This window comes from Antechinus flavipes, chromosome 2 (assembly GCF_016432865.1).
Source record: "Antechinus flavipes isolate AdamAnt ecotype Samford, QLD, Australia chromosome 2, AdamAnt_v2, whole genome shotgun sequence".
Lineage (NCBI taxonomy): Eukaryota > Metazoa > Chordata > Mammalia > Dasyuromorphia > Dasyuridae > Antechinus > Antechinus flavipes.
The window spans coordinates 56,146,451-56,218,539 of record NC_067399.1 but is presented as its reverse complement, the minus strand read 5'-3'; the positions used below and the strand labels follow the sequence as shown (position 1 = coordinate 56,218,539).

General features: G+C 37.0%; 2 protein-coding genes across 3 annotated transcripts; one reads left to right on the top strand and one right to left on the bottom strand.

The window, feature by feature from the left end:
- Positions 1-30,981: 30,981 nt before the first annotated feature.
- On the bottom strand, positions 30,982-49,379 carry EMC8 (ER membrane protein complex subunit 8). Its single transcript, XM_051974840.1, has 5 exons — positions 48,907-49,379; positions 38,894-38,970; positions 36,728-36,797; positions 36,025-36,119; positions 30,982-34,959 (listed from the first exon to the last, which is right to left on the bottom strand). Exons 1-5 carry the CDS (start codon positions 49,135-49,137, stop codon positions 34,800-34,802), a joined length of 633 nt encoding a protein of 210 aa, XP_051830800.1. The 5' UTR covers positions 49,138-49,379; the 3' UTR covers positions 30,982-34,799.
- Positions 49,380-49,531: 152 nt separating this feature from the next.
- On the top strand, positions 49,532-55,642 carry LOC127547827 (cytochrome c oxidase subunit 4 isoform 1, mitochondrial). Of its 2 annotated transcripts, none has more exons than XM_051974842.1 (5): positions 49,532-49,620; positions 51,052-51,125; positions 52,197-52,361; positions 54,254-54,385; positions 55,373-55,642. In XM_051974842.1, exons 2-5 carry the CDS (start codon positions 51,053-51,055, stop codon positions 55,507-55,509), a joined length of 507 nt encoding a protein of 168 aa, XP_051830802.1. In that variant the 5' UTR covers positions 49,532-49,620; position 51,052; the 3' UTR covers positions 55,510-55,642. The 2 variants fall into 2 exon arrangements, with proteins under 2 accessions (XP_051830802.1, XP_051830801.1); XM_051974841.1 differs by having other exon boundaries at positions 52,194-52,361.
- The last annotated feature ends 16,447 nt before the right edge of the window (positions 55,643-72,089 follow it).

The window sequence follows — 72,089 nt, the reverse complement described above, 5'->3', positions numbered from 1 at the left end:
ATAAATCTTTACTAACAACAGTACTTATGAATTTTAATGATAAGCTTATTGGCTAAATGTAAAAATGTGTGTGAAATATTTATATTTGATACATATAACATTTTCTGTATTAAGGTTAAATTTTTGTGTTTAGATTTTTGTTACATAAATTGTCACTATTATCTTTACACCAGTTTCAGCTGTCCCAGTGTATTTTCTCTTCAAGTCAGTCATATATTCATTCTTCATGAAGAGATAAAATTTCACTTTTTTCTTAAAGTTTTTTATTTTTAAAATATATGCATGGATGATTTTCAACATTCATCCTTGAGAAACCTTGGTTCCAAATTCTTCTATACATATTTCCACAAATATCATGCTGCACAAGAAAAATCAGATCCAAAAAGGAAAAAAAGGAGAAAGAAAACAAAATTCAAGAAAACAATAAAATGAGTGAAAACATTTTGTTGTGATCCACACTCAGTTCCCATAGTCCTCTCTCTGAGTGCAGATGGCTCTCTTCATTGTAAGACTATTGGACCTGACCTGAACCATCTTGTTATTGATAAGAGCCATGCCCATAGATTTGATCATCATATAATCTTGCTGTTGCTTTGTATAATAATTTTCTGTTTCTGCTCGTTTCACTTAGGTTCAGTTCATGTAAATCTCTGAGGCCTTTTACAAATCATTTTGCTGATTTTTTTTTCAGGTTTTATATAACTTTAAAATATTTTATATTATTATTATTATTTATTAAAGCTTTTTATTTTCAAAACATTCATGGATAATTTTTCAATGTTAACCCTTGCAAAATCTTGTGTTCCAATTCTCCCCTTTCCCTCTATTCCCTCCCATAGATGGCAAGTAATCCAATATATGTTAAACATGGTGAAAACATAGGGTAAATCCAATATATGCATACATATTTATACAATTATCTCGCTGCACAAGAAAAAACCAAATCAAAGGTAAAGAATGGGAAAGAAAATAAAATGCAAGCAAACAACAAAAAGTGAAAATGCTATATTGTGAACCACACTCCTCTCTCTGGGTGCAGATGACTCTCTTCATCACAGGATCATTGGAACTGGCTTCAGTCATCTCATTGTTGAAAAGAGCCACACCCATCAGAATTGATCATCCTATAATCTTGCTGTGTACAATGATCTCCTCAGATCAGTTCATGTAAGTCTCTCTAAACCTTTCTGAAATCATCCTGCTGATCACTTCTTACAGAACAATAATCTTCCATGGCATTCATATACCAGAACTTATTCAGCCATTCGCCAACTGAGAGGCATCCACTCAGGTTTCAGTTTCTAGTCATTACAAAAAGGACTGCCACAAACATTTTTGTACATATGGGTCCCTTTCCCTCTTTTATGATCTCTTTGAGTTATAAGCCTGGTAGAAACACTGCTGGATCAAAGGATATGCAGTTTCATAATTTTTTTGAACATAGTTCAAAGTATGCTATAGTTTTTGAACATCCAGAATGGTTGGATCCATTCACAACTCCACCAACAAAGTATTAGAGTCCCAGTTTTCCCACAACCCCTCCAATATTCATCATTATAAGATTTCACTTTTTAAAAATTTAGAAACAAAAAATTTAGACACAAACTTTATTTTTCTTTGGGAAAGTGTCTATGTAAGAGTTGTCTTACAAGATTCTCCATAATTGTGTTTGTTGCGTTGCTTGCTCTATGGAGAGGTAAAGGAATTGGGGGAGAAGGGATGAGGACCTGGTTTTACAGGTTGGAAAATTTCTACTGATGCATTTGATGTTCAGCATCAAATTATGAGGTTGAGGAGAATAACTGGCACCCAAAGTTGGGGTTAGCACCAAATGTTGGGGTTCAAACATGTGAAAAAATCACAATGGCCTTTGTCTTTAGCAAAACGTAGGTTTATTTAGCAGAGGAGATTATAGACAAAATCAAGAGGTAAAATAGACACCAGGAGTGGCAAAAATGATATAGAATTGAAAAAGAGTATATACTTACCAGGAAAGTGGTTTTAACCATTAACAATGGAAAAGACAAAATCTCCAAGTGGAACTCACAATTAATCAGGAAAACCCCATGAGTATACCATTAACTGGCAGGTTAAATCCATAGAAGAGTTAGCTTCTAAAACAGTTAGCTACAGAAAGGAGAAAGACGGGGGAGAGGGTTAGAGAGGATACCACAAAGCAGAACCCTGTGGTGGGCTAATCTAAAAGGGATTCAGTAAAGATGGCATGGGCCATGGAAAGATTTATAGGGAAAATTTAACCTCTGAAATCTGACATAAAGCTTTCTGATTGGATACAGTAAGGTGGGATTACTCAAGGCCTCCACAGGGGATGGGACTCTAAGGTTGAGCTGACCTCCATCCAAATCATTCCATTCTTATTTTAGGGAGTAATCTTATCAGTACTTCAGACTTTCTCAGCCAACCCTACTCAGTGATCCAAGACCTCATCCTGTATTGTTCCTCCTAATTCTAATCCTCAGTACTCAACAGATAGTAAGTAGCTTGGTACAATGAACAGGCTATTATAAACTTGGGATCAAGAAGGGCTAGATTCAAATTCTTCTTTTGCCTCCATTTACTCTTCTCTAAAAATGGGAGGGTTGAACTCAGAGATGTCCAAGGATCTTCTAGCTCTAAAACTGTGATCTTAAGCATTTAATAAAAACTTTTACACTTATTCAGAAAGTCTAGATCTTTCCCCAAAGCATGGCTATAAAAGCAATAGTCTTACCCTCCCCTTCCCTGGGTAATCCAACCTTCTTGTTTTATAGAAGAGGAAACTGAGGACTAGAAAATGATTAGGATTTTGTAACTAGTGACAGGATTGAGGTTCATAGATTTAATTCTGGAAGGGACCTTAGTTGATCATTTTGTTAAATGTCTTTATTTGCAGGTCAGGAAATTGAGGTATAGGGAGAGGAGGTCATTGATGGGCAGGCTGAGAACTAGAGGATCCTGACTTCTAGCCCAGGCACAATACCACTCAGAGAGCTGCTCTACATTGGAACTCTAGGAGTTATTACAGCTTTTTCTTTTTCACTCCTGTCTGCCTTGGTCTGCTGGAGCCCCAAGCTTCAAAGAGAGCCTTTCATGAGGAGTCAAAGCAGAGTTTCAATTGTCCTCCTGGGCTCTCTGCCAGTGCAATGGATCTGGACTATGCCAAATCTACAATAAGACCCTTTCTGTTCTCCTTCTATGAGGGAGGTGGGCACAGTTGGCTCATAGGCAGCACACTCCTAAACTGTCAGCACTGGCCTGGACTCCTTTGATTTTTGGTGAACTACTAGGGTTTTCTCATGAATCCATAATAACAACCCAATGTATTTGTTTTGAGAACATTAGCAATTATGGATGCCTGGTTATGAGGCTTGGACAAATTCTATTGGTTAAACCAACAAATGGCAGAAAATACATGGACCTAGAGCCTGAGAACCTGGGTTTGAATCTCAGGAAGTCCCTAAATAGCTATTATCTGGAAAAAATTAATTTATTTAGCTTGTCAAAGTTTCAGTTTGCCTATCTCTAAAATGAAAAAAAAAATGGAACTAGATACTCTCAAAGCTCCTTTTCACATCTAAACCCCCTGAGCCAATGGAATACTGGCTTTGCTATTTATGAGCTATGAAATGGCGAACAAAGCATCTCTCCCCTCTCTCAATTCTGGTTTCCTCTGATTTGTAGGATAAGGGTGAGGAATGATGGGAAGACTCAGTCAGTAGTTTCCAAATTCTTGATTGCTTTTTAATATTATACAATTTTAGCTGCTGTCTCATCCCAATAATCCTAGAACTTTCTCTCTCATGAAGTTCATTAGAACAAAAGGACCTTTCCCTCTGAGATCATCCAAATTTCCTGCTCTTCCCAATTCTCCTTTTTCCCCCCTTTTTACTTTTCTTTCTCTATATAATCCCTCACCTCTGCTCCATTGTTCCTCTCCCTTAAAAGGCAGGCCCATAAAGTGTCACCCTTTATCCCAAATTAAATGTCCAAATAAATGCCTTTGCTTGATTTGGAGACTGTTTGAGCCTAAATTCTTAGAGACAATACCATAACCTGTACCTTGGTACCTGAAAATCTTTGGTGTATCCTAACATCTCCATGATACCAGTTATCCTATTAGTATTTGTTGATTGAAAAAAAGAAGTGATACCAAAAAGCTACTTTGAATTTGAATGATTTTGTTTTTTATGGACCATATGAGGACATAGCAAGGATCTATTATTTTGTTTGGTGAAGTGATGGGGTGGTTTGAGTTGGGGTTGGGGAACCATAATCCATGAACAACTTAGTAGCTAAGCTCATGGTCACAAGGGCTAGTAAGAGTGAAGTATGAAATTTGAACTCAGGTCTTCCTGAATCCAATTCCAGAATTCTCTCTATTGTGCCATGATATTGCTTTGTAAATCGCAATATCACCCAGACATATTTGGAAGATACCAGAATGTTTATTTTGGAAATGTAATCTTTACTCATTAGAAAGAAAACAAGCTAAATAAGGATAAAACCATAATACTTGGTATGTATATGATTTCAGAAATCCCCTGCAATAAGTCTCAGCCCTCTGTAATCCCTTGGCCCTTGGCTCCAAGCTTGGAGACAATTGGAATAGATTATCTCTAAAGTTCCTTTCCCTTTTAAAAAATAGCTATGGCTAATGCAGCCTTTGATCCCTTAGCTGGAAACTTTTTCTTCTTGGGGCTCACATAGCACTCTGCACTTCTCTAATACACCTATTAGCCAGTTTTCTGTATCATAGTTATCTTTGTGTCTTCCCTGTTGAGGACTAGATTGTGAGTTACCATATGGTAGAGATCCTATCATATAAATTTTGTAGCTCTCCTAGCACATTGTCTAGAAGTCTATGTACATGGATGCTCAACAAATATTTGCTGAATGAATCTTGTGATTTCTTGGCAAACCACTTTTTTCTGGGCCTCAGTTTCCCCATCTCTAAAATGAGAGACTTGCTCTAAGTAATCCCTGAAGTTCTTTAGGGTCTTAATCCTGTGAATTCATAATTTGGGAAGACTCACATGTGGGTAGGCCATTCTCCTTCCCATTTACTATTTTATCACAGGAGAACTGAGCTTTTCTTGAACTTTTGGGCACCTCTGTAGGTATAGGTAAGCAATGGCAAATGAACAAAGAGTCAACAAAGATTTAATAAAGGAAAAAGAATTGGGAAGGGACACCTTTTCCCTCTTCTTTTCTCCTCCAATCTCTCCAATCATCCTGAGCAACCTGGGTAACCATCCTTGGGCTGTATCATAGAGGTCACTTGTCCCTTCAATGATTTAGGAAAAGGAAAAGATTCTGAAATCCACAGAAAAGGGATCACTTTCTCATTTACGCAGTCATCCAAGCCTCATACCCAGTACTTAATGAGGTCTGCAGAAGGAGTTGTGGTCTGCCCTAAAGGAGAGAGCATCCACACTGTGAAATCTTGGATATCTTGAAGTAATGAAGTATGACTACATGCTAGATTGCTCATGTATATGCACACACATACATAGAAAATAGACTGAATGCCCTACATTGCAATGATTCTATGTCCCCTATTATTTTACAGAAACGAAAATCAAAGTGGAAGAAGTTGAAGTAATATGCCCACTGTCTAATGGCTAATCAGTATTAGAGGCAGACTGGACCCAGAGGTCCTGATTTTCACTCATTTTTCTTTGCACATAACTCTTATCTATCTCACAGATGGACTGCTTCAAGGATCGCATGAGATGTTTTTATGCAAAGGGCTTTGTAATACTAAGGCCCAGAAACTCTGGGTGTGTTGAGCACTCCTCCCAGTACAGAAAGCCAGATCAGAAGGATCTGTAATAGCATCTGATCCATGATCCAGTTTTGAGGATCGCCAGTCACTGGAAGTTATTAAATGAACCAATGGGCAGCCAAGTATCCCATTGTTCTCAGTGCCCATGCTAAACCCTTTAGAGGAATGTACCAGCTAGCTTTCATTATTATTGTTATTGTTATTGTCTGTATTCACTCCCATGGTTCTCAGATATCTTAGTAAATGTTTACTGGATTGAATTATCATCTGTCAAAGTATTTTTTATTTTGCCAGCTAGGCACAGCACTAAAACCAGAGATTTGTAGAAAAATAGAGCTAAAAGGATTATAGGATTTAGAGAGTATATATGCTTGTGTGCGTGTGTTGGGGTAGGGGAGGTTGTGTATGGGGAGGAGGGAGAAAGAAATAGAGGGAAAGGAAAAGCTAGTGATATCCTAATTTAATGTCTTTATTTTTACAATTGAGGATATCAGAAAAGGGAAATGTGCAATGCTGAATTAGGAATTGTGATGCCCTAAGTCACATAACTCCTAGTGGAGTTAGGATTCAAACCTCTCTTTTGTTGAAAATCCATGTTCTTTCCAAACTCTATTGCCATCACCACTGTCTTCAATCCAATCCAATTCAATTCCATGAACCTTTATCAAGTTATGGGTAAGTTATTATGGTGGGCAGATTCTAAGGACACAGGTCCTTGCTTTCTATCTAAGGATATAACATGTCAGACAGATAAGTATAAATGTGATAAATTGAGGTGGAAGAGAGTAATGAAAACTAAGAATCTAAAGATACTTCCTGTAGGAGGTGGCCCCCAAATAACCTTGAATGAAGCAAAGGTTTCCCCTCAAAACATCAGCTTGAGCTTATGTAACATTCGCAGGTCATTATTTTGCTGGATTCTCACAACAACCCTGTGACGTAGGGAGCACAGATACTTTTGGCCCCATTTTGCAGTTGAGGAATCTAAAGTTCAGAGAGGACAAGTAGCTTGGCATGGTGACAATGCTGGGAGTTCCAAAGACAATGCCAAACTTGAACAACAAGTAACGGCAGATTTTATGATGGGCCATGTCCTTGGGCTGGTCTTCAAGACCGGCCTAACTGAATGTGCAGAGCATGGGCTCTACTCTGGGTTGGCTCCTGAATGAAGAGTTCTGTTGGTTGACCTCATTAAGAACCTAATGATGTCTGCAAGAGGAGTTGTGAACTCTCCAGTGTTTCTCTTGAAGCAGCAAAGTATGATGACTACCTGCTAGATTGCACATGTATGTGCACATACACACACAGAAAAGAGATTGAATGTCCTCTAGTTCAATAATCCTATGTCCTCCAGAACACTGTGATGTTAAGTCCATGTCTCATGAGGATGAGAAAGAAGCTGGAAATGCAGTAGAGTGTTCCCCTTTAACAGATGGCAGAGCTTTATTAGCTAACTAGGGTAAAATGGCAATAAAGTGGAAAGAGTGGACTGAGGGGCAAGGTGCCATGGCTGCCACCCCCAACTCTACTAATAACTAGCATTGTGACTCTGGGCCATTGCCTCATCTCTAAAATGGGAGGATAACACATGCCCAGAATGGGCAAAGGGCTAGAGTGAGTGAACTGTTGCAGTCCCTGACGTCTCTGAGATAAATGGGATTTAAAATTTAATTAACTCTTAGGATATCTATAAATAAAGGCTAAACCATCACCAGAGAGTATGAAGTGGGGCTTTGACCCAGGGTTCTTAGAATCTAATGGCACGTCAAAGAGATGGATAGCTTCAAATCTGTGTCCAGGAACATGATATCTTTCAACTATATTGCCACATTACAAACCACCAGCCTTCCCTGCAGCAGACCAACATTGCTTTTTTCATGTGGTTTTGGGGGGAGTCAAAGATGACATCAGATCTTCTTATGAATCTCAGGGCTCAGGCAGGCACCTCCAGGGGAAGCTGAAGCTAAGAGAAGGGTGCAGGAATTAGAATAGGAAGTAATCTCTCATCTACCTCTGTGGAGGGGCTGGGCTGGGCACAGGATTAGGGGTTAGGGAACAGGTAAAATGGATCTGTCCTATCTCTAAGCAATAGATTCCACTGGGGCATTGGCTGTTCATTATTGTCTGGCCCTGGCTTTTGTGGGACCTCCCTTGGGATAGAAAGCTATTCTGAATGAAGTGGCAGCCAGGACTGGAGAACCCTAGAAGATGTGGCACCTCTGTTGTGTCCCCAGGCTAGGGTCAGATGAGCATCCCATTGGCGTTGGGAGCAGCATCTCCCACCTGCTCTCACTTTGATGGTATGTTGGCCCATTCCCACTGTGCCTGACAGAGGCCTCTGGAGCATACCTGCTGATACTGAACACTGTAGAATATAAGGGCATTTCTTTTGTCCATTCACTCCTTTTGACTCTTATTGTTGTCCTTCATTTTAAAAGAAGACCATGATATCAGAGAGGTAATGTCATCATGACTCTCAAGTGTATTGCATTTGAGTGATGGAGGGCTGTGTAAGGTCACCCGCCTCATTTTCTCTCGGAACCATTTGGGTCCAGTGGCCAGTGGTCAGGATGACTGGAGATGGCTCCTGGATGCAGTGGGAGGCGTTGGCCTTTTTCATTTTAAGACCTAGAACCTGAATCTACTTTGCCTAGATTGGGTCGGGGAAAAAACTCTTGCTCCCATTTCCTCACTCTCTTGTTGGAAATTTCTAGCCCAGTGCTGCACTAATGAACCTAAAACTGAAACTATCTCAATGCCCAAGTTAGTGCCTAAATGTAAACAAGAAGGCATCTGGTCATGAGATACTGCTTGAATAGGAGGCAAATGCTACACTCCCATATACCTATGCCTATAAAATTCTGAGGTTCCCACCAGACTGAATAATGCTCAAGAAATAGAATAAGAAACAATAGGAAGTTACTCCTACTTCAGAAACCCCAAAGCAGCCAGCCAGAAGTCTGAAGGCAATAGGAAAAAGCCCAGTTGCTAACAAAGGTGACAACACAGGGGAGACTCCTGATGCTTCCAGAGATGATCAGTGACCCATGTAGCTTGGAAGCCTGTATCTGGAGGCATTGCGAATAGAATACTCTACTACAAAAGCCGTAGGATGGTCAGGCTACTTACTGATCTTGGAAGTGCAGTATGACATCTCACTACGGGAGACTCCAGGCCCAGAAAGAGTTCTAAACATACAAAACTCAACCTTCAAGATCAGGGAGGTGAGGGGAGCTATAGAACTAATTCTGGAGATGGATGTTGGCACTTGCCACTTGATATTCCATCCCAGGAGACTGAGGAATGGTTCGATAATTGGAAGAAACAGGATAGATGGAGGAGGGAATATTCAGAGGATGAGTGGTCAGCAGTGCATGGGAAAATGGAAAGAAGCCTTGCTGTGAACCTGGGTTCAAGTCTCACTTCTAAGGTCTAGTACTTGTATGATTTTGGGAAAGTTACCTAACCAGTTTATCAAGGAATATTTGCTAATTGCACATGACAGAGGTGAAATAGTCCCTTCCCTCAAGGAACTTATTTCCATAGTGGGCAGACAACACATACAGAGAAGTACAGCACATCCAAAATCCATGCAATGCAGGCCCAAGATATCCTTTGAAGGGTAGGCACTAGAAGCTGAAGGAGAAGGAAAAGACTTGTAAATTATGGCACTTGAGCTGAGTTTGGAGAAAACAAGGTGGTTTAAGAGGAGGACTGAGATATCCAGAGACAAGTGCAAAGGGGCAGAGACAACATCATCCACTGCTTGCTGGACATTTTTAGGTGGCTGTCCGTGAGCATCTCAAACTCCGCATGTCTAATGTGAAACTTATTACCTTCTCCCCTGAACTCTACTTCCCTCCAAACTTCTCTACTTTTTTTGAAGCTATGGACAATTGCTTGTCATAGGTTCACAATTTCAGCATTATCATCCTTTCCTCTTCCCTCTTCCTCATCACCCTTATGTAACCTCTTGACAAATGCAATTAGTTCTACTACCTTGACTTGTCTTTCATTGCTCGCATTGTCTTCACTCCCAGACTACAGCTCTCATTCAGACCCTTATCAGCCTGGAGTCTTGGTCTCCCATCTTCTCCTTTCCAGAGCAAACTTTCCAGCTGCAAAGAAAATATTCTGTAAGCATATTTCAGATCATGTAACATCTTTTCCAAGACCTTCCCTGGCTTGCTATTGTCCATAGACTAAAATACCAAACTCCACCCATCCTTACGAAATTCCTTATGAAATGGTACCAGTATAACTTATGTCCTTTCACACACTTTATGTTCTGGCCAAATTCAGCATTTTGCCTTCAGTTTCTGTTCCTCTGAATAAATTGTTCCCAAGTCTGGAATGCATTCTCCCCTCATCATCACTTTTCAAGGTCCTCAAATGCCTTCAAGGCTCAGTTCATGTGCCAGTACCCATGGGAAGAAGCCTTTTCCAATCTTTGTCTTCATTATTACTTGGTCCCTCTTCAAATTATTTTAGAAATGCTTATTTCTTTATCTTTTTGTACCTTCTTCATAAAGAATGAGTTCTTATATGGCTCTTTCCAACAGCAAGATGATTCAGGCCAGTTCCAATAATTTTGTGGTGGAGAGAGCCATCCATATCAGAGTAAATTGTGGATCAAATTAATCTTGGATTCCATACTAAACTGAATCAAATTATTAACCATCTTTCAGATTTCAGATTGATAGCACAGTCAGACTGATAACACAGTAAGTCAGTCAACTTGCATTTATTAACTGTTTACTACATGTCTAGCACTATGCAAAGCATTGGAACTACAAATACTAGGAAAAAGAAAGACTGTTTCTGTCCCTAAAAAGCTTATGTTTTAGTGGGGGAGGATAGCACACAAAAGGAAGATGAAAAGAAGGGGAAGAAAGAGACAGGGATACCTTGCAAAGAGGAAACATGATAGAAAAGGTCTTGAGGATAATAACCTGGAGAGTCTTTGAACAACAAAATTAGAAAAAAAAATATAACACTTACAGAAAGTAATTGTTTCTGTATTACTGTGCAAGAGTGAGAATTAGAAAAACCTGAGCTTTTCCATCAATCTTCCACTAACTTAATGTATAGTCCTAAGCACATTTCTTCAAGTTTCTATAAAACAAGAGGGTTGTAGGCAATAATCTCTCAAATTCCCTTCCAATTCTTAAAAAGGATGTGATTTTATGGAATTCTCCCCTTTGCATTGAGTTATATACTCTCAGAGCAAACCCAGTGCCAAAGTCATGAATGTTACCTCTGATTCTGGGGACAGTCAGTTCATAGTGAGGTGAATGACAAGTGAAGAGGAAAAATCATTCTGTTGAGTTGCTATAAATGTAGTACAAAGAACAATAGAACCCATGTTCTCTTCTCAAGAAGTTTTATTAATCAAGCTGTATGGTATAAACATAATGTGAGGATATAATAAGAAAGTTATATTATGTCCCAAGGGCTAGAAAACTGTGCATTCCCTTTGACCCAGAAATACATTTACTCTGTATCCCAAAGAGATCATAAAAAATGGAAAAAGGACTCCCATGTATGAACATGTATATAGCAATTCTCTATTGCTATATTCCAGCAAAGAACTGGAAATCAAGGGGATGACCATCAATTAAGGAATTTCTTGTCTTTCCTTGGACTTTCTTATTTTGGGGACTTTTTTTATTCTCTTCAAAGTCCTTTTTTGGCCTTTGGGGATTTCTCAATGTGATCTTTCTTATATCTTTTCTCTTGAATTTTATTGTAGTTCTTTCTTTTAAGTGTTTCTTATTTCCATTTTTGCCAGTAAAAACATCTTTGAGATAGTTGCCTACTCTTTGGTGATTCTTTGCTTTTCTTTGGGGCCTCCAATGTGGATTACTCACTTCCTCTTTTCCTATTCTTCTTCAGCAAGGTCTGATGTAACTATCCTCTACTTTTTTGAGTATTTCCTTTCTTCATTACCCATGTGATTCTCCAGACCGACTCCATCCTGGTCTCATGATTTCTAATGCTTTTATAAGTTTGTTGTCTTTTATTTTTGATAAAAGCTTCTCCTAATTTTCAGTTTTCCTTATTTTATGGACTTTCCTCTGGCAATGGTATTTGCCATTTGCTTACATTTGCCTCTCTGTGGATGCTAATAGCTTTCTATAAGCATCGATTCCCAGATCATTTCTTCTACTAAAGTGTTTCTCCAATATCTTATTAAATCGTGGAGGTGACCTTAAGTTGCTAGTAGAAGGCTCTACTAGCAGAGGACAAGCCTGGGAGATCCTAGCAAGTTGGGAAAAGCTTTAGTGATAGGATCAATGATGGAGTACATGTCTCTAGCCTAAGGACCATACTGCCTAAGTTTGGAGATGCTTATCATCAGGTTGGCTATAGAATGATTAAAATTTTGGATACAGCTTTTTTTCAAAGACCATCAACTAAGTGAAGGGAATATAATCATTGACTGCGGAAGAGTAATGGGACATAAAGCTTTATCAGCTTCATCCAGTCCAACTCAGTCTTAGTTCCAAGGTGATTTACCAGATCATAGAGACTGGAGTGAGTTAGTGGTGGTAAACATTTAACATTTGGCTTCCTGGGGAAAATATGAATTCATAACACGCTTCAAAGTTTAATCTTCATTATTTTTTTTATCAGTTTCTTAAATCTAGAAGTCATTCAAACAAATCAACCTCTGATCATACCTTTTGTCAATTTCTGAGGTATAAATGCTCTTGTGAGTTAGTACAAGATGATTCCAGGGCTGGAAGACATTACACACCCATGCTTGTGTCCAGCCCCTTTGCAATTTGCACAATATTCCAGGTCCAGGACTTATTTGTATTACCAGCTCCCTATTACTTCCAGGATGAAATATAAAATCTGATTTAACTGTTAAAACTCTACAGCTTAGACTTTCTTACCCTTCTCTAAGTTTTCTCACATCTTACTCCTCTTGGTAGACTCTTTGATCTGGTGACTGATCTCCTTGCTGTTCCTTCAAAAAAAACCTCCATTTCTTAACTTTGGACATTTTCACAGACTTGTTTAATACTTTCTCTCCATTTTTTGCTTCCCAGAAGACTTTCCTGATCCTTCTTAATGCTAGTGCATCCCCTCTGAGATTACTCTCAATTTATTTTGTATATATTGTTTGTACAAAGTTGTTTGCATGCATTAGACAGTGAGCTTCTTGAGAATAGAGACTTTTAAAATAATATATATATTTTATCAATTACATATAAAAAAAATTAAAATTTTTTTTCTGAGTTCCAAATTCTATCCTTCCTGACCTCCTTACCTCCCTTTGTTGTCTTTCTCTGAATCCCAGAAGCTTGGCACAGTGCCTACTTGATAATATCTGCTGAATAAATGCTTGTTGATTTGACTTGACTAGATCACAGTATGGTTCTTTAGCATACTGGACCAATCTTTAGGAATGACTGGAAAAGGGTGATCATAAATATGAGCCAAGCCAAATTTCTTGCCTTCATTGATTTGAGCAAAGTTCTCAGTCTGCAATTTAACTTTGTGGCCCATTGCAATTAAAATGAAAACAAAACCTCAGCTTCCCTTGGGAACTTGTAGTATTCCTATTAGTAAAATGAGCAAGGGTACATTTTACAACTTGAATCTGTCATTTGAAGCAGACAACATGGAAGGCCTAAAGGGGCTGGTTGCCAATTTCCCCACTCTGCTTCCTGCCAGATTGACCTCAGGGAACCCATTTCTTCTTGGAACTCAGTTTCCTCCTTTGTAAAATGAGAGGGTTGACTTAGATAATCCCCAGGATTCTGGATCTAGCTATCACCTTAGGGTCAAGATGTATGAATTTGCTTGTATATGGCCCAGATATTATTTTACTCCCAAGAAACATCATTCATGACTTTAGCTAGAAAGAAAGGAACTTTCAACTTTATTAATACAGCAAAGGAATTTAGGTAATTCAGCCTCCTTATCCTCACTTTTATTTTCTTTTACCTAACTTGGTGTTTCCCATAGCCAGAGAGATTTCAGGTCAAATAATGATGAAAGAGTTAACAGAGTAAATACTACCTCTTGCATAAAGCACTCTCTGATGTCTGCTCTCCATGTCACAAATAATCTTCTTCTGATGTCTTACTTTTCACTTTTCCAATGTACTTATGTAACACTGTATTAAAGTTGACCGTGTTAGTGTTTTATTGTCCAATTTAACTGGAAATTCCCTGAAGGCAGAACCTATATCATATTTATCCTCTATATCTTTTGGGTTGCCTCCCTTACTGAATAAGAACCTAATAGATGTTTAGCTCAGTAGGACAAACAAAACAAAACATCTGTTACAATAGTATATAGTTTGTGATAAATGTATTAGGATGATGCACACATACATAGCACAAAGTGCTAATTGTGAGCTTGGAGAATGGGACATTGTTACTAACATGGGAAATTGGGAAAGGGCTTCATGGGTTTTGAAGAACATGTAATTAGGCCTTTCTTACCAAAAAAAAATACAAATACAGACATTTTTACCATAAAGAATGATTGTTATCAGTAGAAGGCCCAGAGAAAACTTGTGGATCTCATTATTTTCTTGCTTATTTTTTTCCCTCAGATTCATTCCTGATGTAGTGATCTAGGTGAAAAAACAAACAAACAAATTATAGGATTGCTCTCTGTGTGTGGGTATTTTTAAAAGTTAAGTACAGAAAAATGCAAACAATCACAATCAAGTAAGGGAAAAGTACCATAGAGTGTCATGGTCTTGTAAGAATAGTGTGGGCATTGCTAAATCTCAGAACAAGATGAGGCTGGGGAAAAACGTGAAGGACCAAGTCACTTAATCCCAATTGCTTCAGCAAAAAAAAAAAAAAAAAAATTAAATGTGAAGGACAAAAAAACAAACCCAAAGTTTGGGGGAGGGAAATTCCCAAGGACACTGCTGTTCCCAGTAGAGGAGGGAGAAACTTTTTAAAGCTATTTTGGGGACCAATGGAAGATCAAAGAAAGACTAGGACATTCAGGATGAGTGAGATGATGATAAAGGACCAGAGAGAGAAAGAACATACAAAGGAAAAACAATCATCAGATTGGAAAATATAGAACAAAAATGAATGACTATTAAAAGAAAAGTTGTGAACAATTAGAAAGACAATTGTTATTCATTCTTCATTCTCAAAGAGGACCAATGATATCAGGAGAGTGATTTTTTTTGACTTGTAACAAATTGGTTTTAAGTGAAGCAGAGCTGGGTAAAGTCATCAACCTCATTCTCTCACTTCAGAAGCCAGTGATAAAACATGGGTGAGGACCATAGCCCAGGATGCAGTGGAAGACTTAAAAAAGCTAACCTCTTTCCCAGGTCTCAGTTTGTCTGAGGCAACACCCATTCGATGATTTAAGGTTAGGTAAGAAATGACACAAAAGATAGCTTAGTTTTCCTACTCAGAAAAAAAAAATCTGGGAGGGGAAGACCATCAGACTTTCTGGCCAGAACAGAAACAATTCCTATTTACACTCACTCTGTACCAGCAAAAACCAAACAATGACCAAATGCTGCTTGGGCTGGAACCTATTATTGGCCAATCAATGAGGGTGATTTGGATTTTAAGGCATAATCTAGTAGTTCCATATGAATCCCAATGAGCTTTATCAAAATCTGGTTTTTCAGAGCTCTATTTCAAGAAATCACAAATAAAACTACATGAGACAGAAGAATTAATTGTCCCAGGTTTTGAAAAATGAAAGAATAATTAAAAATAGGACTGAGTGATCAATCATGTTCCCCAATCACTTATTAGAATAAGCCCACCTCTCATTATAATATTCATTCTTCTCATTAATTAGTAGCCAATCAGCATTAATTGCCACTCTAGAATATCCACTATTCTGAGGACACATAAGTATCAAGTGGGTTCCATGATGGATCTTTAGCATTTAAACATGCCTCTGATCAGAAAGGAAAGCAAAGATCACTAAGAATCAGTTTTGGTTTAACCCTGCTTTAATTAATTTCCCTTTTCAATAGTTAATACATCCTGGTAGATCAGGAGAATGGTATAGAAAGTATTCTTGTATAACAACAAGAGATTTGATAAGGTCTTTCACAATAGGAAGGATAGAAAAATTGTAGAAGGTGTGAGGATGAGTTAGCACCCTGGATACCTTAGAATCAGCTGAAGTCAGGATAAGCAAAAGTCCTTGGTCTTTATTCTTGGTCTTTAGGGGCAGAAGTGAAAAGAATGGACACAGGATCTCCACAATCTTCCTTCTCCTCCTCCACTGCCAAAGTGACCCTCTCTTGTTTTACTCCACCCCCTAATTCCTCCCACAATTCTCTGTATACACCAAAAGATCAAACCAGCACAGAATAATGAAAAGGACCATTTTCCAAGCATATGCTAATAGAGTATTGTTCAATTGGTAATTAGCCTTAAATGCTCAATTATCAGACCCCAGTGCATTAACTCAGAGTTTCAGCCCTTTACATCTCTTGCTTTCTTTTGTTTTAGAACACAGATGGTCACACCATCCCTGACTTCTCAGGAAAAGAAGTGAAAACACTGAAAAGGAGGTGATCACACCCTCCCTGACTTTTCAGGAAGAGAGATGAAAAACACCAAAGGGAAGTGGGGAGTCAAGCCAGATATTGTAAGTGGGTTTCTGGGCTGAAGGATCTTATTAGAAACAGGTATGCACAAACCCATAAGCATGGGAGGTAGTACACAAGCACATAGCAATAAAGCACAGGCTATTAGTTGATGACTCTCCCCACAGCCAGTGCAGACTCAATGTGGTGTAACAAACATGAATTGTACATGCAAGTAGTGGTATAACAAACAATATAAATCAACATGGTGTTGTAAAAGATTTCCAGAAGTCCTAGAAGGAGGGTATGTAAATAACAGCCACACATTTGCCTTCTTCAGCAGCCAAGAGATAATCCAAAACCAATCTATTGTCCATTGCGTCATGTGTCAGGGAATCCAATGATCCTAGCAAGTTTTTGAAGTCCTGCAACAGTCTTTTTATGTGTTAGGGAATCCGATGATTCCTGCAGATATTGAAGTCCTGCAACAGTCTTATCATTTCTCAGAAAATCCAATGATTCCTGAGGGTTTTCAAGTCCTACAACAGTCTTACCATGTCTCAGAGAATACAATGATTTCTGAGGATTTCCAAGTCCAACAATTTTTGATGTCCATGAGTCAAACACCATAACTGCAAGGCTCTTTCAGTGGTGGGCACAGTCAGCAATGGAGACACCCGATGTTTTTTGGGTCTTCTCCTTTGTTTCAAGGATCTGCTCCATCTCTCTCCAATGGACAAGGGGAATACAGCTCGTTGGCACCCATCTGATTCCTTCTCCATCTGTAGAGATACAAGCAAACTCTCTCCCCCAAGCAGTTAGCTTATCTGGTCCCTTCCATTCACCACTTTCTGGGTCTCTCCACATCACCTGGAGATTATCTAAAGATAGTGGAGCTGCTCGCACTGGACACTGCCCTTCTGGTGGGTTATAAAACCTGTCTGCTGGAGCATCTTTGTCAAAAATCAAGAAATAAATAGTATAAAGAGCTAGATTTAGAAGTTCTCTAGGGTTACCTGTGGCTCCCCATTTCTTTTGTTTTTGGAGGAACATCTTAACGTCTCTGTTTCTCCTCTCTACTATTGCCTGTCCTTGAGGATTAAAGAGTATGCCACTGGTGTGTGAAAATCTTATACTGTGCACAAAAGTGTGCAAAATGTTTATTAGTATATGCAGGTCCATTATCTGTTTTTATTGCTTTGCCACACCCATAATTGCAAATACTTGGATGAGGAATTCAGTGACTCACTCAGGCTGTCTCTTTTGCTGCTGGTATTGAAAAAGTGAATCCTGAAAAGGTGTCTACCACAACATGGATAAAAGACAGACGACCAAAAGATATATAATGGGTCACATCCATTTGCTAGATTTCATTGGGTCTCAAACCATGAGGGTTCTTCCCGGGAGGCAGTGTAGGAGCGTGGAAAGGAAGGCAAGCTGTACAGGCTTTTACTATGCGCCTAGCTTCCTCTCTTGTTATTCCAAATTGTAAATGTAAAGCTCGAGCAGCCTGATGATATTTAAAATGAGATTCTTGGGCTTTTTGAAATAAAGGAGTATTGGCCAGCATAGTTAGAAGGCTATCTGCCTTTGAATTACCATCAAAAATAGGACCTGGAAGTCCACTATGAGAGTGGACATGCAAGATATAAATCTTACCTGGATATTTTCTCACTTGCTCTTGAAGTTCCTTAAAGAGCTGATATATATATGAGAGGCTACAAATTTTATTGTGCTGTGGCAATTCTTTGTACCACACCTACTGAATAGGCTGAATCAGATATTATATTTATATCTCCTGGACAATAAGTAAGAGCTAGAATGATTGCATACAATTCATTCTGCTGAGTGGACTGAAAAGGAGTTCTGACTACTCTTTATACTTAAGTCACGAGAGTATATAGAACAAATATTATGTTTTGATGCATCTGTAAAGATAGTTCATCCTTTAAGAGGAACTTTAGAAACTTTCTTCAAGAATCCACCGCCAATTATGTAATAGTCTAATTATTTTAAATGGAGACCCATGTGTAAAATTTGGAGCTGTAGCCAATAAAATTTGCCACTCTGGGATGGTTTTACAGCATACGTTAATTTGTGCATTAGTATAAAAGGTGTATATCTTGTCAGGTCTTATCCCAGATAATTGTACTACTCGCTTAATGGCCTTTAATAAAATTCTAGCCACAAGCACTGGGTAAGGAGTAAGGCTTTGTAATGGTTATGCTGGTAGGTTCACCCACTCTATCACACTGTCTCCTTGATGAAGGTCTGCTGTGGGTGCTTCTTGTGTAGCAAAAACTGATATTTCCAAGGGTTTTTGAGTGACTCTTTCAACCACATTGGATAAAGCCAGTTCAACTTCTCTCAAAGTCTCTTGAGCTTCTTTTGTAAGTTGATGTGGTGAGTTTAAAGCACTGTCTCCCCTTAAAATGTCATATAATAGTTGCAATTGATAGGTATTCAAGCCTAACACTGGATGCATCCATTGGATATCTCCTATCAATTTCTGAAAGTCATTTTAAGGTGTTTAGCTTCTCTGTTCTTAGGGACAGTTTTTGTATTGTAAGCACCTTAGGGTATACTTCATATCCTAAATATTGAAAAGGAGCATGTCTTTGAATTTTTTCTTGAGCTATGTGCAATTTGTAGTTCCTTAGTGTTTCTATGGTCTTTTGTAGATATGCTTCTAACATTTGTTCCTCAGGTTCACATCCCAATATATCATCCATGTAATGTAATAACATTACTTTTGGAAATGCTTTTCTTACTGGAGTTTTTCATTCCCTGTGGCAAAACTGTCCATTCATATCTTTTATAAGGCTCAGCTAAGTTAACGCTGGACACTGAAAAGGCTAATCTTTTCATATCCTCCTTATCTAGAGGGATAGAATAGAAATAATGCTTAATGTCTATAACCCAAAGAGGCCATTCTCTAGACAATTGAGTAGGAGATGGAAGTCCAGGCTGAAGAGTTCCCATAGTTTCCATCTCTTCATTTACCTTTCTTAAATTAGTCAACATTGTCCATTTTCCAGATTTCTTTCTTACAACAAACACTGGAGAATTCCAAGGACTTAAGAGAAGGTTGTAAGTGTCCTTAGTCAAGTTGCTCCTGTACTATATCTAATAAGGCCTAAATTTTATTGCTATCTAAGGGCCACTGTTCTATCCACACTGGTGTATCGGTTTTCCATTGGATAGGAACAGGTGAAAGTGTTGGCAGCCTTTCAACAGTAGCCCTGCCTAAAAAACTGAGGTACTCATTTTTAACCCTAATTGTTGTAAAATGTCTCTTCCCCATAGATTGATGGGAATTTTTTCAATTACAAGGAGTAAAAACTCCTATTTTGCCTTCAAAGTCCATCTCAAAAGGGTAGCACTAACTTCAGCTGCTATTTAGATCCTCCTATGCCAGACATGTAGGTGGCTGCCTTAATCTTTGACCAGTGACTGGGCCAGTTGGCACCTCTAATGACTGTATGATCTGTACCAGTGTCTACCAATCCTTCTAATGGTATGCCATTTATATAGATAGTGAGTATAGGTCAGTCAGCTGTCACAGTTGCTGTCCAGTATATTCCCGGATTTTGTTACTTGGAGTCAGAATCTGGGCAACTATCACCAGATTGCTTATTAGGAGTCTGTATCAGTAAACCTGATGCTTCCACTTCTCCTGGTTGATAAGTCACACATTGTCTACCTGTATTAGTGACTGGGATATTATCTACACATTCCCCAGTCTCCCACATCAGTGTATAGATGATCACTGTTTTGTAAGTACTCTCAGGAAGTGCAATGGTCAAGCCTACTGTGCCTGGAGGCAAGGGATCCATAGACTGAAGAGGAACAGATTTCACCTCTCCAGGGGATATCTCAGTTGCCCCAGCTGCATACAACTCTATTCTCCCCAATTGTAATTCCTTTCTCCCATCAGGTTGCTTCCTGGCTGATTGGTCATGTCTGGGTACTGGACTTCTAGGCACTCTCTGGGTGTAGCATTGGCTGCCATCATGCCCCAAATATTTTTTGCCTTGAGCCCCTCATTCCATTTTCCTGAATCAGTCTACATTCTGATGCCCAATGGAAGCCTCTGTTGCATTTTGGACATGGGGTATTGGGTCTTGTTCTCCTATCCTGTTTTCTCACTCTGTTTCTATGCCAACATTGAGCTTTCAGATGCCGTACTTTACCACATCGAAAGCATTGACGAGTCTCTCTGGAAGTCCCTTGCCAAAAGGGACCCTGTCTTCCCATGTTGGGATCTTGGAAAATCTGCTTCATAGCCTGGCTATAAAAGGTATTTGTGCCCTCTGAGGTACAATGTCTTATGATCTCCTCTAAAGGAGCATCCTAGTATAATTCTTCTACAAACCTCAGTGGCATTTTCTTTAGCAAGTTGCCTTATCATAATTTCTGTTGCTGCATTTTCACCATTAGTTCATATGACAGCTGTTGGCAAATGTCCCACAAAATCAGCAAAGAGTTCATTTGGCCCTTGTGCAATTTTTGTGAAGGCTTCACCCTGTCATTTTTACTGGGGAGAAAAGCCCATGCAATTTGCTCATATGCTGCTATGAGGTAATTAATCTGTACTGAAATGTCTGCATAAGAACCTACACCTGTTAGTTAGTCTTTAGAGGTAGAAGTGAAGGGTATGGATGCAGGATCTCCACCACCTTCCTTCTCTTTGTCTACTGCCAAAGTGACTCTGGCTAGTCTTACTCCACCCTCTAATCCCTCCCACAATTCTCTGTATATACCAAAAGATAGAGCTAGCACAGAATAGTGGGAAGGGCCATTTCCCAAGTATATGCTAATAGAGTATTGTCCAATCGGTGGTTAGCCTTAAGTGCTCAGTTGTCCAACCCCAGTGCATCAACTCCAAGTTTCAGACCTTTAGAAAGAATAGAAAATTATAGGATACGTGATAGGTAAAGTGTATATGAATGAATGAATGAGTAAAGCATTTACTAAATGCTTACCATATGCAAAGCACTGTGTTAAAAGTATGAGATATAAAGAAAGAGGAAGGCATTCTCTGATCTCAAGGAGTTCACATTTTGAAGGGGAAGACAACATGCATGAAAGGTTTCAGCTGCCGACCAGCTGTAGTCCTTGGGATACAGCTGCAAAGCAGATGTTAATACCTCTCTTTTAATATAATTTCCACTAATAAAATCTTATCGGTTTCTGATTTTGAACCACTTGATGGTGCCAAGGGCTTGGTGGTAACACCCTCCCTTTCTGGATCTTGAGCTTTTTGCTGGAACAATTGCCAAGCTGCCTCCCCAGCCTCTCTCAGACGCTTCTGAGGTTGATGACTGAGGGCACTGGACTGGAAGCCTGTGATATTCCCAAGGTCCTTGGCACAGGGTCTCCATCAGAAACTCAGAGTCAAGGTAGTGGAGGTGTTTTGTCTTGCTTGACACAATTTGTCTCCTTTTTCCTCCCTTAGGGTATCTTACTTCAGCTAAGTTGGCTTGCCTGCCCAGTGGTTGGCAACTGTGAGAATAGCTAGCCACTTCTCCACAGGACTCATCTCTCTGGATCATAACTTAGAAACTGAGCTCAAAGAACTGGTGGCTGAAGTGGATGTAGGGTCTGCCACCCCATAAGCATCCTGCTAGTGGCATTTAGTATGCAATTGCTGCTGGTGGTGATGAAAAAGGTTGGTCCTTTCTTCACATGCATTCCTTTCTTTATTGATTGCTGTGGGAGCTAAGTTAAAAACAGGTCTGATGATGTGAAGGACCTTACTATTTCCAAGGCTCTTGGGTTCAGAGTTCTGGCTATCTCCATCAGGGTCTGGGGAAAGCCATATGATGGGAGAAGGGGATTACACAGTCAACCAGCCAGGAAGAGATACATATAAAATCTCACGTTAGGGTTAAAAATAAACACACATAGACTGGGGATGCTGCTTTTAAAATAAAATTTGTGTGTGTGTGTTTGTGTGCATGTGTGTGTGCGTGTGTGTATATACATGTCTTTCTCATGAGAATGTAAGTTCCTTGAGGAAAGGGACTAGCAATTTTGTTTTTGTCTTTGTATTTGTGTGTTTAGTACAAGCCTGGAACACAGAAAAGATTTTATAAATGTTCTTAATTGATTGATGAGAAAGATATAATGGCTTGTATAGAAAATACATTGGAGCTTCATTTCACATAATAGGAGCAGAGAGCCTGCATGCATTAGACACTTAATAAATGTTTGTTGTAGTATATTATTTTAAATTCATCGTTATTATTAATAGTCAATAAAAATCAAATTAATTAAGTTAACTAATCAAATTATATTATTATGTAAATTATGTGAATACAAATTGTAGGATGATTAGCTTAAAGAGTCAATGCAATCTTATTGTAAGTTTGAATTACTCATGAGCAATTAAAAGTTCTTAAATTATTTAGATATATTTATTTGTATAAGGAGTGTTTTGTATGCCAGTGTGTATCATGGAAGAAAAACCTTAGGAAGAAAAACTATATTTTCTATAGTTATTTTAAATGGAATTTCTCTTTCCATCTCTTTCTGCTGAGTTTTGTTGGTAATACACAGAAATGCTGATAATTTGTGTGATTCAATTCTATATTCTGCAACTTCACTGACATTACTAATTGTTTCAATTAATTTTTAGTTGACTCTCTAGGGTTTTCTTGGTTCACCATACAATTGGCATCAAGGTGATAATTTTATTTCCTCTTTTCTTGTGCTTATTCTCTTACTTTCTTATCTTACTGCTATAGTTAGAATTTTGAATACTTTTGAATCAAATAGCTGGTAGCACAGTAAATAGAATGCTTAGCACTGAATTCCTTGATGAGTTCAAATTTGGCCTCAGATATTTACTAACTGTGTAGCCTGGGGAAGTCACTTTACCCTGTATGCCTCAGTTTCTTTATCTGTAAAATGAGCTGGAGAAGGAAATGGCAAACCACTCTAATATCTTTACCATGAAAACCCCAAATGGGGTCAGAAAAAGTCAGAAATGACTAAACAACAACATATGAAATAGTCATAGTGAAAAAAAGGAGATACTTGCTTTGCCATAGATCTTGGTTTAAGATAGAAAGTAATTATGATGTTAATAAAGGAGCTTTCTATACCTACGATTTCTGGTGCCCTTTTTAAAAAACAAAACAAAAATAACAGGGATAGATGCTTTATCTTATCAAAAGATTTCCTGCATCTGTTGATTTAATATGATTTTTATTATTCTTATATATATTCAATTATACTTTAGAGATTTTTTATTATTATACTAACCCTATATTCCTGGTATAAATCCAACGTGGCCATTGTGTATAATCTTTGTGATGTGTTGTTGTAGTCTCCTTGCTAATATCTTAATTAAGCCATTTTGCATTAATATTTATTGACCTACTATTTTATTTCTCTGTTTTGACCCTCCCTGGTTCAGGTATTAAGATCTTATTTGTCATAAAAGAAACTTGGTAGGTTCCTTCTTATCTTAATTTAAAATAACAACAACAGCAACACTATAATAGTAGAATTACTTGTTCTTTAAATATTTGATAGAATTTGGATATAAATTCAACTTCTTCCATGGTTTTTTCCTTTGGGAGCTCATTTGTAGCATATCCAATTTCTTTTTTCTGAAACTGGATAACCTGGACATTTTATATAAGCCATGTAACTTCTGTTTGCCTCAGTTTCCTTATTGTAAAATGGGAATAATAATAATATCTTTTTCCCAGAATAAATTGTAGTACACACATATGCTTTATATTATCACTTAATATTTGCCAGAGGTCTATAATATCTAACTTATCTAAAATTCTATTCAGGTCCTTAATTTTTCTCTTATTTATTTTTTGGTTAGATTTTTCAATAATGAAACAGATACTTTGAGGTCCTCTACTATAATAATTTTATTGTCTATCTCTCCGTATAACTTACTTAACTATTTAAATATTTAGATGCTATGCAGATGAATGTGTATATATAGTCTTGACCTTAATTTATTGAATGATACCTTTTAATAAAATATAGTTTCCCTATTATCTCTTTAAGTCTGTTTTTGCTATTTCTTTTTTTTTTTTTTTTTTTCTGAGATAATGGCTGCTAGCCTTGGAGAAAATTATCTTCAGCTGTATTGACAAAAACATAATATTTGGTGTACCTATCTTACTAAAAGAACAACAACAAAAACATCACCAATCATACTTAACAAGGGCGATGTTGGCATGCCTCTCTCCAATCAAAATTCACCTGGAGTTTTGCACTAAATTTTGGGGGTCATATTTTAAGAACATTGACTAGCTAGCTTACATACAGAGGAAGTATAAGTAGGTTGTCACTGTTCATTAGTTCCCAAGTTTCCATGGCCTTATTTGGGGTTTTCTCAATAAGGACACTTGGAGTGGCTCTCCACTCCATCTCATTTTTCACATGAAGAAACTGAGGCAAACAGATGAAGTGACTTGCCCAGGTCACACAGCTACTAAGTGCTGAGGTCAGATTTGAACTCAGGAAGAATTTTCTTTGACTCCAGGCCAGATGCTCCATGCAATATGGTGTCACCGAGCTGCTCCAAGAGCAAGTTGGTGAGAGGATTCAAGGTCATGGTTTGTGGAGATCAGTTGATGGGAGTTGAGAATTTCATCTTCTAGAAAGGAAGATTAAGGGATGACATGATAGCTACTTTTAAGTACTTGAAAGGTTATCACCGAAGAGAGATTATGCTTATTTGGCTTGGATCCAACAGGCTCAACAAGAAGTAATGGAAGAAAGTTTGTTCTAGATAAGGAAAAACTCTCACAATTAGAGCTTGAATGGAATGGAGTATCTTCGGTAGGGATGAGCTCCCTATCACTGAGTGACTTCACAGAGAAGTTGGAGAAGTCATATAAGTTTTCTATTCAGATAAATGCCAAACTTAGATGACTATTCTAAGGTCCCCTCTGAGACCCTATGATTCTATTTTTGAAGGCCTGTTTCAGGTCTAACATTTCTTTTTCTTTTCTTTCTTTTTATTCATTTAAAAATTTTTATCATTCATTTCAAAAAAAATTTTGAGTTCCAAATTCTCTTTCTCCTTCCTCAATCCACTAATAAAGCAAATAATACTCATTATACATGTAAAGCCATGTAAAACATATTTCCACTAATATTTAATTTTCTAATGTCTTTTTTTAGCTTTGACATTCCATGTTTTGATGTCCCTTCCAGCTCTAACATTGACAATGTATCTTTATCTACAAAATGAGGGACTTGGATTTAAAATACCTGTGCTAAAATCTATCATCTTATAATTTTATTATCACTGTTTTGATTAAATCAACACTACATTTATATTGACTGGGTAACTGAGACAACTCTTTCCCTTTAAAACCTGGTAATGGTTGAGAAAGGGAGGATAGAAGAGAGGGCATATTGGTGGAGAGGGTGGTCAGAAGGAAAACACTTTTGAGGAAGGAGAGGTAAAAAGAGAGAGATTAGAATAAACAAGGGAAATATAGTTAGCAATAATAATTATGAAAAGAATTTTGAAGCAGTTTCTCTGATGAAGCCTCATTTTGACTAGTTTAGTATCAGACTAGAAAAGATGGCTAAATCAAGCCCTACTTAATAATTTTGTAGGGATTGTGTTGGAAGAACATGTTTTATATGCTATATTTATGCTACTACCATATATACTTTATTTTTTACATTTATGCAGCACTTTATTTTTTCTCAATATTATTTTTCCAAAAACATGAAGAATAGTTTTTTAATATTCATCTTTGTCAGATCTTGTGTTCCAAATTTTTCTCTTTCTCTTCCTTCTGTTCCCCCTCTCCAACACAGCAAGCAATCTGATATAGGTTAGATTATGTGCAATCCTTTTACATTTCCAAATGACATGTTGTACAAGAAAAAGCAGACCAAAAGGGAAAAAAAAAACAAGAAAGAAAAAAGCAAACAAAAAATGGTGAAAATATTCTTCGATTTACATCCAGTCTCCATCATTCTCTCTCTAGATGTGGATGGCATTTTCCACCTAAGTCTATTGGCATTGTCTTGAATCACAGCATTGTTGAGAAGAGCCAAGTCTATCACAGTTGATCATCACCTAATCTTGTTACTGTGTACAATGTTCTCTTGGTTCTGTTCACTTAGCATTAATTTATGTAAGTCTTTCCAGGCTTTTTTGAAATCAGCTTGCTTGTTATTTCTTATAGAACAATAATATTCCGTTACATTCATATACCATAACTTTTTCTGCCATTCCCCAACTAATCGGGCATCTACTCAATTTCCAATTTCTTGCCACAACAAAAAAAAGCTGTTACATTTTTGTATATACCATATATACTTTAGCAAGTCAATCAGACCAGACCACTCTATACTAGTGATTTTATCCTAACTTATCCAAGTTACCAATGCAAAAAACCAAGAAAGAATGGAAGTCAGAGTCTTTGATCAATTCAATCTATATCCTGGAGCTCACAAACTATGATTTTGACCAGATCATTAGGTTTTCTGTGTCTCTGGTAATAAAAATGGGAATATCTTTGGGGATTCAAAAAGAGACAAAAGATATTTCCTAACCTCAAGAAGTTTATAATCTGATGGAGGAGACAACACACAAATAAATGCAGAAGTATGCAATAAAATACTCGGTTAAATATTGAGATAGGCTACTCAAAATAACATCATCCTGTATGGAAGGGGTACATCTAAACTGGAATCTCCCTTATTGCCCCTGGCAACCATTGTACTTGGCAAAAACTGCTCCTAGTCAATTAGGTATCTTCTTGGCCTATTGCCCTATCACGTGGAGATTTTACATTATTGAATAGCTTATACTTGAAAGTGTTGTAGACTCATTTCTGCTCTCCACAGTATTCCTGAATTGTCAATACCTTTATCCTCATTTTATAGCCAAAGAAACAGAAGGGCAGAAAGATCAAATGATCTGACCAAAATCTCACTTTGTGAGCTCCAGGATATAGCTTGAATTGATTGGGGATCTCTTGATATCGAGTTTCTCTTGGCTTTTAGAATGGTAACTGAAATCAGCTAAGGGAAAGTCATTAGGATAGAGAAGTCTAGTCTGTAAATAAAATCAAACTTCTGTAAGTTGTCAAGAGCTATGTGAGAGGCAAAGGACATTCATGGAAAGAGTAACAGGTTTAGAGTCAGATGTATTGAGTATGAATCCTGAGTTGGGCATTTACTACTTGTGTTTCCCTGGGAAAACTAATGTCTCTCAGTTAGCTGTAAAAGGGAGCTAGTTTGCTCATTGTCTACAACAAAGGTTTGTAAACAAAGTAAACTTGATAAATTTGACAGAGTAATAAACTATCACAATTATTATTTATTGGATTGGAAGATTCAAGAAAGTAGAATATATAATACATACATACATACATATATATGTGTATATATATATATATATATATATACATACACACATACATCTATATGTAGTACATATGATTTATATTTTCCCTACATTGCTGAATAAGTAATTGCTAGAATCATGGAATTTTAAAATTGGAAAAAACCATTTCTCCATTAGACTGGCTAAATTTAACTTAAGTAATATTTGTAAATTTCTTAGCACAAGGCAAGGCACATAGTAGGTATTTAACAGATTTTTGTTCCTTTCTCCTTCCTCTCATTTTACTGATAAAAAATAAAACGGGCAAAAAGAGGGATAAGAACTTTGCCTCAAACTCAGAGAAAAAACAAAAAGAGGTCTTTGGAGGGAGATTTCCTCTTCTCTCTTCATCTCCCATCAGGCATTCTCCTTTACCCATCTCATATGAAGAAGTGGCCATTCTCATCTTGAAAAATCCCTCTAAAGCCATTCCATCTTCTTCCTCCAGCAGGCTGCCTATAGTATTATCCTTACTCTTTCATCTTAAATCTCCCTATTTTCCTTCCCTGCTGTCTGAAAACATGCCCATGTCTCCCCCATCCTTAACAACTCTCATTTGAATCTGCCATCCCCATTACCATCATCTTTTTCTGCCTCAGTTTTCTCAATTACTTCCCAGTGTTGCTGTGAGGATCAGATGAAATGACATTTATAAAGTGCTTAGCACATATTAAATGCCTAATATATCTTCCTCCCTCCCTCTCTTCTATCCTCCCCTGGCTTCTCCTTTCCTTTTTTTCTTTCCTTCCCTCCTTCTTTTCTTCCTTCCTCCCCTTCTCTTCCTTCTATGCTAAACTCCTTGAGATAGCCATTTATATATGGTGTTCTTTATTTCCTCTCCTCTTACTCTTTGAAACCCACAGTAATCTGGCTTCTGACCTCAAAATTCAACTGACACTTTTGTCTCTTGAATTTACCAGTGACATTGTTATCACCTTCTCCTGGATCTTCTCTCTAGTCTAGATTTTGGTGACTCAGCTCTTTCCAGGTTCAGTCTCCTTTGCTGGTTCTTCAGTCAGAGCACACCCATTAACTGTAGGTGTTGCCTGGGCTTGGGTCCTGGGCCTTCTAATCTCCCACTCCACTATCTTGCTTGGCGTAGGATTCAATTTTCATTCCTAGAATTTATTTAGCTCTAAACTTTAGTCTAGTGTATCTTTTGGACTCCCTCTAAATGATTTAAAACACATGTCCAAAACAGAACTCATTATCTTTCCCCCTAAATCCTCCTCTTTCCCCAGTTTTCCTCATGAATGCAGAGGGCACCACATATTCTCACTCACACGGACTCACAACCTTGGAGCCATTCTTGACTCATCTGCACTCACTGCACCGAAGCTGTTGTCAAGTCTTATTGTTACACCCTCACAACATCTCATGCATGTTGCAATCTGTCTGGTTCACACTGCTTCTCACCTGATGCAGACCCTTATTACCTTATGCCTGGACTATTGCAGTAGCCTGCTTATTGGGACCTGTCTTGTCTCTATACTCTCTTCCTCATCGACTCAGCTACTAAAGTACAGATGTGACCACTGCACTGTCCTCCAACTCATTAATCTATGGCTCCTTATTAATAATAGGATCAAATATAACAAAATTCTTTGTCATTCAAAGCTCATTATGAGCTCCCTCCTAGCTTTCCAGGCTTCTTACACTTCACTCCCCTCTAAACGCACTCTTAAGTCAGTGACACTTAATCTTCTTGCTGTTCTTCCAAGATGACATGACAAGGTTCTCTCCCATATTTGGAATGCATTCCCCTCTCCTAAAATCCCTGAGGGCCTTCTCTTGGAGATTATCTTCATTTGCATTCTACATGTATTTCATGTGAATAACATTTAGTTGTCTAGTTCTATTAGAATAGGAGCCCCTTGAATGTAGGGATAGTGTTTTTGCCTTTCTTTGTATATTCAGTGATTAGCCCAGTGTCTGATGGATATATGACAAGTGTTTAATAAATTTTTGGTAACTGACTGACTTAACCTGAGACCACATAGACATTAAATGGTAAGTCTTGGACGCAGATGAATTCTGTTAAAGAAAAAAAGTTTGATTTAGCTCAGCTTATTTTACCCTAAACATTTTACCAGCATAAGATCTAGTAATTACTATTAAAAATTTGGATAAGATTTGCCCATTTGAGATATTCAGGTCTTGATTTTCTCTGTGGCACAATGGAAAAAACTTTGGATCTAATCAGAGATCCTCAGTGCATATTCCAGCTAGTTTACTTCACTTAATGCCATAGTTTGGTGCAGTGGATAGAATACTGGATATCTTCCTGAGTTCAAACCTGGCCCCAGACACTTAAATCAACTGTTTGCCTCAGTTTCCAGCTGGAGAAGAAAATGGCAAACCATTCCAGTATTTTTGCCAAGAAAACTCCAAACAGGGTCATGAAGAGTTGGACAGTTGAACAAGATAACATTTGAAAATGTACTTGAATAAGTTTTTTTCTCTTAAGTTTCTTATCCCTGAGTTGAGCCAGAACTTTCATCACCATTTTATATTCAGAGGACAAAAAGTCTGTGACTCAACCCAAACTGTATACACCTAAGGGCATGAACTCTAGTACAGACTTTGTTCCAGGAGGAACTTCTGACACTTCCTCCTCTCCCCCTCATCTCACCTCCTCTCATAGTTAAGTGCTTTATCAGTATTATCTCATTTGGTCCTCATAGCCACCTATATAAATGAGAGCTGCCACTCCAATCTTCACCCCACCTCCTGATCGCACCTTCTACAAAGGTGGAGGCGGTCAGGCGAGTTGAGTGGAAAAGGTGAAACTGCAACAAGGGCAGAGGATTTGATCAGGACCCTAATGATCCCTGCAACTCTTTTTTCTGCTATTTCACATGAACTCTCTTGGTTCAGTTGGGCAGGTCTATGCACTGCCTCCAGAACACACAATGTCTACTCACCCTCAGGTTCTTGCTTAGTTCCTCTCCAGCTATCTCTCAAGACCTCCCTTCTTCAAAACTCAGTGATAAAATTAGATTTAGACTTGGAAGCGTCTTGGAGATGAATGGTCCAAATGTAACACAGAAAAGGGAAGAGAGCTGCCTAAGGTCACCTGAGCATCGAAAGCAGAGCTGAGATTTGAACTCGGGTCTTTTGATTCTAAATCCAGTTTCCCCACCAGTTCTCCAAGTTGATTATAACATTCTTGAGAGTAGGCACTGCATCTCTGGCTTCCCACATAGAATCTCCCACAAGGAGCTAATGCTTTAAAAATGTAATGACACAGATTCATCAAGGGAACAAAATTATTTATTGTTACACAGCTTTGTATTGTTAAATAATGGACTTCACTGTACAGAGGGGCACATTTTTTGAATTACAAGATGTTAACAAAAGTCCAAGTTGAAGGTTTCTTGCACAGCAATGCAAGCATCTTCCAAAGATCATCCACGGCTCAGCTTAAAAGTTCCCTTTTACTTTTGCAGGAATGTAAAGACAATGCCAAATACTGATGAGCATATGGCAATGTGACTTAATAGCTCTACATTTCATTTCATTGGTAAATCTGATATTATCTATAGTAGGATTTCACTCTGGGCATCATGAAAATGCACCCTTCTAGGAGTTTTCTTTTTACCATATAGTTCTAAGGAACAAGAATTTCAAACACTCAACCTCTATTTCCAAGAAATAATGCTTGATTACATTTCACATAGATTTCAAAGTAACAATCAAACTTTGAAGAAGGAACAAGTCAAAATCTTGAAGATTAAAAAAGGCATCCTTTGGCTTCTGAAAGGGTACGGAAATGAGGTTTGGTTAAGGTAACAAATCACAACACACACACATACATACACACCGAGGATTTGGCAAGTGTAACATATGCAGCATTTTCTGCCAGTTTTGTTTTTACTAAAAATGTTTTGTGGTACTTAAAAGGGAGTAAGATTTGACAGAGAGCCTCAAGAAATGTGAATTACTAAACTGGAAATTTAAGCTAACTCCCTTTCATATAATCATGAATAACATCTGAGGATCTGTTTATCCACCCATGAATCCATGCAATTTTGCCATTTTTTGCATTTTCTTTACCCCATGTCACAAAAAGCCGCCACAGTAAAAGTTCTGATGCCATAAAAGATTATGACTTCAGGAGCTCAAATAAGAGGGATTGTATTTTCAAAAGCAAATTAAGTTGCTTTTTAAAGAGCAAAGCAAAAAAGTCTAAGTAATAAATTTAGAAATTGCATTTAGAGACAGTTTTTCCGCAAGACTATTAATCTATTTGAAAAGTAAAGCTATAAGTCAAATCAAAGCTAATTATGCAAAAAGAAATAGCTGAGGCAGCCCTAAAATAGACAAAATAGCTGGAAAATTATTTCCAGAGAGTAAAACCACAGACTTCTCAACTATACAATTGCAGAGCTCTATTCCGAACAGAACCCATCTTATTTGTTAGGAAAATCACAGGATCTGGGTTGGAAGAGATTTTAGAGGCTTCACCAAATCAGTGGTAGAGATGGAAAAGGCCTCAAGCTATCTAGTCCAATACTTGCTATTTGACAAATGTGCCAAACTGAGGCCAGGATATTCAGAGAGTTTTGTCCTGGATCATTAAGTTAGTTAAGAGCCATCTTGAGGCTCTGGAATCCCAAGCTGGGGCTCTTTCCCTTAGAACAAATCTATCTCCTCATTTATGTCATTCATCCCTTTCAGGATGCTGAACATGATCAATTGGTCTCTGATCAAACACCTGTGGTGATACTACCCTCCAGTTGCTTATTCTATTCTTAAGACACTTCTAATTGCTACAAGACAATTTTTCCAAGTTCCAAGAAAGTTCTATTTCTTTTTTCTATATCATTCAAGAACAGTAGAGGTATTATCATCAACTATACAACTCTTTAGTGTTTCTTTTTTTGTCTTTGTAGGGGCAAATATAAAAGTCAAACCTTTTATTGTTTTTGTTCCTTTGCATTCTTATAATTTATATCTTTTCTATTTACTTTTTAACATATGGACCCTCAGGGGAAAATATTAACATTTTTATTTTTCTTTTTCAAAATGTGCAAAAGAGCACATTTGCTTTTATATAAATGCCTTCAAAACAAGTCTCAAGCCAAAACAAAAATGGTTAAAACACGCGTCTGTCAATTCATTTTAGCCTTGACCTCTATAACACACTGCTTGCTATTCTAGGCCCCTAAAGAACAAAGTTTTACATGGTGATTTTTTTTTCCTTTTTGAAACAAACAATTCCACTAGGAACAGATTCATCTAATATATCTCACTTGTGGTATTCTTGGCATCCAAGTGCAAGGGAGTGCAAAGATTAAGTTCACTGATAGAACTTCCTTTTATTTGTGTCCAGAAATTTTATATTTGTTCCCCACATGAAATGTTTATTTCATGGCTTTAGAGAGGTAGCATGGTGTAATGGAAAGAACACTGGACAAGGAGTCAAGAGATCAGGTTTGAGTCCTGACTTTGCTACACTTAATAACTTTGTGTGAATATGGGTAAATAAACCATCCCAGCAATTTGAGAGTGTTTCTTCATTTATTAATTGAGGTCATATTACCTGGTTTGCTGACCTCACAGGGAGCTGTGAATCTCAAAGATTATGCCTGCGGAGGGCTTTAACCATAATGCACTGTATAGAAATTATTGTTTGTGGAATGAAAAAGCTGAGTGAAGGAAACAGAGGAAAGGGAAGAGGAGGAAATAATATCTGCAAGAGCATGGTGCATGGTGCATAGAAAAAACCATTGGAGTTAGGTCCAAGGAGCTGGATTTGCCACTTGCTATCCATGGGACCTTTACAAGTGGCTTAACCTTCCCAAGCCCCAGTTTCCTCATGGACTAACAGATTCCTAAGATCCTGTCCAGGTCTAAATCTATAACTCCATGAGGAGTTATAACTCCATGAATATGATGGTCCGAATAGAGAGTACTGAAAATACTGAATATTATAAACTGTTTTCAGGATTGTTAGATTCAGTCAATTGTTACAAGTTTTCTCAATGTAGCAAGAGGAAAGAGACAGTAGGAAAAGTACAGTACACGGAACACTGTACAAAATAATTAATAGAAAAAGGAACAACAAATGCAACGGTGCTATAAAGTTTCCCATCCCTTTTGTAAGATTTTGTTAGAAACCACCAAAGGTACCGATAAAAAAAGATACATTCATTCTCTTGTTCAGCTTTATGAACTGAAGAGTTTTTGCTCTAAATATAAAAGCAATGGCAATTATTTTGAAGACATCTTTTAGAACTATTTGGATAATCATGCAAGTGAGTCAAAAATTAGGAATGATTCCTATTTTCCAAAAAGCAGAGACTGTGTCGAATCCTAGCACAATCCTGTTTCCCCTTCCTCTATTTTCTGGATTTTAGAGTTTTCTGCTTGATTGAGACTATGATGCTGTGTGTGTTCCAAGCCAAACTCTTGTGACACAGCCTTTGTTTCTGCTACAAAAGTTAACTAGACAACAGAAGTTTTATTCCACTGTGGTTTTTTGAGTACAATATTGCTTTAAGTAGTACAGTCTTATAACCCCAAATAGACTCAACTGCTCTAACAGAAATGCCCTACTTGCACAAGTAATTGTTAGGGGTAGTCGATTTGGTACTAAGGTATCTGTTGTAGATTTTCAGACCTAGTCCTAAGACTGTATTTACAGTATGGACTCAGAAATAAAACTCTCCAAAATACTCATTAAAGGATAAGATTTGTTGTTTTTGGAAAGATAGTTCATAAGTCTTAAAAAGTATTCTCTGAAGATTATAAAAGGTTAGTTAAAATCGTTTAATAGGAACAATCTTGGACAAGCAGAAATAGCTTTGATTTTGAAGGTTAGAGCAACATACATCTGGGAAAGAATCCACAGGGACAGCTAGACTTGACAATTTATATCTCCTCTGGAGATCTGTTTTAAAAAGATGACCATTTAGACACATTGTCTCTTTTGAGCCACATGCCATTTCTTAAAACTGTTGCCTTTCCACACAAGGTATGAGATATTATTCTATTTACATCTAAAAATATTTCTTTTTTCCTCTTCAGTGTAGTGGAAATGCCCATAAATCAGTCAGTGGAATCCCTTCCTAACATAGATGTAGAACAGCTTTATTGATCTCTGGATTTGTCCAATCATTTCGGATGTCGTCCAGGTGGTTATCAAAATCCACAAGAGTTTCATAGGACCTGCTGTCCAAGAGAGATGCTGAGATCCTCTGGGCTTCCGGCCAGTCTTCACAATAATCACTACAAGGTCAAACAATTTGGAATTAATAGTCTTTTCAAAATGAGAATAACTTCATTGCCTTTTTCAGTTAAAGGGGATGGAGAAAAACAGCCATAAGCAAAATGATACAAAAAAGAAAATGGCAATGACTGATATGGAGAACCTAGATATTGAAGATGTTTTATAGTAACTGGGTTGCTGAAAGGTAAAGGGAACTTCATATAGGATTTGAAGTATGAGTTAACAAATTTTAAATAGGAACCTGAAACTGTTGCTTTAAGAATGATGTCAAACTTGAATCGAAATAGAGGTCACTAAACCATCCAGAGGCATCCCTGAAGATGCAAAGTGACTTAGAGAACCACTTATTAATATTATCTATATTTTACTCAGTTTTATTTATTTTGTTCAATATTTCCCAATTATATTTTCATCTGATTTGGGTTGTACTGCACCATACCTTTGATGATCAGTTAAAAAGAAACTGTTCAACAAAATAGGAGAAAGTAAGTATTGATGGCAGTAAGTAAAACAGACCAATCAGAAGTGTGGAAATGAGATCTAAGTACTATTTTGAATCACCAATGTAAGCAGATTTCATAAATGAAGACAGGAGGAGAATGCTGGAAAGAATCTTTGGAATAAGTCTGGGTTGGGAGGACCTAGAAAAGAGAGCAGCGTAGTCATGATTTCTCCAACTCCCAGAGCACTTTCAGGTACAGAGAGCGCTTTTTAGGAAACAACATTGGGGGGTAGGCAATGAAGGAAGCATTTGCATTTTACAAATGGGGAGGATATAGGACATGAAGGGACTGAGACTGTCCAGGTCACGTAACTAATTGGGGTCAGTGTCATAACTGGGACTTGATGCTAGGTCTTTTGACTCTACAATCAGCCACTTTTTTTGGAAGGAAAAAAAGACTATATATTAAATATCCTAATAGAGTCGTGTTCCTAATTAAGATGCTGTTTTTGTGCTGGAAACTAGGACTCCTGGAAATGTATATGGGCAGAATGGAAAACATCTTGAATCACAGTGAGTAGTGTAAAAATAATTCATTAATATGGTAATGTGAAAAACTCACTAGTGTGGATCTCTGCACCGCCATTTGTTTTCATGATGCTCATACACATGAATGGTAGGCTCTATGCACTCCATTGTAAACTTCGTGTTGTCTACCTAAGGCACAAAGATAAAAATACTAGTGTAAATGCACATTCAAAACAAACCAAGTAATTGTAAAAAGCAGCCGTCACCTTTCAATAAGATTCCTAGTATCCCTTAATAACTTATAGCAGCAATGAAAACATGGTCTGAAAGCAAAACGATTCCCTTTGAAAGTGCTGATGCTGAGAATCTGATTTATGGATCTACAGAGTGTTCATTCCCAAGATAAACAGAGTATAATGAGAAAATATCTATATGAAAAGATACATTTTTCTCATGTGAGGACTTTTTTACTATGTTATTTTCTGTTGCTCTCAAACACAACAGCTCTCCTTTGGAATCAGAGGTACGGAACAGGATTCCTGATGAAGTTAAGCTTTGCCACAAATTTCCGCAAGTCATGCCTTCTCTCTCACTTCTCCTAGTCAATACTCTGCTACCTGTACTCATTTGAAAGATTTTTTTTCTGTCCAAATATAGCTTGCATTTTTCTTGGTAATACAACTTAAAAGAATCAGGCTATGAGTGAAGAAAAATTATTCAAGATGCCTTTAGTAAGAAATAGGACATATGAACCCCAGAAGTCTGGTGAAAAAAAAAAACAAGAAAATATGTCATACCATGATGAGTGCAGTGTCATTGAAGCCCTCTGCAATTCTGGAGGCTACCTTCTCAGCAACCTGATTTGGACTGTAGAAGAAATATAAATCATTTCTAATTAGAAATGGCTGTTAAGAAACGACATATATCAATAAAATCACAGAGTAAAATATTTTTGATCTGGGCCAAATTGTATTCACTTTCTAACACTTTCTGGAAATGGAAACTTAAGTCTTGGTGTTGATTGCATACATGGAAATGGAAAGGAAAAATCAAATTTGAGAGACACTGCTGAAGCAGAGCCAGTAGGCCGGGGAAATAAACAGGCATATGGCAATATCAAATAATTCTAAGACATCAAGGCTGAGGAAATTAGAACTGTAGGGAAAATGTGAAAGGAACTTTAAAAAAGGGAGTGTGAATGTGTAGAGATAAGTACAATTTTCATATTTGATTTTAGGTGCTGCTGAGATATCGCAGGGGATAATATGGATGCTCACTTATTTAACAAATGTCTACTTAGCACTTTCTATGTCTAGTATACTCCTGGAAAAGCAGATCTGGAAGGAAGGTACATGGATACACGTGGATGGAGTTCTAAACCTAAATTCAGGAAGCTGTTGTTCAATCATGTCTGACTCCTTGTAACTCCACAGATCACAGCACACCAATGCTGGTCCATGGGGTTTCTTGGCAAGGATACTGGAGCGCTTAGATGTTTCCTTCTCCAGGGTAAAGAGAAGTAAAATGACTTGTGCAGGATCACACAACTAGTATGTATCTGAAGCCAAGTGAGAATATGGCTCTCTCCACTAAATGACAGGTGCCTCTAAACTCAAGAAGATCTGGTTTTAATCAGTGAGAGATGCTCCCAAGCTGGGTGACTGGACAAGTCCTTTAATATCTTCCTCAGTTTCCTCAGCTATAAAATGGGTATAACAGCCCCTAACTCCTTGGGCTATTGTGAGGAGAAAGTGAGTTAACATTGGCAAAGAGCTTTGCAAATCTTAAAGTACTATATACATAAATCTATAAATTTTTAGTGTCATTAGTAGAAGTAGTTGTTAAATAGTGAACAGAGATGTACTAAGGAGAGAATAAAGATTGAAAGAAAAAAGTGGCTAAGAGATTTGTAACTAACAATAAGAAAGAACAATCTCAGGAGTCTGTAGTCACAGAGATCAGCTGATCTCTGCCCAGACTTGGTTTCCATGGAAACAAAGAAGTCATTGAAACAGTTTTCAAGGGTTGAGGTGGTCAACAATAGCAAATGCTTTTTACTAGGAGAACATGCCTTAAACATAATTTTTTTGAATATTTCACATCCTTACATTGACTATTTCAAGGTAATCACTTATAATAAAAATATGTAAATTTTTAGTACTTTTCTCATCCTGTAAACTGCTTTTTATAAATGAAAAACTCATGGACAAATTGTTGGTAGGATCTAGTCACAAAAAGCTAATTCATAAAGCAATAAGCCCATCCTGATCACTTTCAATTCTGGACCTTTGAAACCAAAGCATGTCATTACTGCTTATCTTCCCTGGGAAATACGAATTAAATATATATTAATTTAGGAAAAAAAATAGTTCTACTCAATATGATAACCTGAGAAGTCATTTTTATCCATATTACCAGATTTTCAAACTTCATTAGTAAAGTCATAGAGTAAAATTCTTTACTTTTGCCTTTCATGCCAACCTTAAAAAAATCACCAGAAGGTGATCTTATGAAGAAATCAGCAGGGAAAAAAATACACAGATTTCCAACAGGGCTCAAACTCAAGGTCTTCTTAACTTAGAATGAGGAAGAGAGAAAAAGTGAAATAGGAGAGACTTCCTGTCCCTCCAGGGCAAGTTTGTGGTAATATGTTCACTGAAGTGAATTTCTCAGTCATGAGTTAAAATCCAACACAAAACATGGACTCTAAAGTCAAATATAAATTATATTTAGAATTTCTTTTTGAATTATTCATTTGATTAACATTAATATGAAATGAGAAATAAATTGTATTTTGGGAAAATTATGAGATTAGAGAAATCTTTGATATACAGATTTTACATCTTGGCAGTACACAAACAAACAAATGTGTCAGGAAGTAGTCCTTCTGCCAGAGATGATATATTTAATGATGTTTTGTGGCAGATTACAAAGTGGATAATGGAAAATTTTCATGGACATACCTGGCATCCTTTACACGTTCATTAGCTTGATAATAACCAGCAATCACATAGCTATTATCTTTGCACCATGAATCAATCTGAAATAGGAACAACAACAACAAAAAAAAAAAATTCAGAAAAATATCAATGATTTTTTCTGGAAACATATCTCAAAATCACAAATCATCTTTGATTACAAGCCTTGTTGTTCTGTTCACCAGATAAAGGTAAAATTAGATTTGGTCTGCCACAAAGGAGGATTTAGCTTATTTTCTTTCTACTATGTGGGTGGTTAAGTGTGAAGTATGATAGTGCTTTTTCCTTCTTCCAGGAGAGGACCTCCTGAAATTGCCAGAAGAGGCAGGGCTAGAGAAGAGAATGAATTACAAACTCTTACAGCATTAGGTGCCATATCAAAATTTATTGAACTTCTGTGTACACAGTTATGGGGATTTGGAAAGGAAACAAGAGACAAAGTCCTAATTCTTATAAAGTTAAGAGAATGTGGTAGAGGTGGGAATTGCCATACAAATTCATAAAGCCAATCCTTTTATGTATGCTCTAAAAGAAAGGAATGGAAGAATCTATGATAGGAAATTAATTTATATTTGGAATTATAATGTAATACATAATTATTTTCCCTCATAAAAATAGATTTAGTTTTTAATTGGCATAATTCCATTACAACATATTTCACAGTGGACATAAAAATTATTTTATTGTAGTGAAATATTAATATAGTACTAGAAATAGATTTCTAAATCTGCAAGAATTATAGATGAACTAGAACTGATATCTTTGCCTTTGTTATTTAAACATCACCTTTACTGTCTTCTATCTTCAGATTCCTGAATCCTGGTTTGAGTTCCATCATTACAATCACCTCCAAAGGGGCTTAATTAAAATAGTTGAAATAGGGAGGGAAGATGGAAATAACATTCTCATAACATTCAGTTCAGGACTTTGCTAATAATACTGCTATTATTCATATATGAAGAAATCCCTTCTATTAATAAGACATATCTTTTGAGCTGTTTTTCAGTGAATGGTGACAGAATGGCACAAATCTCTCAACACTGTTTCCTTTATAACTAATTTCATGCAACATAATATTAGTTTATGATCCCAGAACAAAGTTAACTAACTCACCCAAGAAATTAAACCAAAACTGCACCGCCTCATGAGTATAAGAATAGCCATACTGGGTTAGGATCATGGTTATTCTTCTTGATATTAGGATTTAAGGGTACAATGACCTGAGTTATCCTTAATATCCATTTTTTTTCACTTCAGTAAGTTTAGATGAATTTTTATCAACTATTAATTTATTTAAACTTTTTCTAAAGTTACTTCACTAAAAACTACTTCAATGTTTTTTTCCTGGCAACTAGTTTCTTGAAGACTATGGCAGCAGAATGTCAACTCTGATAGATCCATTCTAAGTTTGTTTTCTAACCATCAGATTGCCCAAGTGTCCAACCTGTGGCAGAACTCTCCAATCTAGTATTGGTCTGATCAACCAGTCAGACACACTGTAATGCTACTCTAACATAGTGATGTCATATTAGTTCTTTTTGAGAATGAAGAACAGACAACAACCAAAGCTGGCTCTCTTTTTATTGTATCTCATTTCTTAGTCTAATGAGATCTACAAAATAATTTCTTACTTTAAAAAATCTATGATTTCAATGATCTTTCACTGATCTGCATTGATCTATTCTTATCAAGATAGATATACCAATAATACCAAAAACAGATGGTTTCATGTGCCTCAATAAATATTATATACACAATATCACTTGATTGTGTTTGCAAAGAGGCACTCTAAATTTTGCTAGGACGGTTTTTGGATATCTGACTTAAAGGTCCTATCATGGGTTAATACCTTTAATTTTTCTAGTTTAGTATGCATTGCCAGGGCTTGTGTTCCCTGGGGCAAAGTCTTTGAGAAGCTAGGGTCGCCTCCAGATCATGCTTCTACATGATCTTGCAATGGACTAAGCAAAACCCTGTAAAAGAATGAAATGGAACAAAGCTCCATTAACTGCATGTTTAGGTAGTTTTGCTCCATTTTACTACTTCATTTCAGTTCTCAGTGGACATATGCTTACTAATCACAGTACTTCCTTCTACTTTCTACTTTTCCTAAGTTTCTATCTTCCAAGCCTCAATAATCACATCTAAAATTGATCATTTAGAGTCAAGTCTTAGCTCAGCTACTCTCTATGTGACCATATAAAACTCACTTAACTTCTACATATCTGTTGCCTCATCTATAAAATGTGGGAGTTTAATTAGATGACCCCTAAGATCCCTGTCAGCATTAAATTTATGATTCTGTAACCCCTTCCCCTTCCCCAACTTCCTTATTTCTTTTTAGGATACCATTATTCTTATAGTTATCCAGATTCTAGCCTTGGGACCATTCTTGATTCTTCCCTTTCTTCTACCCCTCTCTCAACCAACCATTTGCTAAATCTTGTCAAATCTATCTCTACAAAATATTTTGTCACCATTCCCTTTTCTCTAACCATACAACCACTATACTAATTGAGATCCTTATTGTCTGTCTTTTAAAATTTTTCTATAATATATTTTAATTCATTTCATTAAATACTTTCCTATTACATTAAAAAATTTTTGAACTCCAATTTCCCTTCCTTCTTCCTTCCCCTTCCCTACTCCTTTATGTCTTTCACCTGAAACTAATACTATAGTCTTGCTGGACTTCCTTGCTTTAGATTTTTCCTCTTTCATATACATCCACTTAATCAAGTCTTTATTAAGCTCTAACTATATGCCAAGAACTCTGCTAAACACCGGGTATACAAAGAAAGACAAACACAATAGCTCTTAAAGTAATCTTAAATTACTTAACTCTTTTGCTAAGATCTTTCCCGGGCTCCAATTCTCTAGTCAAATTGCCTACTAGTTGGTCCTTCAAATGAACATTTCATCTTCCCCATCAGTGAAGTTAATTTGTACATTTTGTCTTCCATATCCAGAATGTACCCTCTTCTTAAAACCACTTCATGGTGATTTTCACCATGATAGGACCTATTTCACCAAAATAGATTTATGGAATCTATTTTCTGTAAAGGCTCAATTCACCTATCATTTACTTTGTAGGTCTTTTCATTTCCCCAATTCTAGTTGAGCCTTAAGTTTTAAGATGGCAAAAATTGTTTTATTTTTTTATTCCCAATACCCAGCAAAATATTCCACACAGTCAGTGACATAGTTGTTCAAATGAACATAAGGGGATTTGGGTTATCTTTCTTATTTCTTATGTTTGTTCCATTTATAACAATGGGCAGTTTGGCTACAACTCTAAAATTAAACTTAAAATTTTTTTTTCACATAACAATCTTACATAACAATTCTTTTATGTTAGCTGTTTTCCTCTCAATTTTTGAAATTCAGAAATTAAAACTCTGAATATCATTCTAAGTTTGAAAAGATTATACAAAATAGGATATACAATTTTGCTTCCATATTCTTCTTGAAAGGTTTTCAGAAATCAGTCTGAGATGGCATAATCCTTTCCTCAACTTTAAATGAATAATAAATGGGTTATTTAAATTTAAATAAAATCTTTTATCCCCAAATGCCTTGCATTTAACTACTCTGTGCCATACCTGTATTTATATTTATGCTGTACTTTTTAATGTATGACAGAAAGCTCTTTTTGGCTTTGAATTTTTTTATGAATTTGCTGTTTCCTCCTTTCAATTCAAGTAAGGACCACTTCATTCTTTGTGCTGCCTCACAGCAGGAGAATAATAAATGTTTATTAACTGATTGAAAAATTCACACACACACAGACGCACACAGATTCTTCCCCATTCAAATGTATGCTCCTTGAAGATAGAGATTATTTGTGTCTTTTGTCTAATATATACTGAGCATTTAATAAATGTTTGCAATCTCGATTGACAAATATTTTGCATTATTTTTTCCTAAATACCTTATTCTAAAGTTCTACTTTGATGGTTCATAGTAACATGGAAATGGCAGAATGCAAATTCTGACAGGTCCTATCAAACAGGAAAGGCTATTATAGACCTAGGCGCAAATACTGTTATACCCAAAGAACCAACCTCGCTAAGCCTAGAGATATTCATTAAACTGGCTACAGTGTGATTTTTCTTCTTCCACAGCAATTCTCTCAAAACCATTTATTAAAGTATAGATGGGTTAAGATTGGTGTTGATAGAGATAGGAACTACTGAAGAAACCCAGATCCTTGAAGTATGAATTTGACATGTGTAACTTATAAAGTGCCTATTACATGGTCAAGTATTCAACAAAATATTTTTTAAATTTGCTAAAAGGAATTTGCAACAAAAATAATCCTATAAATAAAAACCATAAACACGGTGCATATATCAAGACACAGAAAGTTTTTATAGAACACTTCTTTGTAATGGTATTTGGTATAAAGGAGTTTATATTCTCCTGAAGTTCAAATTTTACTACCATAAACTCTAAAGGTGCTATTAGATTTTATGTCAAGAGAATTTCACTCTATCCACCACTGCTCCACATTGGATCATTTTTGGAAATCCTTTTGTTAGTGATTTGATCTTTACATCAAAATTAGTTTGTATTTGCTAACACATGGCAATTGACTCTAGGGGAAGGCAGTCAAAAATATGCTGGGTAAGTAAATTCCAAATAGGTAAAAAAATTGGTTATGTTTTACAAACATATGATCAACTAATTATATAAGGTCATAACAGCATAAATATGTATATAATCGACTCTATTAGCTAGAGGGAAGTATGGAGGATGAAAATTGAAGGTAAGAACAGAGGCTTGGAATTACTCTGGAATTTTTTTTTGGGAGAAGTCAGGTTTGAAGAATGTAATATATTTTACATTTTGTACAGAAATGGCAAGTAGATATGATCAGCTGGGGCAAAGAACAAAAGTTTGCATATAGAAGATGTGTACATTTAGGTAGGGAAGAATCACTGTATAATTCTGAAAAGTCACAATGAGTGTCAAGGGAATGAGGAGTGTAGTAGCATAGCTAGAGTATAGTTCTTCCATTCCCTTGATAGTAAGATCAACAGTTAGATTACAAAGCAAAAGAATGGAGAGCTCATCTGATCCCTAAATAGTTTGGTATTTACTCTCTCAAGGCACCTACCCTAGGGGAGAGATCCATATTATTTACCTGGTTGCTACAACTCCTTCTTACCCAGTGAATGCTTAATGATAATACAGGTACAATCTGCCTAATACTGTTCATTTGTTTCATGAAAACAGGACATTATTAGTGAAACGATGTTACAAGGGCAGTCAGTTCTACAGGAATAAAGTTAAAAATGGGACATACCTTGTTAGGTGATTAAAATGTCGGCTACTCAAGCTTTTACAGGAATTGAAGAAAGACTATAATAGAGTAATAAAATATCAGGCTGAGGTGAAGAAAGGAAGAAGATCTGGCTAGAGTTGGAAAGCACTGGTCTCGAGCAACTGATTGTATGAACTTGTAGCAGAGTTTTGTAAAACTGCTAAACATCATTGCAAAATGAAAAGGGGGAGAAGAATAGCACTGATGCTAAAGAGATCAATGAAAAATTACCAAAAAGGAAAAGCAAGTATAAAGTTATGAGAAATTTTAGATTCACTGTTAAGATTGAAAACAAGTACCTTCTAAAATGTTAGTTTTCTTCAAATTGACTTTCAATTTTAGGGGGATAAGGCATTACTATTCTATTTTACTTGTGTATTCTGGCTCATGTTCAGCTCAAGCCTTCTGCTTGCTACTAGAAAAGCACAATACCTTTAAAAATATTGCCTTTCTGCATACAATTAAAAGAAATTACCCTAAAGAAAGTAAAGAACTATCCTATTATTTGGTAATATAACATTTTCCCCATTCTGTCAAAGAAATCTCTGATATTTACCTTTTATAGCGCCTTACTGACTTATAATGAAATGTCTGATTTAATATATGGGATCACAGGATCATAGATTTTGGAACTGGGAGCTGAACTTTCCTGGTCATCTAGTTCAACTCCACCATTATACAGATGAACAAAATAAAGTCTAAAAAGCTACAGATGACATAAGTAGTGGTTACTGGCCACTGAGATAAATGAAAAAGGGTAAGATAAAGGGGATGCCATATTCAAGGCAAGTAATCCCAAACAGGCAGAGCATCTTCAAAGTGAATGAAAGGAAAGTGCCATGTGAATGACATGGAGAAAAGGAAAGAGAATAGGAAATGTTGGGCTCAAGGCAAGTAGGCTTTATCAGCACAGTATAATGGAGGTGAATGAAGGTCAGGAAAGGAGCAAGATGCTGAGGCATAGGGCAGAAGAGATGGAAGATGATAAATTTGAAAGCAGGGTAGAAAGAAGGTAAAGGCTAAACTGAAATCAGGCCAAGAGGCATTTGAGCAGATTATAATAGTGGAAGCAGACAGATTTAGTGGCATGGACTTGCATACTTAGAAAATCTGCTTGTAAATATTATATGGATTTCTGCCACTTAGGTATAATACCTGCTCTACCTATTTCATAGAGATCACAGATGTGAAAGCACTTTGAAAAGTTAAAAAAAAAACCCATCAAATGAAAATCATTAGAAAAATACAATAATGGAATACTTTGCAAAAATAAGTCTCAAATAATGACCTTTAGTTAGCTAAATATTAAATCAATCTCTTCCATTTAGCAAAATAATTACAATACTAAACTCTATAAATAGAAGAAAGCCATGAGAATAATCCTTCATTTGTAGGGGTTATCATGGATTTAGATGTTTTATTAAAATTATATCTTCCACTATTGCCTTATAGTATAAAGCTAAATTGTTGTCCAATCATAAATTTTCAGGGCTTTAGTCCATTGTGTTTTTCACTGCTTCCAGGTAAAAAGTTAGGTTTTTAAGCTAAAATTCAAAATACATATTTTCTTCTTAGGACTTCTTTACTTTAAAAAAAAGTTATGTTTATTCTGAACTTAAACACCAGATAAAGTAAGAACACCCCCACACATTGGGGGTGGGGGGAAGGAGGGAAAGAGAGAAAGAGAGAGAGAGAAACAGAGAGAAATTATTCATACAACTTGCATAGTATATATTATGGTTAGTGCTATTATACCTAAGTGACAGTAGATGATAAAATATAGGAAAAATCATTTCAGCAAACTAAAAATCTCATATACCTTGCTTTGGACATTGGTAAATGACCTAGAAGTGTAATGATTAGAATGAGGACCTTGGGAATCAGACTAAAGTCCAGAATTAGAATACTACTTCATATATGTACAGTCTTTGTGATGAAAGACAAGTAATTTAACTGTTCTCAGCTTCAATTTTCTCACCTGGAAAGGAAGGATAGTCATATCTAGAGTATTTATCTCACAGAGTTACTGTGTGTATGTCTATAGCATTTTGTACAACTTGAAGTACAACACAGAAATGGCAGTTTTTATTATTACTGGCAAGTTGATATACTTTGTTTTTTTCAAAATGGCATGAAGACTAAAACTAAATAAAAAAAAACACTAAAAAATAGTTAACATCTCTACACTTAAGTAACATATTTAAGCTATGTACAAAAATATTTTATAAACATGATTTACTCACACCATTTATGTGTGTGTGTGTGTGTGTGTGTGTGTGTGTGTGTAGAGAAAAAGAGGATAATAGGATCATAGAACAAGAGCTGGAAAGGACCTCAGAGTCACCTAGTCCATCCCTTTCATTTTACAAATGAGGAAACTGAATCCCCAGGAGGTTCGGTGCCTTGCCCAGAATAATAGAGCTACTAACAGGGGATCCAATCAGGTTTTTCTAACTCCAGGCCCAGTGAATTATCCATTACTGCAAACAACCCACAATGATGCTGAGAAATCTAGGAATTTCAAATCTCAAGAATTTGGAACTGTTTAATACTAGAGAACACACTCAAAAAGAAAAGTATTGATGAATCAGCTTAGCTCCAACAGTTGTTCAAAACTAGGAAGTCTCCTTCATTAAGATTAAGCCTGTTTGTTTCTGGCCCTGAAGCTTTTTTTAAACTAGACTCCAAAAGTTACTAAAGAGTCTTCTGAAATGATACATAACTGGGTAACCAAGAAATACATTCATTTTCTTTGGAGGGATATAAGCAAAAAGGTAGGGAACTTGTGGCAAGTTTAAACAAATTAAGTTCCAGAAACTCAACAGAGCTTTTGTTAAATTGTTACTAAATATAATTCAAAGCAAAAAAGGTCTTCCAGGCTTATTCCAGCTTCTTCAGGCTAGCTCTCAATACACTATACCATGCTGCCTTTCAAAAATTACTTTCTAACTTCTTTGTATCCATAACCTTTTTCTAAATATGAAAATTAACATCTGAGCTTTAAGAGCTCTAAGAAGCCTAGTCCAACCTAAATACTATGGAACAAATCTATTTACAAAACAGACTGGGAGAAGGGAAGTGATTTGGACAATGTCCTAGAGAGCTAATAAGGGATATAGAATTGTTCTCAGGTCAGACTCCAGATCTAGCCCTGATCAGCGCTAAATTTACTAAATGTTAAAATCCATGATGGATTTTGGAAAGCTTTTTTTAAAGTCAATGATAATAATACAATTAAATATTTAAAGCACAACCCAACTCCCTTTATAATCTTATATATAGAAGGTTTTCCAATTGGCATGTGTAGTCTGTTCCAATGAAAAGGTATGAAACTAATGACCCTTCTCTATGTCATAATTTTAAGAAATTCTTTTAAATCATCATTGATAATCAACTTATACCATTTGAAATCAGAAAGACACCCCCAGATGAATAAATTATCAAATCCACCAAATAGTGGCCCCAAATATCAAAAAACATAAACTACAATATTCCTACATAATACTTTACCTAATTAATTTGAATTTCTTCCCTGCTTTCTAACAATTTTTATTTTTTTTAAAAGAATTGCCATAGTTACTACCTTCTGAAAAAAACCAACCCCTCTAGTTTTTATAACAGCATAGAAAAAGGGGAGAACTTTAGCTTAATTTTCATCAGGTAAATGTTCATAGTAAATTCTATTTATTCTTTAAGTAGTTCCAACTTCTCCATCTCCACGTGATTTCAAAAAACGTCAGAGTTGGAAGAGGTCTTATAGACTTTATAAGGGGAGTAGGGTTCCCAACCTTTTCAAGTATGAAGATTATTTTTAACATTAAAAAATAGAAAGAATACACATTTTAGTGCTGAGAAATCGGGATATGAATGATGATGCCAGGTGCACACAACGCCGAGGACAATCCCCAAATCACTGACTGCTTTCAATCTGTCCCTCGGGCACTGTCCTCTCTAGGCGGTGTCCAGGACGGATAGTCACTCATTCTGGCTAAGTGAGGGGGAGCTCACTACCTCTCCAGGGAACCGAATGCCTTCCTGAACACTCCTTTCCAAGGTGCCTGGTACTTGGAGAATGGGGAGGAGGGAGGGAAGAGATTATGGAAGACCGCAGCAGGGGGCAGGAGGAGTCTGTCACTTACTAATCCTAGGATCTTGCCGGAAAAGCCCGTTTCCCTTCCCGTGCCCAAGCTAGAGCAACAGGCTCCCTTCCCTCCCTCCCTTCCCACACGGTGGTTCCCGGGACCCTGATTCCTCTCAGCTTCCCTGCACGGGGCCCCCACGCGCCGCGCCACGTTCCCGGGGCATTCAGAGAGCCCGAGCCCGAGCCAGGTTCGAGCCCTCGGCCCGAAGGCACCAACCTCCAGACCACCACCTCTAATTACGGCATCATTACTCGTTGCTCTGAGCTTGCCGCGCTAGCCATTACGGGGAGAGCTTAATGAGTTTCCACTTTTAAAAGCATAATTACAGCGACTATCAAAGGCTGGGGAGGACTCGAATCGGTCTCTAAGAGACCTCAGGCCCTCTAAGCTTCGCGCTCTCACTGTTCGGAGAAGCAGGGGCCAGGACAGGGTCCCCGCTGGGTTTGGGGCTCTGGCTGGGCTTGAAACCTCCCGACCTAGCTGTCCCCCGAGGCGAATCCCTCCCTCCCCGGGGCCCCGCGGGCGCTCACCAAGGTGAGGGCCACCTCGAGCATGGGGGCCAGCGCCAGCGTGCCGTGGAAGAGGGGGATACAATCCACGAAGAGGGTCTGGTGCGGATGGAGGCCGCCGTGCGCCGGCTGCTCCTTGCGGGGCTTCTGCTTCTCGGCCACCAGCAACCCGTTGACGGCGCAATGGGGATACTTGGCCCCGTGCAGCACCATCTTGCAGTAGGCCTGGGTGGTCAGCTTCACGCCGGGCATGATGAGGCCCGGGCCCGAGGCCCGCGACGACTGCAGCCGGGAAGCCTCCCAGGCCCGGCGCGGCCCCTCACCATAGACGCTCAGGTTCTGCGGCCCGGCCTGGCCCCTAGACGCCTGCCGTCTCCTCTAGTTTTCTGCAGTCTGCCGGCCACTGGTAGTCAGCTCCAGTCCAGGAGTTGGGAAGCTCCAGGAACCGCAGCCAGCTCTGGAGGCCGACAGCTGCCGGGCTCCTCTGGGGGGACCTGCCGCAAAGCGGCGCCAGTCGTAAAGCTGCCCCGCAGCCGCTCTTCGCGACAGCGAGATCGCTCCGGCTCCCTTTCCCCCTCTCGCGGCAGGTAGGGGCTGTGGGCGGGGCCGGGCGCGCCGGGTCCTCCCGCATCCCTAGAGTCTGCGCGGCATTACGGCTTCCCTCTTCCGGTCTCGAGCTGCTGCGGTGTGGAGGGCAGTAGTAAGCGGCGGCAGCGGCGGTGGCTCGGGAGGCAGGTGAGACGGTGGCGGCGGCGACTCCGGCGGGCCCAGCCACTCTCCGGGGGCTGGCGGGAAAGCGGCGGAGCTCTCCGCCACGTCCTGACCCGGAGCTTGGAGAAAGGCAGGACGGGACGCCGCGGTTCCTCCCTGCTCAGGATGACATTGAAGGGCGGAGGGCCTGCGGGGACCAGGCCCCGGGAAGGGCCTACTGACCTCTCCCCAGGGCGACCCGGGCCTGAGGAGAATCCTGAGACCCTGGCGGTTGCGGTGCTAGGTTTGCCCCGTCCAAGGCCCGAGCCGGGGGCTCGGGTGTCAGCATCGCAGTTTGTCATCCGTGACCTTGGGCGGGAGGCGGTCCGGCCTTGATGGCTGCAGGCTTTGTCTTTCTTCCAGCAAAGGGCGGGAGCACCTGGGCACCAAAAGCAAAATGAAACGGAATTTGCAGCAGAGGGATCCAGGTTCAGTCTCCTCAGAGTAGTCTCGGGGGTGACCTTAGGCAGGTCATTGCCCCTCCCTCTCTGTCAGATGAAGGGTCACTGTCTTTAGGAAGCTCTCCTGTTGTCACCTTTCTTCCTCTTTTGTTTTGGGGGAGTCTAGACACTGCTCAGCTGCAGGACAAACTGCTGTCGAGTTCTTAATTGCAAGGCCTGTTATCTAAAGCGTCCTCTTTCCCTCCCTTCCCCCCCAAATCTATGGCTGCCCCCGTTATTCCTGATACTTGTTATAGGGATACGGGGAGACCTGGGGTGGGGGGGAGAGGAAGTGGAAAAAAGGACCCCAGACTTTGGGCACTGGTTATTAATTAATGCAATTCCAGGTGTGATTTTAGTACTGAGACTGCGTTTTGGGAGGAACTTTTAATCCATAATTTTTACCGTCTTTAATTAGTGGCTCATTTTTTACCTTATTTAGACATAATAAGACTTATTGCCTGAAGGGACAGTGGAGAGCTTTCAGCTCAAATTCTCATGTTACTTATGTGGATGATGCCTCCTTGCCTGGGTAAAATGACTTCTCTAAGGTCATATCCAAACCTAGCTAAAGCCTTTTAACCCTAAATTCTTATTTACTTTCCAGGTCACCTCATAAGAAGTAGTTTTAAAATGTTTGAGCTTATTTTTGGCACTTTCTCAATCAAGAATGAGACTTCTTTCTGCATTTTTATTTACACCTTCTTACATTTAAAGACCTAATCTCCCCAAGTAATTCTGTACTCCTTTGTACAGAATAAATACAAAATTCACAGTTAAGTCATACCATATTGCTTTTAAAATTTTGTCTTGGCTATCAGTTGTGTAACTGACTTGATTTAGCATTATTGATGAAGGTGAATAAAAGAAAATTGATTTATTGCTCCTCCCACTATGTGAGGAAGAAAAGTAGCATTGTTATCAATAAACACATTCCAATTTAACTTGAAACAAATTTTGTATTCTTTTTTAACAGAATGTTGGCTACCAGGGTGTTTGGCCTTGTTGGAAGGCGGGCTATCTCCACCTCAGCCTGTGTTCGGGCACATGGTATATATTTTTCTCTTCTTTTTTTAACTGTTTGCATATATTTCAGTAAAGTGTTGTGAGGTAACAATTAATACTGAATATAAGGTTCAGCATGTTCTCTTTTGTTATTCCTGATTCCTATCCTTCATCCTTTGTTCAGATCCTATGCATCTTAGATCAGATGGGTCTCCATAGAAACCCTTTCTTTGGGAAGACTCCGATTGCTCTGAAATCAATGAGAAAATTTACTCAGATTGTATTGGCTATGGGGTACAAAAACTTAAGTGTGCCTGTTCTCTAGCTATTGGGGAAAATTTTGTGTACATTTATAGTTAAAGGAGGCAATAATAGCTGAGGAGATTAGGAAAAAGGATTTAAGTATGAGATGAACTTGAGCTGAAGTGATAAGGAAATGAGTTGGACATAAGGAGCAAGTTCATTTGAGGTATCTGATAGATATATAGCTACCTGTGAGCAACAAAAAGGCCAGTTTTGCTGGATTGAAGAGTGAAGGAAAGTAATGTATTATACAACTGGAAGGATATTTTAGGTTTTATTTTTAATTTTAAAATTTATTATGTAGGGGAGATTTTTTTTTTAACTTCCTAAAGCACAGGCACTTTTCCTTTTTTTTTTTTTTTTGTTCAGATGTAAATGCTCTTTCTTCTCTCTTTTCTTCACCCAATGAGAAAGCAATAAAAAGCAAAACATTACAAATATGTGTAGTCATGAAAAATGAATTTCTGTATTTATCATGTTCTTCCTATCCCTCCCTTCTCCAACCTCTCTTCCTCCCAAAAAAGTAAAAAGAGAAAGAAAAGGTATCTTTTAGTCTGTATTCTCTGTCTATCAATTCTTTATCTGAAGGTGAATGATGTTACATCATGAATCTTAAGTTAAGGACTGCCACCAAATAGCCAAAGGAGTGTAGGAAAGTGTGAATGAAAACATATTTCAATGACTGAAATATCTTTTTCTGGAAAGAAAAACTTTTATTGGTTTCAGTTTTTTCTAATATATATGGGAGTTTTCTAGTTATGTTTCATTTACTTATTTTTCCTCCTCATTTCCTGCCTCTATTATAATAAGCAGGTGTTGTGAAGACTGAAGATTATAGTCTTCCAAGTTATGTTGATCGTCGTGATTATCCCCTGCCTGATGTGGCTCATGTCAAGAACCTTTCTTCCAGCCAGAAGGCTTTAAAAGAGAAGGAAAAGCAACCTTGGAATAAATTATCTTCTGAAGAAAAAGTCCAATGTGCGTATTTAATCAATAATAAACATTTATTAAGCACCAATTATATGCCAAATATTGTAAACACTGGAGATACAAAGGCAGAAGAGAGACATCAAATTTAAGAGGGATAGGGAAAAGCTTCCTGTAGAAAGTTAAGGGTTTAAAATGAAGAGTTGAAGAAAGCCAGAAGGCAAGATAATTAGGGAGAGCAGGTGTGGGGGACAGCTAGAAAAGATGGTCTGTCACAATTTGTACTGTCTTGTTTGAGGGACAGCTGGGAAGCTGGCCAGTGTCATTGGAGCAAAGATTTTGTGTGACATAAGAAGATTGGGGTGGAGGTAGGAGGGTAGGTAATATACTAGGCTAAGACGGGCTTTTAGCACTAAAGTCAACACATTTGGGCAATTGCTACTTTGACTCTTTTACCTTCACGTCTCTAAACTATGTTTTTGATCTTCATAGCATCATTTCTGTTACACAACCAAATTAGAGCTTCTTTGTTTGTGAATGACCTTATAAACCAAAATAATATATCATTTCCCCTGGGAAAGGCGGCAGGTTTATAGAGAAAGAAACTGTGCAATAGTCTACAAAGTCATACTAATGATCCTTCATCATCCCCAATATTATTCCACTCTTCCACTATTCTGAGAATTTGGATAGTATCTAGTTCTTATGAGGTATGGATCAGTTCTTTATATTTTTGATAACCATAGTGTGAGAAATCCTAAGTCAGGTGGTGCTACAAAAGTGCATTTCAGAGCCTTCCAAAATATTTCACTATTGTCCTCAATATGGATAATTGAAACTTGATTATAAAAGGATGAGGGAGAAGTAGTTGAAATGATTCATTGCTTTTTAAGTTTTAAAGCCTTGTAGCCTGAATGGATTAGCTTTTAGCAAAGTTCCCTCTATAATTTTTCAGATCTGTTTTTTAATGTGCAAATTTGCTGCCCTTTCTCCTTTTCTACACTGAAGGGCATGCTTTGTAGTTTGTGTTTTAAGGAAATAGAAACCTTTTAGCTGCTAGTTCTAGCATCTCCCGTCCCCCCCACCTCTCCTAGTTTGTTAGTGATTTCATAGGCCTGAGAATTGGTCACTTATTCCTATTGTGCAAGCACGTTTTTGTGGATTTTTTTTTCATAATGTACATAAAACATAAGTATCAGACTTGATATTGAGTTGCTGTTGCTGCAAAATTCACTGTGAGCGGACTGGTGATAAGTCCTAAATTAAGCTTAACCAGTCTTCAGCTTGATATCACCTATGATAGTTTATAATCTGTCATAACCTTTGAAAACCTCAATCTTTGGCTGCATATCATTTTACCATTTATTAAAGATGAAAACAAATTTGGATACTGAGATGAGTATGCTATTTTATTTTTACATAGAGAATTAACTCTTGGAGGAATATTTGGGACTTTTTTTTTTTTTTTTTTTGGTTGTTGTCAAGTTTTTCATGACCCTCATATAAGTTTGCAATCAAGTTTTGATCTGGCTGGAGCCTTGGTCCCTTCTAGTTAAAAGGATTTAGCTGCCCAAGGCCATGTTTTCTGTTTCTAGCTCTGCAGTTCACAGGACAGGATCTTGAAAATAAATAAACACATTGAGAAAAACTTGTGTCTGAAGGACATAGAGTAGACTCATGACTCTTAGGAGCAATTGTGCTTTGTCAGAAATTATAGTGTCCAAATTTAACATATATCAAGTAGGACCTGGAAGATTTTGGTGTCAGAATATAGCTTGATACATTGGATATGTTTCATTATTGCCAAAATTCAAATTCAGCCCGTTGTCTTATTTATTCCTAGACTTAGTTCTATAATTTGAAAATAAGTACAATTATTATTAATAGTCGTAGAATCATTTAAAAAAAAAACCCCAACAACTATTTTATTTCTTATTTTTTAGTGTATCATATCAAATTCAATGAGACCTTTGCTAAAATGAATAAACCCTCAAATGAGTGGAAGACAATTATTGGAGCTGCAATGTTCTTCATTGGCTTTAGTGCTTTAATTGTCATGTGGGAGAAGCGCTATGGTAAGTAAGGAAATGAAATTTATAATGGATTCTTGGTTTAGAGCAGAAGTAACACACTTGTTGCCTAAAATGTGATTGGAAGATGTTAAAAATAAATAAACATACCTTATGACTTAATGTAAATTTGTGGTTTCCTAAGTCAGTATATGATCAGAGAAACCTTCCCTTCAGTAGAAACCAGACCACTCTTCGAGATGGAAACCAATTCTTGTGAATTTGTGTGAAAAATTTCATTTAACTCATGCATCTTTTAGAAATAATAGTTTACACGGATATGGCACTTTATAGTTTCATAAAGCACTTGCATATACTTTGTCACATTTTTTTCCTCACAACCTTTCATGGTAGGTAGACCAGTAATTATACCCATTTTATGGAGGAGGAAACAACATTTTTGTAATAGTTTTAATTATTTGCAAAGTGCTTTTGTTCTCTAGAGGATTTGCCTTGTCCATTGTAGACAATAATAATGTGTTGCCTAAATAGTGTTGAGCCTTTTTGGGGACCATATTGGAAATCTGACAAATTCTTTTGTCTCTAGAATATGCAGAATGGATTGTGTTTTAACAGCCAATGCTAGCTTTGCTTTTGTGCCTTGTGTTAATGCAAGTCCAGAACAATTCCTAATGGTTATATATAATTTACTTTTCATCTACATTATGGCATCATTTCTTTGAGCCTCTGAAAAGATTGATGCTCTTTAATTTCTTTTCTTCAACTCTACAGCACTCTCATTGTTAAATTTTTAAGGAATTGAGAAAAGTAAAAATAAACCCAACATATCTGTTTTTGTCTTTGGTGGACAAAGTCAATATAGATGAGTGAATGCCACTTAAGAGACAGGAGTCCCACAGAACTCACTGCATATTCCCTCATGGGAATATCAATTTAAGCTAATTATCAGTACGTTCTGTTTTAAACCCTATTTTTATTGTCTAAATGAAGTGAAGTCCATCTTTTCTCTTGAAAATTCTCTTTAATTTACAGTTTATGGTCCTATTCCACACACCTTTTCTGAAGAATGGGTGGCCATGCAGACCCAGAAAATGCTGGACATGAAGGTTGCTCCTATCCAAGGATTCTCTGCCAACTGGGACTATGAAAAGAAAGAGTGGAAGAAATAGATGAATTGGGCATTATGCTTCCTGTTTATTTGAACCTCTTGTTCCTTCACATATGTGTAATCCTGAGCATATTTACTGGAATGTTCTATGTAAAACATTAACAGTGAGAATAAACAACTGACTTACTTGAAAAGATGTAGTGTGATCACTTGAAAATAGCTGGTACCATGTCATGTGTATCTTTAGTATATATAAACATTACATGCAAAAATTCAAAAAGTTTGCTAAGTTAAATAGTAAGTGATTATATAATTGTCAACTTGAAGTATTTTTACCAGTGGATTTTTTAAGTGAAATGTTTCATTGTAGAACCAAAATCTGAAAATTAAATTTTGGATGCATATCCAGTTTATTAGAGGATATCTCAGGCTTTTTTTCCCCCCCAGAAAATAAGACATATGAAGTCAGAATATAAAATGTCAAAGTCATTCTTTCTGACTGCAAAAAAACTTTTAAGAAGCCCCAAAATAAGTTTTTTGTCTTAAGTCGTATAATTTATTAATGGCAGAATCAAATTCTAGAATGTATTTGAATCCTACTTTGATGTATCAGAATAACTTCCTTAGGTGTCCAGATTTACTCTTTGTATGGCAACCCAAAACAAATTCTTTTCTCTAACTTTTTTTTGTAAGACTTGAATGAATAAGGGAATGTTGATATTAAGTAGTAGCTAACAGGCCTTCCCAAATACACATGAACTCTCATCATCTTACCTCAGCAGTAAAGTCTCATCATTTAAAAAGTTGGCAAAGGAGGGGCAGCTAGTTGATGCAATGGATAGAATATCAGTCCTGAAGTCAGGAGGATCTGAGTTCAAATCTGGCCTCAGATACTCTGGGCAAGTCACTTAACCCCAATGGCCTCAGCAAAAAAAAAAAAAAAAAATTGTCTAAGGGTTTTGGGAATTTAGGTTAGTGTTTCTCTTAGGAGATGATTGCTGTTTGAAGTGGGAACATGAAGTTGAAGGAAAATTGTTTTTTAATTCATTTCTCCTCTTTTGATGCAAGTTTCCAAACTTGATTTTTGCAGGGCAGTTAGTTGAGAAACATATATTTGTACAATTTTCATTCAAAGCTTTAACTTAAGATATCACTTTTCTGAATCAGAGTATGAATTTGAGTAGTTTGCTCTCGTAAACAAAACAATACTGAAAGAAGCAAATTTTAGTAGAAAATTTTTAAAAATAAAATTTTCAACTTGACTAGTAAAAAATTTCTAAACTTTCAGTTGATTCTTTGAAGTACTTTGCTATGAGAGAGGCTGCATATTTGTTATATATGAAAGAAACCACTGCTCTTAGCAGTACTTTTAGTGAATTTTCAAAATAAAGATAATTACTTTGTTTTAAAATCTTTTTTATTGTGACTTTTAACAGTCACCAGCAAATATTTCAATATAGAAAGAATAGGAAGGAAATTGTTTAAGAAGCTGAACTTGTGTTACATAATATATTTGTTTACGAAAAATGTTAAATTTTATAATATAGTAACAATTGGTGTATGTGGACCAAGTTGAAACATGCTCTGTCCCGTATTTCTTAATAGATCTTATTGTCTGAAGCAAGTAACATCAGAATTGCACAGAAGGTTTCCTCTCTCCAATATCCCAACATCTTACTTTTACAATGTACCCCAGATAACTGAGTAAGTTGATAGAGTGAAGAGTGGGTGATACAGTGGGGAGCCTTAAATTTGGGTGTGAGAACTCAATTGTTGCTTCTCTGGGCTTCCATTTTCTTAGCTATAAAATGAAGGGGTTGAACTCAACCTCTGATGTCTCTTCTGACATGATTTCATTTCCATGATAAATACCATGATAAAAGTTACCGTTGGGATGAGACACATGTTTGGATTAGGAGGAGGAAATTAAAAAACAGTGACCAATGCAGATTCAAGCTCATTAATTCGGTCAATTCCAAACACAGGCAAGCTGTCAAGTAAAAGTGAGATGTCATATATACAATGTAGGCAGTCCTGATGAGACACACGAATATGAACTTTGTTTCACAGATTTGAAATGCAAAAAAAGGGGGACATCCCTTGAGTTAGCCTGACTACTTAGATTTTTTTGATGTTTTCTTGGGGAAACGAGTTCAGTAAAGGCTAATTACAAGCTACATTTTAAAAATAGTATTCACCCTCATTACACCCTGAATTGTATAATATAGTTTGAATTCTTAAGCATTACAAAATTTTCATTAAAACAAAATACTTTGGAAATTTCTCTTGTGGTTTAGAAAAGACCTGCAAAGGAACAAATGTAGCATCATTTTCAGCATCTGTAATCAAATAAGCACTTATATTTCTGCATCCACTTGTAGAAGAAATTAGAAAGGCTTTTAGTTTCTTGGTTGATGTGCAAAGATTTCATTTTCACAGTATCATTTGAGTCATTGAAAACAACATATGATTTGCCAAGCATTGTTTCCATCTTGGCCACAGCTATAGGTTGTGCTGGAGCTTCTATCTAACTTAGTATTCTGTCAGCAACCTTATATGATTGATGCAAATAATCCTTTCTGAAGTAACAGGGCTTTTGAAAAAGTTTATTTTTGCTTATTAAAAGCATTTAGTTCTGAAAAAATTCTCTTGGCAATGTATTTTGCATGTTGATTTAAAAGATATTTCAATTTTTTGGATTTCATGCACTAGCTAAAGTATTTATATAAAAGTTGTCTTTTTCCATTAACAATAATAGTTGTGAATCCCAATAATACAGGAACATTTTTTGGCTAGACTTTTAAATTTGTGTTTCTGCCAATTATACTGTATTACTTTTACTAGTTTTAGCTGCAGCAATGGACTTAATTCAAACCAATAAAATATTAATTTACTGTCAAAGGCCACTTCAGTCTTCATTAACTAGTAGAGAAAATGAAATATCTGATATTTGTTGAAAATTTCAAATGATTATAACTATAGTTTGCTGTTATGCAGTTGTTTCATGCATGTTCAGTTCTTCATGACCCCATTTGTAGTTTTCTTGATAAAGATACTGGAATAGTAACAATATACTAGTATATTATTAATATATTATTATTAATTAATTAATATTAAACATTCAGAATACTGTTAGACAACAAATTTAAGGTAATTATATGTTAAATTGTTGTAAATTTCAAATAACTTCTTATTTCAATTTTGGATATCTTGAAAGTCAACGTATGTTGTGCTTAACCAAAATAAATGATCTCCAGAATTTTAAAATAGCATTTTATTTTTCCAAATACATGCTAATTTTCAACTTTCGCCTTTGCAAAACTTTGTGTTCCAAAATTTTCTTCCTCTTTTCTCTTCCTCCTTACCTAAGATAGTAAGCAATCCAATATAGGTTAAACATGTGCAATTCTTCTAAACGTATTTTCATATTTGTCATATTGTCCAAGAAAAATCAGATCAAAAGGACAAAAACCACAAGAAAAAACAAGTGCACAAGAACAAAAAGATGAAAATAGGATGCTTTGATCCACATTCAGTCTCCATAATTCTTTCTCTGAATGTGGATGGCATTTTCCATCCCAGGTCTATTGGAACTGTCTTGAATCACTACATTGTTGAAAAGACCATCACAGCTGATCACATAATCTTGTTACTGTGTGTTTCTGTTCACTTAGCATCAGTTTATGTAAGTCTTTCCAGACTTTACAGACCTTCACATACTATAATTTATTTAGCCATTCTCCAACTGAGGGGCATCCACTCAATTTCCAGTTCCTTGCCATTACAAAAAGAACAGCTACAAACATTTTTGGATATGTGAGTCTCTTTCCTTCTTTATGATCTCTTTGGGATACAGGTTCAATATAGACAATGCTGGATCAAAGAGTATTCAAGTTTTATAGCCCTGTGGGTATAGTTCCAATTGCTCTCCAGAATGGTTGGATCATTTCATGATTCCACCAACGATGCTTTAGTGTCTCAATTTTCCCACATTTCCTCTAACATTCATCATTATTTTTCCTGTCAGCCAATCTAAGAGGTGTGAAGTGGTATCTTGGAGTTGTCTTAATTTGCATTTTTCTTTTTTTTTTTTTCTTTTCTTTTTTTTTTTTTTAAATTTAATTTTATTTAATAATAACTTTGTATTGACAGAATCCATGTCAGGATAATTTTTACACAGCATTATCCCTTAATTTGCATTTTTCTAAACAAACATTTAGAGCATTTTTTCATATGTCTAAAAATGGCTTTAATTTCTTCATCTGCAAATTGTTCATATGCTTTGGCCATTTATCAATTAGAGACTAGTTTGTATTATAAATTTGAGCCAATTCTCTCTTTACTTTAGAAATGAGGCCTTTATCAGAAATACTGGTTGTAAATTTCCACCTCCCTCCCCTTCCTTCCCCCGCCCCTCCCAGTTTTCTGTTTCTCTTCTAATCTTGGTTTTGTCTGTGCAAAAACTTTTAAATTTAATGTAATCAAGATTATACATTTTTCATTTAATAATATATTCTCGTTCTTCTTGGGCCACAAATTCCTTTCGTCTCCAAAAATTTGAGAGTTAGACTATCCCTTGTTCTCTTAATTTGCTTATTGTATCATCTTTCATGTCTAAATCATGAACCCACTTCAACCTTATCTTGGTATAGAGTGTTAGTACCCGATCTCCAGAATTGTAATAGTTTTAAATTAAGAGTAACTTAATTTACATACATAGATTGTTTAACTTTGAGTTTATACATTTTTCAAATACAACAAGTAATACAGTGACAAAATTATCTTGTCCTGTTCATCAAGGAGACAGTGTGATAGAGTGGGTGAACCTCCCAGCACAACCAGAACAAAGCCTTACGCCTTACCCAGTGCTTGTGGCTAGAATTCTATTAAAGGCCATTAAGCGAGCAGTACAATTATCTGGGACAAGACCTGACAAGATATACACCTTTTATACAAATGCACAAATTAATGTATGCTGTGAAACCATCCCAGAGTGGCAAATTTTATTGGCCATGGCTCCAAATTTTGCACATGGATCTCCATTAAAGATAACCAGACTACTGCATAATTGGCAATGGATTTTCGAGGAGAAGGTTTCTAAGGTTCCTCTTGAAGGACCAACTATTTTTACAGACGCAGCCAAACAAAATATTTGTGCTGTATACTCTCATGATTTAACCATAAAAAGAGTAGTCAGAACTCCTTTTCAGTCCACTCAGCAGAATGAATTATATGCGATCATGCTAGCTCTCACTTATTACCCAGGCGACATAAATATAATATCTGATTCAGCCTATTCAGTAGGTGTGGTACAAAGAATTGCCACAGCCCAAATAAAATTTGCAGCTTCTAATATGTATCAGTTCTTTAAGGAACTTCAAGAGCAAGTGAGAAAGCATCCAGGAAAGATTTATATCCTGCATGTCCACTCACATAGTGGATTTCCAGGTCCTATTTTTGATGGAAATTCAAAGGCAGATAGCCTTTTAACTATGTTGGCCAGTAAGCCTTTATTTCAGGAGCCCCAGGAATCCCATTCTAAATACCATCAGGCTGCTTGAGCTTTGCGTTTACAGTTTGGGATTACAAAAGAAGAAGCTAGGAGCATAGTGAAAAGCTGTACAGCTTGCCTTCCCTTCCACACTCCTACACTGCCTCCAGGGAAGAACCCTCGTGGTTTGAGACCCAATGAAATCTGGCAAATGGATGTGACCCATTATAAATGCTATTTCCCTGTGCAGATTAAATATGAGATTTGCACATTCCTGAATTGTTGTTTTAGTCTGTGTTAATCTTGTTTTGTTGATTTTGATCTGAACTTTATTTTCACTAATAAAAGTAGCTGTATTTATTTAGATATTAGACTTGAAAATGGCTAGTAGTTGTGACTGATGCATTGAGCTCTCCCTGGATGTATGGACAGGGATCAGGAAGCTCCCACTTTTTGGGGAAACTACCATAATCTAAGAGTAACACAAATACCTGGTTGGTTTTTTTTTTTTTTTTTTTTTTTTTTACAAGGACTGGATCCAGAGAAAACCTGGCTGCAAAAGAGAAACCTGTATACTTTATAACTGAGGGGTTATTTGTTATTAAAAATGGCTGTTAAGTCCTTTATTACTGTGGATTTTTGCCTCTGACAATAAACCAGACTTGGCTGTCTACTTTTCAATTGAATCTATGCTTGGAGAGGGATCCTTTGGTGTTAATGTAATGATCTGTTAAATAGAACCTGTTGGTTTCAATTGCAGATTATTTAATGGAAATTTTAGTCTTTAAGATATATTTTTATTTTTATTTATTTATTTTGCTGAGGCAATTGGGGTTATTTGCCCAAGATCACACAGCCAGGAAGTGTTATGTATCTGAGACCAGATTTGAACTCAGATCTTCCTGACTTCAGGGCTAGTGCTCTATCCACTGCCACTTAGCTGCTCCCTAAGATATATTTTTAAATGAGCTTTTTATAACTCTTGATAGCTGAATTTCCCTTCAAATCTGGAACAGGTTTGAGTCTCAGACTATGCTTTGCTACGTATTCCCATTGTGACTTTGGGCCTAGGTCTCATTTCTTTATCTGTATAATGAAGGCGTTGAATTAGATCATCTTTAAATTCATTTTCAGATGTAAATCCTATGATTCTGTGAGTGCTAACTTTTAATTTTATTTTAATCCTTTTGGGTGCAAAGTTTTCTAAAATGTATTCTATTCTGTACTTTTGAATTTAGTGAATGACCAAAGATCTCTCCTTATGAAAATTAACTTCCTAGATTGTGCTGTGGTAATATAGTGACTCATTATGAAAATTAACTTATTGTACTATGCTGGTATAATACAGTTATGCCCTGAAGGCCTGTTGTGAGGTGTGGAGCTATTTGTTCCTACTTTGGCAGCTTCCAAATGGTTTTTTCAATTCTTGCCTTTTTTTCCTAATTTTTATGGCTTCTCCCTCACTGTTAGCTGTCAGTCCCTTGTGCTTTTAGTGTGTGTTTTATGTAGTAGTCCATTCTGATTTACTTCTAATTTTCATTGGTCCAAAAAAACAGATGACTGACCTAGAATGATTTTTGGTAAATTCAGAATAAGAATGTGAAGAGGAAATAAAGTATATGGACTTTGAGCTATCAAATAGATGGCTTATTTCTCTTGTTTCCTGAATCCCTGACTACATTCTGGGTAATTGAGGGTGCTAGCTACTTTAAAAAAATACAATGAGTTGAACATTTTTTTCATTCCAAAACATTTGTAAAATTTCTGTGTCATGTATGAAAAGTGGGATGTTCTCCTATGTCCTCTGAAGAAAGTTTGTATTTGCTGCCAGGGATGAAATTGAGGAAAACTAGACATAATCATCATTATATCATTCTTTGTAGTTTGGCAAGAGCTTGACTTTGGTTTAAGTTTTATGACAAGACAGAGTATAGATGTTAATCTACACATTTAGTAGATGAGGGAGTTGAAGCTCAGAGAGGTCTAATGGTAGGGATGGAATCAGAGACACTCAGCACTAGGGGGATCTTAGAGATGATTCAGTTCAGCCTTTTAGTTTTACAAAAGAAAATACTGAGGCACAGAGAGCAAGGCTAGAGTCTGTGTTTCAGCGATCTTGGCCTTAGCTCAGTTCTTCTGACTCCAAATCTTATTATTGAAGCAGTTTGGCTTATAGAAACTATAGCTAGTCATGTACCAAGGTTAGGTAACATGTACTGCTCAAATAAGGAATGCATGAGTATCCATAGGATTTGGAGTCTGAGAGTCTGACTTCAAATTCTGGATCTGCTTCAACCAACATTTATTCAGCAACTATTATTGAGAGGCACAAATAATAAATTTTGGGACTGTAAGAATAGCTGAGGCAAAAAAAGACAAGATTTTGCTCTTGTGTATGGCCCCTCTCCTCTGTCTTTCTCTCTGTCTCTTTCTCTCCCCCTCCTCCTCTCTCTTTCTTTTCTCTTTCTCCTCTCCTCTCCTCTCTTTTTTTCCCACTTTCCTCTTTTCTCCTCTACATCTCTCTGTTTCTGTTTCTCTCTTACTATATATGTGAGATCAAACCATTCATTTATTCAGTTTCGACCATGAGTCAAGTGGTATACTAGTTCCTAGGGTTATAGAGACATAAATGAAAGATACCTGCCCTCAAGAAGTTTATGTTGTATTGGGAGAACTGGAGAGGGAAGAGAACAAGCAAATATTAAGTGCCTATATGTGCCAGGCACACGCTCAGCATTTTTACAAGTATTTTCTTTATTTGAGCATCAAAACAATCCTGTAAAAGAGGTGTTATTTTTTGCTCCTCTCTTCATTTTATAATTAAGGAAACTGAAGCAGTTGGAGATTGTATGACTTGCCCAGGTTACACAGCGAATAAGTACTCCAGGTACTAGGAGACATATATAGAAGAAATACAAAATAATTTTTTGGTGGGGGAGGTCATAGTAGCTGGATAAAATTAAGAAAAGGTCTTATATTTGAGGTGAATTTTTGAGAAAAAAAGGGATACCTAAAAGGCAAAGGTAAGGGAAGTTATGTTCAATAGGCAGGTGAAAAAAAGGCTACCTATAGTATTTTTTTTTTTTTGGAAGGACATAGTGCATAATAATGTATAGAGTTGGTAAACAACAGGCATGAGCATTTTCTTATGAATGAGTGGTAAAGCATTTATTAATTGCTACAGATATAAATAAAATATAGTTCCTGCTCTCAAGGAGTGCACATTCTTATTTGGGAAGATACACACAGGAGAGTGCAGTTATGAGGCACATGGCAAGGCCTTGGACTTAGGAGGCTTTTGGCTATCTCTCCCACAGCTGCAGTCAAGCATCATTAGGAGGTGGGATTGTGCCTAAGAATCTGAGTAAAGAGGGGATTCTGGGCTCCCCCAGCAAGAGTGGGGAAGGAGAGCAAAAGAGGAAGGAAAGATTGGCAAGGAGGGGGCAGCAGTTTCACTCAGCCCAAGCTCTGGATGGGGCCTTCATGGCCCCAGGAGAAAGGGGAATCTGGCTTAGTATCAGTTGCACTAGGAAACCTCCAGCCTCATTCCCCAGTGGGTCCAGGAGGGGGAAGTGAAATTTAAACAAAGAACATAAAATTATATACAGAATTTACATGGTAATTTTAACTGCTCTGTTTGTCCCCTTCTGAACTTCCTTATGAGTATTTTTTAGAATGTTTCATTGATGCTTTTTTTTTTTTTTGTATTACTATTACTTTTCCTTTTCTTAGCTTCTTTCTATAACTCCATTCTGTAGGGCAGCTAGGTGGCATAGTAGATAGAGGTACTAAATTTGTCTTCCTGAGTTCCAATTTGGTCTCAGACACTTACTAACTGTGTGACTCTGGGCAAGTCATACAACCTCTCAGTTTCCTCACCTGTAAAATGAGTTGGAGAAGGAAATGGCAAATCACTCTGGTACCTCTGCCAAGAAAATACCAAATAGAGTCTCAAAGATTTGGACACAATTGAAATGACTGGACAACAATTACAACATGATGGTATTAAGCTATTTGATCTCTAAGTTCCCTTTGAACTTTCAGTCTGTTTCTAGACCATATTACTACATAACTTCCCTGGGTTTACATAGTTATTAAGTAATAGTAACTCAATCCAAACCTCTGCCTTCTGTCTTCAAATCCACAGCTGCTTTTCTTAAAGCTGTGTAGGGCATAAGGGCAGTTGGCAGCAGAGGCTGTTATAATGGGACATAGGAATTATGTAGTAGTGTCCCAAGCAACTTGGTACTGCTAAAGGAGAATTTTAGGGTGCAGCCCACATCCTTTTGCTCTCAATCATACACTCTCATACACACAAACACGTTTATCTTCTGATAAACTATAGTTAGTTATGTACCAACATTAGGTAACATGTACTGTTCAAATAAGGGATACATGAGTAGCCATAGAACAGTGAAAGAAATAGAGATGGTCTCCCATGTGTTGCGTACATTTTCCATAGAGAAATTGTGGAAAGACATGAAAAAGAATTAAACCCAGCTCCATGCTTTTGGACTGGATGTCCCTTATGTCTAGAACACACTCCTATAGTTAGTCAAAGAAATTCTTAACTAAGGAATTTAGTAAGACTTATCACTTAAATAAATGTTCCGTGTCTCATCCTCATGTCTTTTCATAGGCCATCCCCTACCCCTAGAATAAACTCTCTTCACCTTTGCTTCTTAGAAGTTCCAGTTACTATTTAGATCAAAATGATAGTGTACAGGAGTACAGAGATGCTGAACCCCCCCCAAAATATATTGGAGTTTCAGGCTCTCCTTGTATGGTCCATGGAATGTTGGGAAGAGGAAATTTGCACTCCAAAAGTATGTGTGTGTGTGTGTGTGTATATATATATATATATATATATATATATTTTTTTTTTTTTAATTTTGCTGGTGTCACAAGATGTATCAAAACAATTTGTAAGTCTTAAACCATCTCCAAATGAAGAAGCAAAGATTTTATTACTATGCCATTGATTGGCAAATTAAATTCCATAAGGTAGTTAGCCATTAACAGGGAAAAAGACATGAAGTTCCCTAGTGGGATTTACAATTAGTCAGGGGAGAGATGTGATTAGGTAGACTAAATCCTAATGAACTTGGTGCCATAAGATAGGCAGTTCCTAATGTACCTCGAAAGAATAGAGGTATTATGCTCATGACTAGAAGGCTAACCCTAAAAAAACAAGTTAAGGTCCTAGGAGGAGTGGGGGGGGGTAGGGATTGAGATACAGATAGTTTCTTTTATAGGAGAGAAATAACTGTGGTGTTCTTCTTTAAAATAATGGTTCTCTCTGGGAGAAAGCAGGTTTCTTAGGGAGGTTTTTTGGAGGCAGCCTTAGTTGCAGTTGAAAGTAATAATTACCTCAAAATGCAGCCAGGTGATAAAATGCAAATGTTTATTTTCTCCTTCCAAAATAGCCCAGTTACTTTTTCTTAGTGGCCTATCTTTCTGCTTGGTTCCAAGAGCTCCCTCAGAATGTCTCCAAATCCAAAGGTTTGTCCTTCAGCCTCCAGCCAGCCAAGTGGAAAATGGAATGAATCTCTCTTGCCTCCTTCACTTGAGGCTCTGCTAGCTTTTTAGAGAGCCTTTCAGACCAGCTTGTCTCAGTGGGGGAAGTGCAGTAGCCCAGCCATCACAGTGGTGTGAGATGAACTGAGAGAGGGCTTGTGGGCTTCTGTATCTCCCAGAGTACTCCTCTCCGTCCTCTGACAGTGTTCTGAAGTAACTAACTTGAAGCTGTAAGAGCTTCAATAAATGTGATCTGGCAAAGGTTGATTCCTCTCCAGGGAGGGATTAAGGGATGTGTGAATTTGGATATCTCATACTAAATCCTGAACTCTCCCAAAAGTGTGAACTCCAATGAGTAAAGGTGTGAACATAAGCATTGTATCAATTCCATTGAGTTAACACTAGGATTCTAACATTTCCCTTGAGTTATCACCTTGTTTCAAGTTAACACTAGGATTCCAACAAATAACCTCCGGGGTTGGTGTCATAATTTGATCTTCTGATTGGATTCACGAATTGTAGTTTGTCAGTGCAAGGAATTGAACAAGAAATTTAACCAGGGTCTACTGCACTAAGGGCTTACTTAAAATAACCAAAGGCCTAATTAAAATCAAAAGATCAAGATAATCAGTGCCCCTCCTGTTTGGCTCAGGGAATAGTTTGGTCTTTTGGTTGTTTATAGTAATTCAGGCTTCCTCCCATAAAGGCCCACCAGACTACCAAAGACCAAAGGACCTCATCAAAGAATCACGTTTTACATGAGTTTTTTTCTTCTAATGTTTATTCCTTCAAAATTTCCCAGGATGCATTTTGTATAAATTTTTGTGATAAAGATGAGTCCATGGAGTATGTACTGTAGCCCTATTGAGATCGACACATGTTTTAGTCTCTTACCTGTAGCCTATTAATAACCCAAGGCACAGTTTGTATTCATCTTCTTGGAGTCAGAGTACATGCTCTAAGGCACTGGTTTTCAAAAATTTTTTTTCCAGGAGTATCTTTCAATCAAAAATATGTATTATGAATCCCCAGAGTAATTTAATATACTACTTGCAATATTCTTTTAGATTTATTAAAATGTTTATAATTAAAATAAAATTTACCCAAATGCCTTCCAAATTAAATTTTGTTATATAATTATAAAATATAATTTTATTTTGCGTATATACATGAGAACTAAGTGTAAAATTATAAAACTATTATAAAATAACTACAAATATTTTAAGAGGGCATTCCCTAAGAATTAAAAGGAATAATTATCTTACTATATCGGTAAAACTTTATATTAAATGTCCTTATTTTACAAATTTTGTTGAATATAAGTAGCATTTTAAGTGAAATGAGCTACATTTTGGAAAATGCTTAATACAACATAAGGATCTTATATAAACTAAATTTTGATGTTAAATTTCTTTTATTTGAATGAAATGTAACAATATTTGGTTAAACACCAGATAAACACAGTCTTAAATTTGACTTTATATTTTCTTTATTTTTTCTATTCTAATCTAAAATAAGATTAAAGCAAAAATGCTCACTCACAGAAATATATGGTGGAAAATGTTAGGAGAATTTTATAAGCTTTTTTGATGAAAGTTAGAAATTCATTCTTAAAATTTTAGTCATCTAACCAAACAACCAAAATTAATAGGTAGTTACAGTATATAATATTTACTTTTCTACTGGCTAATGATAACTGTTATATTATGTAATAAATGGACTTAAAGTTCAATCCTATGTATTGCTTCAGCATTTAGCAATGTAAATAAGGAAAGAATCTTTTCAGAATTGACTTCTTTTCTCTTCTGTTATCGAATGACTGACCATTGTTGCCAGCGAATTTATTTGAAAACTGACTAGATAGAAAACTAGTAACAGAAATGGGATGTTTCCATCAGGAAACAATCTTAAAATTGCAGTGAGAGACAATATAGCATTTGCTTCTGGAGAATTTTTGTTTCTGTCCACTCATGGTTTCAAGATGATTTGTAAAAGTCGTCCATCCTCCCCACCCCAGGTAACTACCACTAAACATAAATAGACATATAGATGTAAAATTATTCTGTGCATATTTCTATTTGTTAGTTCTTTCTCTGTATGAATATAACTTTTTTTCTTTATACGTCCTTTATTTTTAATTTGAGTATTATAATAATCAACATGATATTTACTCAAAATCATTCTTAAAACAATATTACTATAACTATATGCAATGTCCTCTTAGTTCTGCCTACTTTGCTTTTAACCATTTCTGATGGGATCCTTGGTCCTTGTTAGCTACATAGATATTTACTAGAGAAAACCTGAATTACTGCCAGTGCTGCTCCTTGAAGCAAACAGGTGGAGCACAGATAATTATCTTTTTAAACAGAACATTTGTTCTTATGCATACCTTTTGTTCCCTGTGAATTCCTTGCCTTGACAAAATTGTCATGACTCCGCAGTTTGCTATAATCCAATCAGAAGGCCAAGTTATAATGTCATTACCTGAAGTCATTTCTTCCTATAAAAGAACCTACCTGTACCTCGGTTCCTTGCTTACTCCTATTAGGGCCCTAATTCCTTTTAGGAATAGCCCACTTGTCAGTGGGATTATTTCTGCTAACTTCTTACCCCTCTCTCCCTCATAATAGCTTTTTATTTTCAAAATACATGCAAAGATGTTTTTCAATATTGTGTTCCCAATTTTTCTCCCTTCCTTCCTCCTGCCCCCTCTCCTAATAATCCAATATAGGTTAAACGTGTGCAGTTCTTCTAAACACATTTCCACATTTATCATACTGCACAAAGAAAAATCAGATCAAGAAAGAAAAAAAGAGAAAAAAAGCAAACAACAATACCTGCTAACTTCTTTAGGAATGTAGCTGCCCTATGGCTCTTGAGGGTTCGTTAGGAAGCACCAGCCTTATGGCAGCAAGTTTTTTAAGAACTTGCCATGCCTAATGGCACCTCCCTTTCATTATGGCATCTTCCTTCTGGTTAATTGTGGATTGCATTGAGGGAACTTAGTGCCTGAATCTTTCCCCTTGTTAATTGTTAATTCCCCTTTTGGAACTTAGCTGGCCAGTTAATGACATAATAATAAAATCTTTGCCTCTTGATTTGGAGACAGTCTAAGTCTACAAATACTTTTGTAATACCCTGTGACACTGGTCTGACATTTCACTATACTTTTGGGGTTCAATCACCATTCTCCAATATTTGGCGGATTGTACCAGTAGAATCTAGCACCCCAATATATTCTGGGGGACTCAGCACTTCTGTATTCTATTCCTTATCATTTCCATGCCTTTCTAAGATTATTGCACTTATAATTTCTATTGCAATTTCCAGTTCTTTGCAACTATAAAGAAAGCTGCTGTAAACATCCCATTCACATAAAAAGTGATAATTACTATTTGTGAATTTCACTCCATCTTATTTTTATTATTTTCTTTCTTTTCCTCTTTTTTATGCTGCCCCTGTTACTTTATCTTATCTCTCTACCCTCCCACTCCCCATCCCATCCACCCCCTAAGTCAGTTTCCACCTTCTCCTTCTACTTCCCAAACCCAATCCACAAACTCCTTCAAATCCGTGTCCCATTCTTTCCTTCCACCCTCCCAAATCTCAATCTCCACACCCCTCTAAGAGTCCCTTCCCAACTCTGTCCCTCAATTTTCTCATTTTGCTATATGTTCAAAAGACCTCTACGCTCTTCTAGATGTACATGTTGTTTCTTCAACATAGATGAAAGTAAGGTTCCATCATTAGCAGCCTTCCTTCCCCAATTGGCTTCCTTTGTATTAGTTTGCCCTTTCACAACCAATTTTTATGATAGAATTTCTCCCTTCTACCTTTTCCTGCCTAATTTTTTATTTTAGAAATACTGAATTATACACAACTCAGCCCTAATTTTTCTTTCAAACTACCTTAGAAATGGTAGTTTTAAGAATACTGATAACATTTTCATATAATAAGTAAACAGTTTGATCTTAATGAGGCATTTATTATACAGTTAATGAGGTATGATTACAGGGTAAGAGAGGGGAATGAAGAGCTAGCTATTCTGGTGAAGTGAACAGAATTCATTCAGAGCTAAGTGGTGCAGTGTATAGTGTTGATTTTGGGTTCAAGAGGACTCATCTTGAATTCACATCTGGTTCCAGATACTTAATGACTGAGTGATCCTGGGAAAATCACTTAACTCCATTTGCCTCAGTTTCTTTACGTTAAATGTGCTGTAGAAGGAAATGATAAGTTACTCCAGTATCTTTGCCAAGAAAATCCCAAAGGGGATCACAAAGAGTTGGGCATCCCTGAAAACAACTGAATAATAGAACAGAATTCAAATAAAGTTATATGCATGTGTGTGATCATCTATTGGGAATGGTTTTGTGTTTGAATGTAGTACCATTGTGAGAGTTTGGAACAACTTGATAACAGGTTGAGAAACTACAAGAACATGTTGTGTTTAATCAGATGCAAAGTTTGGTGCTATCACTGCAAGAAAAGCAAAATCATTATATGTGTGTATTCATGATGGTTTCAAGTCCCTGTAAAAACAAACCTACAGTACTTTACATATGGATATATGTTCCATATGTTCCAGAGGGGAAAATGTATTTGGAACATCACTGAATAATTGTTTAGTAAATAGTAAAGTAAATAATATTCAAAGTAAATCTTTTTAACTATTGTTAGAAATTCCCTAAACCTTTACAAATTATTAAATGGGAACCACTTCTTATAGGGTACCACCCCACCTCAAAAAAAAAAAAAAAAAAAGACCTTAGAGGGTAAAATCAGGTCCAGAGAGTATAAGTTGCTTTTAGACTTGACTTAAATACTTCCTAACAATGAGTGTTATCCCAAAAGGGACTGGGCTTCTTTTGGGTATAGTGGGTTTTCTCTCGGTAGGGTGACTAAGTAGAAGCTAAATGCCCACCTGTCAGTTAAGGTAGAATGAGGCAGTTCCTTTACAGTTATGGATTAGCATAAGTGCTTGCTTATGACCATTCCAAATCTCAAATTAGAGGATCATAAATGTAGAGCTGAAAAGGACCTTAGAAATCACTGAGTACATTCACTCATTTTCCAGCTCAGGAACCTGAAGCTGAGAAAGGTTATTTTCGTCAAGATTTGAACTCAAATATTACTAACTCCAGGGGCAGCTAGATGGGTCAGTGGATAGACTGCTTGGCTTAGAGTTAGAAAGATCTGAGTTAAAATCTGGTCTGGATGCTTACTAGCTGTTTGATATTTACTAGCTAGACAGATCACTTAACCTCTGTTTATCTTAATGCATTGGAGAAGGAAATGGCAAACCACTCCATTATTTTTGCCAAGAATATAATATATAGTCTACAACAGTTTCTAACTCCAAGTCCAGTGTGCTGTTCACTTTGCTATTTAGTCGTCTTCTGGGAGTTTTGTTCCCTTTATCCTGCCTTCAGGGGGTCTGAGATCTGAAGAAAGTTATCTAAAAACAATCTTGATCCCTCTCTCCTTCTTTCCCTGCCCCCATGCAAACCAATCAGAATGCTACTGGGGAAAGCATGCTGGAGTTAGAGCCATATTACCAGGTTGCCAATCCTGGCATAGCTATTTTATTTTTCTCTAATCTGGAGTAGTCACTTTAGTGGTGTAGGTCT

Excerpts from the sequence above, each read along its gene's own strand:
- EMC8 (XM_051974840.1), bottom strand. The coding sequence starts at position 49,137 with ATGCCCGGCGTGAAGCTGACCACCCAGGCCTACTGCAAGATGGTGCTG. Across the intron at positions 36,120-36,727 it reads ATGACACTGCACTCATCATG|GTAGACAACACGAAGTTTAC; the intron begins GTATGACATATT and ends TTTGTGCCTTAG. Across the intron at positions 34,960-36,024 it reads CGGTGCAGAGATCCACACTA|TGATTATTGTGAAGACTGGC; the intron begins GTGAGTTTTTCA and ends TTGACCTTGTAG.
- LOC127547827 (XM_051974841.1), top strand. The coding sequence starts at position 51,053 with ATGTTGGCTACCAGGGTGTTTGGCCTTGTTGGAAGGCGGGCTATCTCC. Across the intron at positions 51,126-52,193 it reads AGCCTGTGTTCGGGCACATG|CAGGTGTTGTGAAGACTGAA; the intron begins GTATATATTTTT and ends TATTATAATAAG. Across the intron at positions 52,362-54,253 it reads TTCTGAAGAAAAAGTCCAAT|TGTATCATATCAAATTCAAT; the intron begins GTGCGTATTTAA and ends CTTATTTTTTAG.